Raw genomic sequence first — 72,089 nt, 5'->3', positions numbered from 1 at the left:
ATATTCTTCAGTCTTAAAAGAAGGAAGAAATCCTGTCACATGCTGCAACATGGATGAGCCTTGAGAATATTATGCCGAGTTAAGCCAAACATAAAAGAACAAATACTGTATTATTCCACTTTTGCGAAACATCTTGATAAGTCACCAGCAAAAAATTGTGATTCTAGGTTTCCTGTAAAAATCATGGGAACAGAAAGTAGAATAGTGGTTGCCAGGTGCTTGGAGGAGAGAAAAATAGAGAGTTGTTTTTGGGTGGATATACAGCTTTACTTTTTCATGAAAAAGTTCTAGAGACCTATTACACAACAATGAATGTTGTGAATATAGTTGACTCTACTGAACTGTACACTTAAAAATGGCTAAGAGGTTAAATTTTATGTATTTTACAATTTTTAAACTGCAAAAATGTGATAATAAATGATTTAACACATTGTAAAAATAAGCCTGAGCTTATGCAAATATATGTAAATTGAGTTTTTAGATTGAATTTATAATTTTATCATCTCAAACATGTAGTAGAGATAACAAACTTATTTGATGAGCCTAATTTATTTTATTAAAAAATATATTTAGTTATTTGCCTGCACCAGACCTTAGTTGTGGCATGCAGCATCTTTATTTGCAGCATGTGGGATCTAGTTTCCTAGACCAAGGACTGAACCTGGGCCTCCCTACTGGAAGCTCAGAATCTTAGCCACTGGACCACCAGGGAAATCCCATGACTAGTCTTAATTTATACAAATGTTTCTATTTTCTTTAAGCCAGTTAAATAGAGCCCTTTCACAAGTTTTTAGGAATATATCCAGAGGGAGAAAAATATCCCATATACATAACATATATACACAGATAAATATAGACTTATAGATAGATGCAGCAATCTTACAGGTCTCAATTAAACATTTTAGCCACATTCAGGTACAGTAGTACAAAACTCAATAGCTTAGGAAAGAATCGTTAGCTCTAAATGGTGTTTCTGCAGATGGAGCAAGGTAAGTTTACACACTCAGATGGCTGACCCCTTTTACCAAGATTTATGGGTACACCTTCTAAGATTTTTACTTGTCTTTAAAAGGTAATCTTATGAAGGCTGTGGACAAGATCTGGAGTAAGGGAGCTTATGAAAGTATCAAATAACAGTTTGTTCCTAAAATCTATATGTTTTTCCAGTCCCATGTTTGCTTTAGGATGCTTGCATTTCAAAGATATGGTAAGGTCAATATTTCTATAGCACTGAGAAAAAATTGTAGGGTTTATCTAAGAAGGAACTCAGGCATACTTGCCTATTATCAGAAATCTAAGTCAATTACTATAATACTTTGTTTAACAGTAAGATAGCATAGTTCAAGGATATTTAAATTAAAAAAATTTTTTTGTAGTGGAGCCCCAAAATACGGGAAGGTCTGAACATGGTTGTGTCTGCTTAGAATATAACAGACAATAAATCAAGCCTACCTGTGCATTTTCTGGACTTTTGCCCAAACTCTTTGCCAGCTGTCTTTATTTAATTTTTTATACCTGCTTGAGTGACGTCTGCAGTTATTGATGCTTATTTTCTGATCTTCCCCTACTAATCTTAAGAAAGTGTTTTTTTTTTTTCCTTCACACTAACCAAGGTATTCTATACCTATCTTTCTCCTTTCTTTCTTTTCGTTGCAATTTGATCTTCCCATAGGTAAAAATATGACCTTTGTTAAAATGTGAGCTCTCTTAAAATTCCTTTTAGGTGTAAAAGTTTAAATCTTAAATAAATGTATTCCAGTTGTGATTCTCAACCAGTGAGTCTATTATGGCTTGAAACTATTTTTAGGATTTAACCATGGACACAAGAGATGTCTCTTAAGAAATGTAGCCCTCTCAAGATTAAAAGCCACTCCAGAGAAAGCCTAAGGAAGGAAAGACCTTCCTTGTTATAAGTGAAAAAGAAACCTCTATCTCCCACAAAGTGAGACACCTTGAATCACTCATCTCCTAACATGTGTTACCTGAAAGGTGATACTGCTATGAAAGTTTTTCCTTCACAAGCCTGGTAACGAAGGTAGAGGTGATAGAGGCCTTTAGAAACTAAGACCCCTTATTAAGACAAAGTCCTTTGAGAGCCAGCACGGTTGGACAAAGAGAAGGTTGTCTGTCACTTACGTCTTAGGCTCCTAGCTGGCTGACTAGCTGCTGATGCAAGCTTGACAGACAACCTGCACCCCTCAAGTGGCAGAAACCAGAGGGAAGATTCTCACTGGTTACAAAGCCAAGTTCTCAGCATATAAAACAAGGCAAATAGAGATTCTCATCTTATGGCTTTTCATCTTTATGACAAATGACAGAGACAAAGAAACATAACTCTTTCTGGGAGGTTAACAGTTAATAACTATAGGTGTTGATTACCAAAACCAAATTCACAAGAGTTATGATTCAAGATCTATTTCACAAATGTTTTTCTCCTGCTGCTGTCAATTCAGAAAGGAAGGGACAAGGAGAAAGTTTTATCCTCCTCTTTTGACTGTGCACTACAGAGAGCTGAGAGACTGACATGGTAAGAATTCTTACTTTCTGGTGGTCTGTTGTCAGTTATCCCATATCTCAACTGCAGTCTCTAGGGAGAATGGAGTATTTCAGCCTGTCATTGTTCCATCCTCATCACTAGAAACCGTACAGGATGAAACATTTGTTTCCCTTTTACCCTTTTCAGTTTTTGACTGGGTCTCTGTAATCACTGCAGATGGTGACTGCAGCCATGAAATTAAAAGACGCTTACTCCTTGGAAGGAAAGTTATGACCAACCTGGATGGCATATTGAAGAGCAGAAACATTACTTTGCCAACAAAGGTCCGTCTAGTCAAGGCTATGGTTTTTCCTGTGGTCATGTATGGATGTGAGAGTTGGACTGTGAAGAAGGCTGAGCGCCGAAGAATTGATGCTTTTGAACTGTGGTGTTGGAGAAGACTCTTGAGAGTCCCTTGGACTGCAAGGAGATCCAACCAGTCCATTCTGAAGGAGATCAGCCCGGGATTTCTTTGGAAGGAATGATGCTAAAGCTGAAACTCCAGTACTTTGGCCACCTCATGCGAAGAGTTGACTCATTAGAAAAGACTCTGATGCTGGGAGGGACTGGGGGCAGGAGGAGAAGGGGACGACAGACGATGAGATGGCTGGATGGCATCACTGCCTCGATGGACCTGAGTCTGAGTGAACTCCGGGAGTTGATGATGGACAGGGAGGCCTGGCATGCTGCGATTCATGGGGTCGCAAAAAGTTGGACATGACTGAGCATCTGAACTGACTGAACTGACTGACTGTAACCAAAAACAGATTAACAAGAGAAAAGGAAACAAGTATAGTAACATATACATCTCATGTATACTTATGAGAAATGCGGAGATGAGTAACTCAAAGAAGTGGCTGGAATTTGGATTTATCGATCATCTTGACAAATAACAACATATATTGAGAGGAAAGACTACACAGAGAAAAAGAGTAATAGGGGCCAAGGGTGCCAAATTTCAGGACGATAAATACACTACAAACTGATGGAAGATAATATGTAGTCAAAATGGCTGTTTTGTAGTCTTCTGGTGCTGTCTTGAGGCTGGTAAGTGTTAAGGGTTGTTTCTACACAAATTTATGTTCTGCTTTCAGGATGATAAGGGGAGGAGAGAACATTTCTGGGATCTGATTCTTCTCAATTGCTTTCAGCTCAAAATAATCCTTGGGCAAAAGGCAAGATTTTGGGGTGGCATAGTCTGTTATTCCTCTATAGGTTTTACTATAAAGTTCCCTTGGTTTACAATGACACTTTATGTCCTAACATGGAAATTGAAGTAAGGCATTGTCAGAAAGGAGTTAGAAATGTTATTCACATGATGCTTACTAATTATAATAAGACATGGATTTATAAATTAAGAATTTACAAGAGACAGCAAAAGTATTTAGTATAGGAATCTGGCTGAGCCACAGGGTGCTGTGCTGTACTGATCAGAACAACAGGCAGTGTGTCGTGTTCTTTTGTGAAAAGTATATATAAAATAATTTTAAGTGAAAAAGATAAAGACAATATACTGCAGACATATAAAATGACTTAATGTAAATGCATGTTAATCAAAGATGGGAGCTCATTTTCAGTTGAGTAAAATGTTCATTCAGGTTTTTTTTCTCTAAACTTGCTCAACTTCATAATAAAACAGGAGGAAATTTCTTTTTTGGCAATAGTGCTAATCCCAGTTTTTCCTGAGCAATGTCTTTAAGCAATCTCATTTCATTATTTTCTTGCAGGTTAATTCTTAGAGTATCAGAATATCTCTCTTCAAATGTAATAAGGAAAACTCTTAAGTCAGTGGACCAATAAGCTCTTTCTGTTTTCCACATATCTCAGAGGGTGGAGTGACCAAACCAGTGATATAAGAGGGAAGTGAAAAGATGGTAAATAGCAAGTCCAGCTCACCCTGGTCAGTCTGGAGGTCTGGCTTCTCAGTCAGTGTGAAGGCTGTCCTTATTCTGGGGCTTCTCCTCCTTTCTGTCACTGTCCAGGGCAAGGTCTTTGAGAGATGTGAGCTTGCCAGAACTTTGAAGAAACTTGGATTGGATGGCTATAAGGGAGTCAGTTAACTGACTCTGTAAGTTAACTCTTCTTCATCCCTCCAAATAGGTAGCCAGGTGTGGAACAGATACTAATAGAGAATGAATAATAAGAAAGGGACTTTGGGTGAATGGCTTTTTTCTTTCTTGGAGGGTTTGTACACTTATATCAGCTTGTTCCTTTAGAATCAGATGTACAAGCTGAAGGACTGAGGCATGGGAAGTTCAAATTCTATACCGTTCTAAGCATGCCAGGTTCCCATGTACTCCTCTAGCACCACTAAGTTTGCCAGCTGGCACATGAAAGCTGACTATAAGACATATTTCAGCACCTGGGATATCTCTTTCAAGCACTTGATGTCTGACTCTATCCATTTCCAGTTTAGAAGTTGGGTTCTTCAAGCCTGAGTAAGACTAAGATTTTCAATCCCCCTGCCATGATGTTGCAGAGAAGGCAATGGCACCCACTCCAGTACTCTTGCCTGGAAAATCCCATGGATGGAGGAGCCTGGTGGGCTGCAGTCCATGGAATCGCTAAGAGTCAGACACGACTGAGAGACTTCATTTTCACATTTCACTTTCATGCATTGGAGGAGAAAATGACAACCCACTCCAGTGTTCTTGCCTGGAGAATCCCAGGGACAGGGGAGCCTGGTGGGCTGCTGTTTATGGGGCAAATTCACCTCAAATACCAAATTCACCTCTAGGTATCATAAGAAATTTTCTTTCATCCAGAAAATACTCATTTTTCCTAATAAAAGTATTTTCCACTAGTGTATATATCTGCATCAAACAACCAAACCCACTCAACAATTCTGTTGATTTTCTATTCTAGGCTCAATCTTACTTGAGAGATGGGAGCAGAAGAGCATCTTTTAATATTTAAAAAAATATATCATTTCATTGGTATTACCAAATGATTTGCCAATGAAAGAATTTTCTTAAAAGCCCTTTAACACAAAAGTGTTAAAATATTTCACAAGTAAATACATCTTTATACTTATAAAAAAGTCATTACGAAAGTAGAATTAGTTAAATTGAACTAATTGGGCTATGAACTCTAAGTCTAGTTGTGTTGCTGTTTATAATCTAAAAATATTTTTATTCAGGGTTGTGTTTGACCAAATGGGAAAGCGGTTATAACACAAAAGCTACAAACTACAATCCTAGCAATGAAAGCACTGATTATGGGATATTTCAGATCAACAGCAAATGGTGGTGTAAAACCCCCAAAGCAGCTGACGGCTGTCCTGTGTCCCACAGCAGTAAGACAAAATGAAGTTGAGTGATGGCTCAGGCCACATCTGGTTACACCTATAAGAACAGAGATTCAGTAGAAATGAAAATGTCTTGAAGAGTTCATTAGGGACCTAGAAAAATTCCACCATAACTTCTATAAACACTCTATTATCCTTCTCCTAATTTCTTAACTAAGAAATTAAAAAGCTGGTATCTTAAAAGGTTGCTGTTTGCTAACATACAGGTTAATTTACACATCTGTTTAATTGGAGTGAAATAAACATTCTATTGAGTTTCTTTTGAAATAGAGATAACGTATAATCTTAGGTGCACAAAATATTGGAGAACAATCTAAAATTTATATTGTTAAATTTTTATACATTAAAATTCCTAATAAAGAAGATTAGTCTAAGAATATCTTTTGTAACCAGGTAATTTACTTTAAAAAATATTTTGTATTATAATCTGTGAAGTGAAATTCGCTCAGTTGTGTCCAACTCTTTGGGAACCCATGGACTATACCGTCCATGGAATTCTCCAGGCCAGAATACTGGAGTGGATATATGTTCCTTCTCCAGGGGATTTTCCCAACCCAAGGATCAATCCCAGGTCTCCTGCACTGCAGGTGGATTTTTTTTTTTTTTTTGTAGGTGGATTCTTTACCAGCTGAGCCACCAATATATACACATCTGTCCCACATATGAACATGTAAGCAATGTATTTCACATAAAAAGAAACTGTAGTAAATTTACTGCTTTACAATATGCTCTTTATTATACAAAATTGTTTTTATCAACAAATACCAATCTTTATTATATTTCAAGATGAATAAATTCCACTAAATAAATATTCTATAATTTATCTACCCAACTCACACTGTTAAGGACTTAGGCTATAATTTCTCCTTTTATTAATTGCTTTGAAACATCTTATACACACATCTTTGGATGCATCTCTTATTGTTTCTTTAGGTTAAACTTCCAGTAATAGAATTGCTAAGCGAAAAACTGCTAGACCAGTTTCTGCTTGTTTGTTTTGTTCTGTTTTTGTGGTGCATAGTAAGAAAAAGAAGCTTCTATCACATATTCAATAGTTCCAAAGATTCCGATGACTTTGGAAAATGAGAAACAGAATGCTTTATTTCATGCCAAATTGGACGGAATAAGGAAAGAGTTTTATTCCAACATTCACAGATACACTCACTCTTAAAAAATAATTTTAGTTGTTTTTTCCTCAACCTAAGAGAATTTAGTTGTTCTTTCATTACCCTAAGAGAATAAACTTACATGAAATTTCTGTGTTGTTTTCATTTCTCACCACCTTATTTTCATAATTAATGGAAAATGACATAGCTAAAGCTGTAGCATGTGCAAAGAAGATTGTCAGCGAGCAAGGCATTACAGCATGGTATGTTGTTTTTGTTTGTTTGTTTGTTTTCTCCTTCCAGTTCTATTGAGATGTAATCGACATACAGCATTGTAGAAGTTTAGGGAGTATAGCCTAACGATTTGACTTACATACATCATGCAATTATTGTCACAATGTTTAGTGAACATCCATCATGTCATATGGATACAGAATTAAAGAAATATAAGAAAATGTGTGATCAAAATTCTCAGGCTTTACTCTCAACAGTTTTCATTATAACATATAGCAGTGTTAATTGTATTGATCACATTCCAAATTACATCCTTAGTATTTATTTTTCTTATTCCTAGAAGTTTGTAGTACCTTTGACTGCCTTTGTCTAATTCCTCACCCCTCACCCCTCAGCCTCTTACTTCTGGTAACCACATATCTGACCTCTTTTTCTATGAGTTTGTTTGTATGTTTGTGTTTGAAGTATAATGGACCTACAACAGTATGTAAGTTCATGTCACAGAGCATGGTATGTGTTAAGCATTAAAGAGGAGAGCTGGGGACTTCCCTGGTGTCCAGTGTTGAGCCTTTTTGCTCCCAACACAGGGGATACTGGACAGGGAACCACTTGGCATGTGATGGAGCCAAAAAAAAAAAAAAGGGTGATGGGGGCCTGGGGGCTTTTGGCAATGCCTCGGGCCAGGTGGGATTTTAGACCCCAACCCCACTACCAAGAATCAACCCCCAACCCCAGCACTGGAATGGCGGAGTCTTAACAACTGGACCACCAGGAAGTCCCAGATGAGAGCTCTTTTATCCAACTTATGAGAGAAGCGAGGGAATATTCCCAAGTATGTTACTGAGAACTGAAAATTACAGCTTTAGGTTTATGCTAGACAATTTATTACGTAGAAACAATCTATTTTCAGTGATTCAGAACCTTATTCTTTTATTCCTCAATTTATTTTAGGGGATTCTAAAGTTTTTAAGGTTTTACAGGCTCTACTAATTCCTTGTCATATCTTGAAATTATTTTTGGAATTAAGTAAATGTGGAATGCACTCTGCAGTTGTGTTGTGGACTACGTGGGACTCACCATTTGTGTTCGGCATTCTGTGCCCCAGTGAAGGGGTAGATGCGAAGTCCTTGGTATACATGTCTCCAGTTAATAAATAGCAATATTCGGATCTGTCTGTAGACTCTGTTTCATGTACTGATAAACTATTTTGTTCTCCCAAAGGATTTGAAGTATGTACATTACAATGAAGCTATGTTTTAGCCTAAGTACCATTTGTTTCATCTTTCTCCACAGGGTGGCATGGAAAAGTCATTGTCGAGACCATGACATCAGCAGTTATGTTGAGGGTTGCACCCTGTAACTGTGGAGTTAACATTCTTCAGCTCATTTTGTCTCTTTTTCATATTAAGAAAGTAATAGTTGAGTGAAAGCTTATACCATCATTCTGTCAAGCAAATAATGGTTTTACAGAAGCAGGAGCTGTGGTCTTTCTTTTAAGAGAATTAAAATGTATTAATATGCAACTTGTTTGATACTAGGCCTACAACATTTCTGAGTTTGCTATTAAAACTAATGCTGGTGAATATTTGCCTAAAACCTTAATTATCAAATATATCTCCAGCATATTCAGTTCTTAATCAAAAAAGATCATTTATGCATCTTACTGATCATGAAGGAATAAGAAGGGGAATTTGGTGAGCTGTTGCATTTCCTTAATATTATTATCTTAGATTCATGCATTATGACAGATTCAGAGGCTGATGAGTTTGCAAGTATTGAAATAATTGCTATTAAACAAATGTAAATTTATGCTTGCTGTAAAAAAAAATGCATTTTCATTAAAAGCTTTGCAATTCATACCTTGTCTGTCTTTGTTTAGAGCCATTTAGTATTTCTGAAGAAATACATAAGTATATATTTGGGGAAAAACGGGCTGACACAGTAATTCAAACATCTTCACCTGTACACCAGCAGATAGATATTGCTGAATAAAACTCCATAGGCATGCTGACAGATCTCACTTAATTTTTTTTGAGCTGAGCTGCACAGCTTGTGGGATATTAGTTCCCCAACCGGGGACTGAACCCCGACCCTCAAAAGTGAAAATGTGGAGTCCTAACCACCAGACTGCTAGGGAATTCCCTTCAGTTTAAATCTGTAAACATAAACCTCAAATGGGCCCTGAAATCTGCTTGCTCATCTTAATGTCTTCTTGGCAATCCTGTGTTGCTTCCTACTCTCCAAACTGATTGTCACTATTTACTTCTCTCTTTTCAAAGTCCAGCACACATGCCAGCTACTAGCCTCCATACTCTGCTCTCAGTAGATGACCTGGCCTCACCTTACACTGCCAGAACAGAAGCAACTCATTCAAAATGCTCCCCTCCTGGCCACCATAACAGAGTTCACACCTTTCCCTGAACCTCCCTTCCCTTCCTTCCCCTTTATCACTGGGATGAAGGGCCTCTGCTCCTGCCAATGGCAGTGTCTCCGCATGCAGTCTTCATCACAGCCCTCTTACTACTCCAGTTTAGGCTGTTTCCTGCATCCTGAGTTTCTCCCTCTTTGCTGGATCTGCATCACTGTATGAACAGCCCTGGTAACCTTCCATCTTAGAAAGAACTCTCCATGGACTCTATATAACCCTCCAACTACAACATTTTCGACTCCCTTTTACAGCAGCACTTTTGGGGTGAGATATCTATATTCACCCACTCCACGTCCTCACCTCCATTTCTCTTTTCATCTCTTCTTAATCTGACTGCTGTCCTCACGCAGCTCAAAAGGGCTCCAGCCTGACTCCTCTCAGGATGCCTTGGGGCTGATTCTAGTGATCACCTGATTTCTGTTTATCCTCCTTGATCTCTCAGCAGCATTTGACAGAGTGAACCACTTTCTACTTCTAGAAAAATATTTTTTCCTCAGCCTTTCCTTCTTTATATCCTTTTAGCCCTCTTGGCTGGCTGTTTCTCTGCTGTTGATTTTCAACTGTGAGAATGCCCCAGGACTCAAGTCTGTAACCATTTGATAAACCTGTTTTACTTATTCATTTATTTGTCTCTTCTTGCTGAAGGATAGATTCAAAAGAATAGAATCTTTCCAGCTCTTTAAGGCAATTAAAATATTTCAATCTTTCCCGAATTTGCAAGTACAGGATAGACTTTTATGTTTTCTGAACAATATGAGAATATACTGCCAACATGGTGCCCAAAGGTTCTGAATCCTTCAGTACGTAAATCCTACAGAACCTCAAAACTTCATCCAAATCAGGAGGTGAACATTAACAAATTAGGACCACCTCATCATCAGATCTATGCAATTTTATCAATTGTGACATAACTTTTCTTAACTAAAAGTCTAATTCAGAATCACGTGTTAAAATTGGTTGTTATGTTTTTTCAGTTTCCTTCCATCTAGATCATTTCTTCACTTTTTCCTTAACTTTTATGACTTTAACCCTTTTAAAAACCTCAACTAGTTGTGCTATAAATGGCCTAGGGTTTTTCTGATATTCTCTGGAGTAGATTAGGTTATGCATCTCTGGCAGGATGCCACAGACGTGATATTGTGCTCTTCCTCTTGCTTCCTTTCAGGTGACATGTAGTTTTGAAACGTTCTATTATTGATGATGTTCTCACTGATCATTTGATTAAGATGATGTCTGCAAGTCACCTACATTGTGAGGTATATGGGAAAGGATGAGGTGCTTTGAGAAATCTTCTTCCTCATCAAAATGTCAATTTATGCATTCATTTCTTGTATCAGTATAAAACCCTGGCTTTCTACTTTATTCCAATTATAATGAGTCTGAAAGTGAAGTCGTTTCATCGTGTCCGACTCTGCGACTCTGTGGACTATTGCCTACCAGGATCCTCAGGCGACAGTCCATGGGGTTTTTCAGGCAAGAGTACTAGAGTGGGTTGCCATTTTCTTCTCCAGGGGATCTTCCCAACCCAGGGATCGAACCTGGGTCTCCCGCATTGCAGGCAGATGCTTTACCATCTGGGCCACAGGGAAGCTTCATTATCATTTACTTTGATGTTCACACTGTCCCTGATTTGGCCACAAGAGCCTCTGCAAGCTAGCTTCTGTGTCATTTTGACACATCCCTGTCATTCTCTGGGCACTTTTTTGTTTTCTGGCATAAAATGTTGTAACGCTCACTTTGTTCTTTTCTTGCTTCAGCCTGGAATTAGCCATTTCTCCAAATAGCCCTTATTTTAAAAAACCAGCTCTGGGAAGTAAAGTCACTGTTCCCAGGCCCCATCAATGGTCAGAGCTAACGGATGTAGTATTTAAGTAATTTTTCTCTATTTAAATTGAATTTATATATCTCCAGCTCCAATCTTACATCACAAGGTTACTTCTAGCTTTTTTCTTTTTCATGTTGGCAACTCCCTTGTATGACAGTGGGAAACTGGGCACATACTGTCTTTAATATCCTTAAGATGTATCCTAAGCACATGCATATATTTGATCAATTTGCCTGTTTGTAACCAACTTTGTGATCTCCCAACACTGCCACATCATGGAATAGATGGTCTCCACTCAGGCTTTGATACCTCTCATCCGATCACCCCTTCTTCCACTTCTGGACACCTTCTTTACTGTGTTACATCTCTGATACTGTATGCAGGGCCTGTGTCCTTGCAGGAAAGAGGGCAGAAATCCTTTAATCTTCTTTACACACATGTTGCAAATATATAGAATAGTGTCAGTAGCATTGTACATGCAGTAGCAGTAGTATTGTATACGATCAATAAATATTGGTTAATTTAATGAATATTTCGATACTTTGGCAATTCCCCCACACTGGGCATTCTGAGAGTTTTCTTACTCTCTGATCCCACATGACTCCAGTACAGCAGCTGTTGGGGCTCCAAGGGTCAGGTGTCAAGTTTATGTGACCAGACATGAGAGGACAGCTGGGGGTCCAAGATTCTGGTACCATTTTAATATGAATAAATGGCAAAGAATATGGGTTTATTCATATCAGGATATCCAGAGGTGTATGGAAAATGAGTCAAGGTAGGGGAGAGAGACTTGATGAGTGACAGCTCAGATGCAGAGACAGGATATAGCTAAGAAGCCCCAGAACTGACCCATGAGAATGGCTGACTGAAGAAACAACCAGAGATTAGCAAAAGTTGGCCTAAGAGGGATAGTGATTCTTGTTGAAGATTTTGCTTAGTGTTTTTGATAAATGTCATATCTTACTTACACCTGTTATTTTAATACCTTCAAGTTCCCAAACCAAATTTTGATCCTTGTTCTGAGATAGAAATAAAAATCAATATGAAAGTTTCATCATTTTTAAAAGACATTCAATTCCAATGTTGCTCAGTTTCACCTCAGGATATGATTTTGAAATGCAGAGTGATATTCCAGATGATTACTGGGCTCTTTCTTCCTGTAGCACTAGTTGTAACTGAGCCTTGAGCACATCTCTTGCACTTATATTTAGCAGACTTATTTAAAGAATATTTTCTTAAAAGTTGCTAAAAGGGAATTACTAAAAATGACTAATCATGTGTGACTAATTAGATATGATGCATTTATATAGATGTCTATTATGCAAAGTATACTTTAAACCATTTACAATTTTTTGTTGTTGCTGTTCAGTCACTAAGTCGTGTCAGACTGTCTCCTGCACAATATTAGGAATCTCCACCCATAGTTCTTTAGACATCCTGTCTACAAGATCTAACCCCTTGAATTTATTTGTCACCTCCACTGTATAGCCATAAGGGATTTTATTTAGGGCATATCTGAATGGCCTAATGGTTTTCCCTAATTCTACAATTTGAACCTGAATTTTGCAATAAGGAGCTCATGATCTAAGCAACATTCATCTCCAGGTCTTGTTTTTTTCTGACTGTATTGAGCTTCACCATCTTTTGCTGCAAAGAATGTGATCAGTCTGATTTCAGTATTGACCATTTGGTGATGTCCATGTGTAGAGTCACCTCTTGGTTGTTGGGAGAGGGTGTGTGCTATGATCAGTGTGTTCTCCTGAATACACTGTTAGCCTTTGCCCTGCTTCATTTTGTACTCCAAGGCCAAATTTGCTTGTTACTCCAGGTATCTCTTGACTTCCTATTTTTGCATTCCAACCCTCTATGATGAAAAGGATGACATCTTTTGTTGGTGTTAGTTCTAGAAGATCTTCTAGGTCTTCATAGAATCAGTAAACTTCAGCTTCTTCAGCATTAGTTTTGGGGGGCATACCTGAATTACTATGATGTTGAATGATTTGCCTTGGAAACAAACCAAGATCATTCTGTTGTTTTTGAGACTGCACTGAAGTACTGCATTTTGGACATTTTTGTTGACTATGAGGGGTACTCCATTTCTTCTAAGGCATTCTTGCCCACAGTAGTAGATACAATGGTCATCTGAATTAAATTTGCCTTTCTGGTCCCTTTTAGTTCACTTATTTCTAAAATGTCAATGTTCACTCTTTCCATCTCCTGCTGATCATATCCAATTTACCATGATTCATGGATCTAACATTCCGGGTTCCTATGTAATATTATTTTTACAGCACAGGACTTTACTTTCTCCACCAGACAAATCTACAACAGAGCGTCATTTCCACTTTGGCCCAGCTCCTTCATTCTTTCTTGAGCCATTAGTAATTGCCCTCCACTCTTCCCCAGTATCATATTTGGACCCCTGTGACCTGGGGGGACTCATCTTCTGGTATCATATCTTTTTGCCTTTTCATACTGTTCATGAGATCTTCACAACAAGGATACTGGTGTGGTTTGCAATTTCCTCCTCCAGCGGACCACATTTTGTCAGAACTCTTCAAAGGGACCTGTCTTGATAAACCAACTAAGTAAAAGAGAAGGCACAAATTACTAAATTCTGATACATGTGCTGATTAGTACAAGAACTGATATAGGATGAACTTTGAAAAATTATGCTGAGTGAAAGAAGTCAGTCACAAAGGACCACCTATAATATGATTGCATTCATATAAAATACCCAGCCCAGGGAAGTACAGAGAGATAGAAAGCAGATTAGTGATTGCCTAGTGCTGGAATTAGGGGTCAGTGGGTGAAAGCTGAAGGATACCTGGTTTCTTTTTTTAACCCGGTTTCATTCTAGTGTGATGAAAATGATCTGATATCAACTTAGTTAATGGATATACCTCTCTGTGAACGATTTTAATATATTCTTATATACAGAAAACTTGATGAACTTAGTTATTAGTTCTAACAGGTTTTTTTAATGGGTTCCTTAGGATATTCTAAGTTCCCCGTGGCTCAGAGGTTAAAGCATCTGCCTGGAATGCAGGAGACCCGAGTTCAATCCCTGGGTTGGGAAGATCCCCTGGAAAAGGAAATGGCAACCCACTCCGGTACTCTTGCCTGGAGAATCCCATGGAGGGAGGAGCCTGGTAGGCTACAGTCCATGGGGTCACAAACAGTCAGACAGGACTGAGCAACTTCACTTTCACTTTCTTTCACTTTAGGATATTCTATCAAGTTGGCCAAAAAGTTCCACAACATTTTATGGAAAAACCTGAACAACATTTTTGGCCAACCCAATACATGAAAGATCATGTCGTCTGTGAATAGAGATAGTGTTCCTTCTCCTTTCCAATCTGAGTGCCTTTTATTCCTTTTCAGTGTTGAACTGAGGTGGTGAGAGTGGGCTTCTTTGTTTTGTTCCTGATCATAGAAGAAAAGTATCCTGTCTTTCTTCATTAAGTATAATCTTATCTGTAGCTTTTTAATAGACGTCTTTTATCAGACTGAAAATGTTCCCTTCTAGTCCTAGTTTGCTGAATAGTCTCATGAAACTGTGTTGGATTTTTTCAATGCTGTTTTCAATGTCTGCTGAGATGATCATTTTGTTTCTTTTTTTTTTTATCCTATTGACGTGATGTGTTACACTGATTTTCAGGTGTTGAACCAACTAGTATTCCTGGTAAAAATCCATTCGGTTATAGGATATAATTCTTTTTATGTGTTGCTACATTCAGTTTCATAGTATTTTGTCAAGGATTTTTACTTCCGTATTCATAAGAAATATTGATCTGTTAGCTTTCTGTTCTTGTGATGTCTTTCTTTAATTTTGGTATCAGGGTGATATTTGCCTCATAAAATGGGTTGGGTACCTTTTCTGATTTTTGGTAGAGTTTATGAAGAATTGGTATTCATTCTTCTCTTATCCATTTACATTTAATGTTATTATTGATATAGTTGGATTTACATCTGTGATTTTATATTTTATTTGTACATATCTCATGTCTTTTTTGTTCCACTTTTCCTCCCTTACTGTGTTTTTTCATTAAATAAAATTTTCTAATGTAGTATTTCAATTTCTTAAATGATTTTTCACTAGTTTTAGGGATTTTTTCACTTGTTCAAGAAAATGTGGATAGTTTACAGGTGTTGGCTATTTAAGAATAAAGTTGCTATGAATACTCATATAGAAGTTCTTAGGAGGAAAGAAGACATTTCTCTGGGGTAAATACCCAAGAGTGGATTGCTGGGTTGTAACTGCCAAGCTATTTTCATACTTAATAGAGAAATGAAATCAGAATACTCTTCTGGAAAGAGAAAACTAAAATGGGAACATTTCCATCACTTTGTAAAAAAGATTATGCTTTATGACCTGTTTGAAAAATAATTTCTCAGTGATGATAGCCCAATTGTTATGTAAATTGAGAAAGAATTTTTGTAACTTGATCTATGTGATAAAGTGAAAAGAAGTGAGATCCAACCTAAGTTCTAATTGTATTGACTGTGGACGTTTAAAGATAACAGAAATAATAGTACAAAGAAAGTATGCACAAAGAAATCCAAAGCTTTCCACAATTATCAGTTGTGCACATTAAGAATATTGATATTTAAATAGTCTCTAATTGTTCCGTGGCATTCCTGGTGTTAGATCAACCTCTTAGAGAAAACTCACACCTTAAAAATAAATACATAAAATGGGTTTGCATGACTATACTGGGATCTAAAATCAGACACGTGATAGACAAAGAAGTTATAGCCTGTTGAGGGATGAGGATTACATTGCAATAGAATTCCTTCCCTTTCACTTCAACTTCAAGATAATGTGGTAAACTGAAAAGGCCATGGAATCAACCTGAATCTTAAATCCTAGCTCTCCCGCTCACTAGCTATATGTCTCTGGACAGAGGATTTATCTTCTCTAGGACACATTTTTTTCATCTGTAAGATGGACATAATTCCTACCAGTAAGACGCCTGTACAATTATGTTGTTGCTGTTGTTCAGTTGCTAAGCCGTGTTTCACTCCTTGCGACACTATACGTTACAGCAAGCCAGACTCTGTCCTCCACAGTCTCTGAGAGTTTTCTCAGATTAATGCCATTAGGTGATAATGCTTTCTAATCATCTCATCATCGGCCACTTCCTTCTCCTTTTGCCTTCAGTCTTTCCTAGTAGTATGGTCTTCTCCAATGAGTTGACTCTTTACATCACATGGCCAAAGTATTGGAAATTCAGCTTCAGCATCAGTTCTTCCAATGATTATTCAGGGTTAATTTCCTTTAGGATTGATTGGTTTGATCTCATTCCAGTCCACGGGACTCTCATGAGTTTTCTCCAGCATCACAATTTGAAAGAATCAATTCTTCAATGCTTGCTGCTGCTGCTGCTAAGTCGCTTCAGTTGTGTCCGACTCTGTGCGACCCCACAGACCACAGCCCAACAGGCTCCCCTGTCCCTGGGATTCTCCAGGCAAGAACACTGGAGTGGGTTGCCATTTCCTTCTCCAGTGCATGAAAGTGAAAAGTGAAAGTGAAGTCACTCAGTCCTGTCCGACTCCAGCGACCCCATGGACTGCAGCCTACCAGGCTCCTCCGTCCATGAGATTTTCTAGGCAAAAGTACTGGAGTGGGGTGCCATTGCCTTCTCCGCTTCAATGCTTAGCCTTCTTTATGGTCCAACACTCACAACAAACATGACAACAGGAAAACCTGTAGCTCTGAGTATACAGACCTTTGTTGGCAAAGTGACGTCTTTGCTTTTGAATACACTGGTTTGTAGTTGCTTTTCTTCCAAAGGGCAAGCATCTTTTGATTTCATGGCTGCACACACCATCTGCAGTGATTTTGGAGTCCAAGAAAGTAAAACCGGTCACTCCTTCCACTTTTTCCCCCTTCTATTTGTCATGGAGTGATGGAACTGGGGCCATGATCTTAGGTTCTTGAATGTTGAGTTTTAACCAGCTTTTTCACTCTCCTCTTTCATCCTCATCATGAGGCTCTTTAGTTCCTCTTCACTTTCTGCCATTAGAGTGGTATCACCTGCATATCTGAGGTTGTTGATATTTCTTCTGGCAAGCTTGATTCTAGCTTGTGATTCATCCAGACTGGCATTTCCCATGATGTATTCTGCATATAAGGTAAATAAACAAGCTAATAATACACAGCCTATCGTACTCCTTTCCCAATTTTGAATCAATCAATAATTGGTGTATTAATTCATTACCCAAAGTTTCGGCCAGATTAGTGGAACTCCTTTCAATAAGTTCACACATTCCAGGCCATCTTCAAGTTTTTCCCCAGGAAGTCCACAGGGACACTTTTCCCTTCATCTCAAAAATTTACCTTCTCCTTTCTCCTGTATTAGAACCCCATTTCCTAGACCCCTCATATTCTATCTTATTTGCTCTTTTAAATTTTTATTTATTTATTTATTTTGGCTGAGCTGGGTGGCTTGCAGGATGTTAGTTCACCAACCAATGATTGAACCTGGCAGTGTAAGCACCAATTCTTAACCACTAGCCTGCCAGGGAATCCCCAGGAATATATCATTTTGTAATTTCTAGAGACATATGTCTTTTTATAGGACATTTGTTTAGAGTGGCAAAAAGAGCATGTTATTAACAGACCCAAATATTCTTCATTTCTCTAACAGAAAGTCAAAAGCAGATAAACATATGTTTGGCAATTAATGTTTCAGTATTTTCTCTGTTTTTGGAAATGATGTACATATTCAGTGCTTGAGTTGCCATGAAAATTTCATGAGACACTAAAAATTAACCATTGTTTAAAATCACTGCAGATGGTGATTGCAGCCATGAAATTAAAAGATGCTTACTCCTTGGAAGGAAAGTTATGACCAACCTGCTGCTGCTGCTGCTAAGTCGCTTCAGTCGTGTCTGACTCTGTGTGACCCCATAGATGGCAGCCCACCAGGCTCCCCCGTCCCTGGGATTCTCCAGGCAAGAACACTGGAGTGGCTTGCCATTTCCTTCTCCAATGCATGAAAGTGAAAAGTGAAAGTGAAGTCGCTCAGTCATATCCGGCTCTTAGCGACCCCATGGACTGCAGCCTACCAGGCTCCTCCATCCATGGGATTTTCCAGGCAAGTGTACTAGAGTGGGGTGCCATTGCCTTCTCCTAAATTGTATATTAAAAAGCAGAGACATTACTTTGCCAACAAAGGTCCATCTAGTCAAGGCTATGGTTTTTCCAGTAGTCATGTATGGATGTGAGAGTTGGACTGTGAAGAAAGCTGAGTGGTGAAGAATTGATGCTTTTGAACTGTGGTGTTGGAGAAGACTCTTGAGAGTCCCTTGGACTGCAAGGAGATCCAACCAGTCCATTCTGAAGGAGATCGGTCCTGGGTATCTTTGGAAGGAATGATGCTAAAGCTGAAACTCCAGTACTTTGGCCACCTCATGCGAAGAGTTGACTCATTGGAAAAGATTTTGATGCTGGGAGGGATTGGGGGCAGGAGGAGAAGGGAACGACAGAGGATGAGATGGCTGGATGGCATCACCGACTTGATGGACGTGAGTTTGAGTGAACTCCGGGAGTTGGTGATGGACAGGGAGGCCTGGCATGCTGCGATTCATGGGGTCGCAAAGAGTTGGACATGACTGAGCGACTGACCTGAAAGTTATTTTGCTTGTTGACAAATCCAGCAAGAAGCAAAAATCACAGAGGCAAAGAACATTAAAATTTACATGTCTTTTTTTCTTACCATATTGATGACATACATTAAAGAAATCATTTTTAAAAAATTCAGTTCTGAACTTGAATTTATAATTTTATCACATCAAGCATCTAGTAGAGACAACATATTTGTTATCAAGCTTATTTGAAGAAGGTTAATTTATTTTTTAAAAAATATTTATTCAGTTATTTGGCTATACCAGGTCTTAGTTATGGCATGGGGGATCTAGTTCCCAGGCCAGGGACTGAACCTGGACACCTTGCATTGGGAGGTCAGAATCTTAGCAACTGGACCACTAGGGAAATCCCATGACTAGTCTTAATTTATACAAGTGCTTCTATTTTCTTTAAGCCAGTTAAATAGAGCTCTTTCACAAGTTTTTAGGAATATATCAAGAGGGAGAAAAATATCCCATATACATAACATACATATATAGATATAGACAGACATATAGATAGATGCAAACAGGGATCTTACAGCTTTCATTTAAACATTTTAGCCACATTTCAGGTACAGTAGTACAAAACTCAATAACTTATAAAAGAATGTGCTCAGTTGCTTTAGTTCATGGGGTCTTTGAGACCCCATGAACCATATCTCACCAGGCTCTTCTGTCCATGGGATTTTCCCAGCAGAAATACTGGAGTGTGTTGCCATTTCCTACTCTTGGGGATCTTCCTGACCCAGGGATGAAACCTGCATTGCAGGGGTATTTATTACCCCTAAAGCCCTGTAAGGAAGCTTCTGGGAAGCCCTATAAAAGAATAATAGGATCGAAATGGTGTTTCTGCAAGATAGAACAAGTTAAATTTACCCACTGAGATGGCTGACCCCTTTCACCAAGATTTGTGGATAAGACTTTTAAGATTTTTATTTGCCTTTAAAAGATAATCTTACAGAGGCTGTGGACAAAGTCTGGAGTAAGGGAGCTTATGGAAATATCAAATAATAGTTTGTTTTTAAAATCTCTCTCACTATTTTTTTTTCCAGTCACATGTTTGCTTTAGGCTACAGTTATCTCTTTAGATCTTAATGTTCAAAGATATGGTAAGGTCAATATTTCCAAAATACTGAGAAAGAATTGTAGGGTTTATCTAAGAAGGAACTCAGGGGCATGTTTGCCTATTATCAGAAATCTAGGATAATTCCTATGACATTTTTGTTTTCTTTAACCGTAGGATAGTTTAGTTCAATATCTTAGTTTTTAAAAAAATTTTTTGTAGCACAGCCCCCAAATACAGGAAAGTCTGGAAATGGTCAGGTCTGCTATAGAGTAACAGGCAATACATCAAGCCCTCTTATGCATTTCCTGGACCTTTGTCAAAGCTCTTTTCTGGCTATTTATATTAATGTAAATTTTACACCTGCTTGACTGACTTCTGCAGTCCAGATGTTTATTCTCTGATCTTTTCCTAATCTTGTTAAGAATGTGTTTTGTTTTTTTCCTCACACCAAAGTATTCTTCTATAGCTATATTTGTCCTTTCTTTCTTTTTTCTTTTCAATCTGATCTTCCCATTGGTAAAAATAGGACATTTGTTTAAAATATGAGCTCTCTTAAAAATTCTTTTAGGTATAACAGTTCAAATCTTCAATATACCTATTTCAATTGTGACTCCAAACCACTGAGTCTTTTTATGATTTAAAACCAATATTAGGGCTTACCCCTGGACATAAGAGGAGTACCTTAAGAAAGATAGCTCTCTTGAGATGAAGAGCCTCTCCAGAGAAAGCTGAAGAAACAAAGATCTTCCATGTCTCAGGTGGCAAAGAAACCTCTGTCTCACACAAAGTAAGACCTCTAAAACAACTGATCTCCTCACCCATATCACTAGAAAGGTGATACTGGGCTGAGAGTTTTCCCCTCAAACCAAGCAGGGAAGGTAGAGGCCATAAAGGCCCCTTATGCATGTGGACACTCTATTAAAACAGACTGCCCTGAGAGTCGGCATGGCTGGACAGAGAATACTGCCTGCCACTTCATGTCTTAGGCTCCTAGCTGGCTAACTGTTGATGCAAGCCTGAAAACCTGCACTCCACAAGTGGCAGAAGCCAGAGGGAATATTCTCACTGGTTACAAAGCCAAATTCTCAGGATATAAAACAAGACAAACGGAGATTCTCATCTGATGATTTTTCATCCTTATAACAAATGACAGAGACAAAGTAAAACATGACTCCTACTGGGAGGCTAAGAATCAATAACTACAGGTGTTGATTACCAAAACCAAATTCACGAGTCATAATTTAAGATCTATTTTCACAAATGTCTTTCTCCTGCCGCTGTGAATTTGGAAAGGAAGGGACAAGGAAAAGCTTTATCCTCCTGTCTTGACTGTGCACTCTAGACAGAGAACTGGAAGCCTGACATGGTAAAAATTGTTACTTTCTGCTGGTCTGTTGTCAGTTATCCCATATCTCAACAGCAGTCTCCGGGGAGAATGGAGCGTTCCAGCCTTTTGCTGTCCCATCCTCATCACTAGAAACTACAGGAGGAAACGTGTTTCCCTTTACTCTTTACCATTTTTAGCTGGGGCTCTGTAACAGAACACAGATTAATAAGAGAAAAGGAAACAAGTTTATTAACATGTACATCTTATGTATACTTGGGCTTCCCTGGTAGCTCAGATGGTAAAGAATCTGCCTGCAACGCTGGAGACTCGGGTTCCATCCATGGGTCAGAAAGGTCCCCCGGAGAAGGAAATGGCAACCCACTGCAGTATTCTTGCCTGAAAAATTCCATGGACAGTCCATGTGAGCACAAAGAATTGGAAATGACTCAGTGAGTAACACTTTCACTTTCTCATGCATACTTGTGAGAAATGAAGGAATAAGTAACTCAAAGAGGAGGCTAGAATTTAGATTTACAGATCATTTTAACCAAAGAACAGCATATATTTAGAGGGGCAACTAGAAAGAGGAAAAGAATACTAAGCTTCTGAGGGTTCCAAATTTTGGAATGATAAATACATTAGAAAGGGAAAAACGATAATATCTAGTCAAATTGTTGTTTTGTAGAATCCTTTGGTGCTGTCTTGGGGCTGAGAAGTGTCCAGCGTCGTTGGTGATTAATTTATGCACAAATTTATGTTCAGCTTTCAGGAAGATGGGGGAAGGCAGAGAACTTGTCTAGGATCTGTTTTTTCAGCTCAAAATAATCCTTATGCCAAAGGGGAAGATTTTGGAATGGCATATTCTGTTATTCTTCTGTAGGTTTACTATACAGTTTCCTTGCTTTACAAGGATGCTTTAAGTTCTAGCATGGAAATGTGAAGACTTAATGTAAATACATGTTCATCAGAGATGGGAGCTCATTTTCAGTTGAGTAAAATGTTCATTCAGGTTGTTTTTTTTTTTTTTCCTTTAAACTTGCTCAACTTCATAAAAATAGGAGGAAGTTCCTCTTCGGGCAATAGATCTAACCCTGAATCTACCTGAGCAATGTCTTTATGCAATGTCATTTCATTATTTTCTGCAAGTTAATTCTTAGGATATCAAAATATCACTCTTCAAACATAAGAAAGAAAACTGTTTAAGTATATGGACCAATAAACTGCTCCTGTTTTTCACATGTCTCAGAGGGTGGAGCCACCAAATCAGTGAGATAAGAGGGAAGTGAAAAGATGTTAAATAGCAAGTCCAGCTCACCCTGGTCAGTCTGGACATTTGACTTCTCAGTCAACATGAAGACTCTCGTTATTCTGGGGTTTCTCTTCCTTTCTGTCGCTGTCCAAGGCAAGGTCTTTGAGAGATGTGAGCTTGCCAGAACTCTGAAGAAACTTGGACTGGATGGCTATAAGGGAGTCAGCCTGGCAAACTGTAAGTTAATTCTTCTTCCTCCTTCCAAACAGTTAGCCATGTGTGGAACAGATACTAATAGAGCATGAATAATAGGAAAGGGACTTTGAGTGAATGGCTCTTTTCTTTCTTGGAGGGTTTGTACATTTACAGAGGTTAAAAACAGCAACTTGTTTCTTTAGAATCCGACGCACCAGGGGAAGGAGTGAGGCATAGGAGGTTCAAATCCATATCATTTTAAGCATGTTAGGTGTGACTGTACTTGTCTAGAGCCATAAATTTGCCAGGTGGTACAAGTAAGCTGACAAGAAAACTATTTCAGCACCTGTGATATATCTATCAAGTGACTCTAAACATTTTCAGTTTGGAACTTGGGTTCTGCAAGTGTGAGTAAGGTAGTATTTTTCCACTTTTAACCCCCTTATCATGATGTTGAGTTTTTAACAGCAAAGTTTTAAAAAATTACTCTCAACTCTCAAAACAAGGACAGTGGGAACCTATTTCCTCTCAATTAATATCTACATAAGGATCTCTGAAATGCACCATGAAATGATATTTTATTAATCTGACATTAGTCCATTAATTAATTTTCATTTTCTTCCACAGAATTCAAGGTGCACACTAAAGAAAAGTAACTGTGTATTTTAGTCCATATTTGTCAATGTCATCACTGTATTTTTCAGATTGAATTCAGACATTTCCCCTCCATAACTATTTTTGAATGAATGAGCCAATGGCTAGATAGATGGATGGATGACATAGTCTTTTCTATTCTATGATTCCTTTGGTCTGGATTCTAATTTGATACCCAAGTTTACCTTTAGGTATCATAAGAAATTTTATTTCTCCCAGAAATTCCTTATTTTTCTTAATAAATATTTTTTTAAATAAAAGTATTTTTCCATTAGCTTATACATCTGCTGATAATGAACAAACCCATTCAACAACTCTGTTGACTTTTCTATCTTGGCTGCATCTTACCTGAGGGATGGGAGCAGGGGAAGAGTAACAGGAATGGCAGAAATAGCTATTTTAATGTTTTTAAAAATATGTTGTTTTGTTTCATTAGTATTACCAAATGATTTGCTAATAAAAGAATTCTCTTAAGGGAATTCTTAACATGAAGGTGTTAGAATATCTCACAAGTAAAATACATCTTTAAACTTATAAAGTTGTTACTAAAATAGAATTAGTTAAGTAGAACTGATGGGGCTATGAAGTGTAAGTCATGTCATGTTGCTGTTTATAATCAAAAAATACATTTTTTTTTCAGGGTTGTGTTTGACCAAATGGGAAAGCAGTTATAACACAAAAGCTACAAACTACAATCCTAGCAGTGAAAGCACTGATTATGGGATATTTCAGATCAACAGCAAATGGTGGTGTAATGATGGCAAAACCCCTAATGCAGTTGACGGCTGTCATGTATCCTGCAGCGGTAAGACAAGATGATGTTGAGTGATGGTTCAGCCCCCATCTGGTTATACCTATAAGAACAGAGATTCAGTACAAATGAAAATGTCTTGAGGAGTTCATCAGGGACCTAGAAAAATTCCATCTGAACTTTTAGAACTTATTATCCTCCTCAAAATTTCTTAAGTAAAAAATTAACGAGCTGGTATCATAAAATGTTGCTGTTTGCTAACCTACAAGATTTTCTGGAATGACCTGTCGTGTTATTATAACTAGACTTGTTGATGCTTGTAAAGAACAATGCTATTCCTCTTACTTACCTGGTTTGGGGAGGAGAGGGTAATTCGATTATGTGGTATTTTTCTAATCTGCCCTGATTTATTGGAAAACAAAGGATTACTAACTAACCAAAGAGGAGGACTATGTGTGGTCCTTTTAAAAATTTTGTTTTTACTTTTTATGATTAAATGTTTCAAATATATGGAAAATTAGAAACATTAATACAATAACCTTCAATATGTTCATCGTGTACTGTGACAGTTATTAATATTTGGTCATATTTATTTATCTTATGTATATAAACTATATATATATATATGGGTTTTTTTGCTGAGTGATTTAAAGTGAATTATTCATGGTGAATAGAAAATTATAACCTTTCATTTCGAAATTCTTTAGCTTGCATCTCCAAAAAGTACAGTTCCTGTATGAACGTTGTCATTCTGACAAGTCAATTTATAGATCCGTTGAACTGGGGTGAAATAAATATGCTACTGAGTTCCTTTTAAAATAGAGATATGGAATCTTTAGTGCATAAAGTATTGGAGAACTAATGCAAAAATTGTTAAATTTTTACATACTAAAATTCCTAATAGAGAAGATTAGTCTAAGAATATTCTTTTGTATGCAGTTAATTTACATAGATAATATTTTTTATATAGTAATCTTTAGTCATTGAGTAAAAATTGTCTCTACCCCAAGATTTATGAACACTGGGTAATTTTTGGAATTACAGCTTCTTTCACAATATACATCACTCATGGACATGAATATAAAACTATATTATGCACATTTGTACCCACATACAAACATGTAAGCAATGTGTTTCAACAAAAATGAAATTGTACTAAATTTTCTGCCTTATAATATGCTCTTTATTGCCCAAAATTATATTATCAGCAAACACCAATCTTTATTATATATCAAGATGAATAAATTTCACTAAATATATATTCTATAATTTATCAATCCAATGCACACTGTTAATGCACTTAGACAATATTCCCTTTTTATTTTCCCCTATGAATCATTTTGTACACACATCTTTGGGGACATCTCATTAAACAGAAAGTGAAAGTGAAGTCACTCAGTCGTGTCCGACTCTTTGCAACCCCATGACCTGTAGCTTACCAGGCTCCTCCATCCATGGGATTCTCCAGGCAAGAGTATTAGAGTGGGTTGCCATTTCCTTCTCCAATTACAGAATTGCTGAGCAAAAAATTGCTAGACCGGTTTCTGCTTGTTTGTTTTAGTTTTGTTTTGATTTTCTGGTCCCTAGTAGAAGAGAACCTTCCATCACATTAGTTAATAGTTCCAGAGCTGCCAGTGACTTTGGTAAATGAGAAACAGAATGCTTTATTTCATGCCAAATAGGATGGAAAAAGAAAGAGTTTTCCCTCAACATTCACAGATACATGGACTCATAAAAAACAAAATTTTGGTTGTTCTTTGCTCAGCCTAAGAAAACAAAGCTGATCGAACTTAAACTTATAATGAAATTTCTATGAATGTTGTCTTCATTTCTTACCATCTCCTTTTCAGAATTAATGGAAAATGACATCGCCAAAGCGGTAGCATGTGCGAAGCATATTGTCAGTGAGCAAGGCATTACAGCATGGTATGTTTTGGGTTTTTTCCTCCCCTATTCCAGTTCTACTGAGATGTAATTGACATACATCACTGTAGAAGTTTAAACTATACAGCAAAATGATTTGACTTACATACATTGTGAAATTATTGTCACAATAAGTTTAGTGAACATCCATCATGTCATATGCTGCTGCTGCGGCTAAGTCGCTTCAGTCGTGTCTGACTCTGTGCGACCCCACAGACGGCAGCCCACCAGGCTCCCCCATCCCTGGGATTCTCCAGGCAAGAGCACTGGAGTGGGTTGCCATTTCTTTCTCCAATGCATGAAACTGAAAAGTGAAAGTGAAGTCACTCAGTCATGTCTGACTCTTTGCGACCCCCTGGACTGCAGCCAACCAGGCTCCTCTGTCCATGGGATTTTCAAGGCAAGAGTACTGGAGAGGGTTGCCATTGCCTTCTCCATTATGTCATATAGATACAAACAAAGAAATAGAAGAAAAACTTTGTGTGTGTGATGAAAAGTCTTAAGCTTTACTCTTTTAACGATCTTCATATACAACATATATCAGTGTTAATTGTACATATTACCACATACATTACATCCCCAGTATTCATTATCTTATACCTAGAAGTTTGTAACAACTTTGACTGACTTCATCTAATTCCCCACCCTCATCCCCTCCCACTACCCCTACCTATGATAACCACATATTGACCTCTTTTCCTATGATTTTGTTTGGATGTATGTGTTTGAAGTATAATGGACTTACACTATGTAAGTTCCTGTTACAGAGCATGGTATGTGTTAAGCATGAAAGAGGAGATCTGGGGACTTGCCTGGCCATCCAGTTGATAAGACTTTGTGCTTCAATGCGGGGGTTGCTGGACAGGGAACTGCATGCCATTAGATGCGGCCAAAAAAATAAGGGGAGGATGGAGAACTGGGGGTTTTGGTAATGCCTTTGGGCACCTAGGATTTTAGCCTCCTACCTAACTACCAGGAATATACCCCAATATTGGAGGGGTGGAGTCTTAACCACTGGACCTCCAGAGAGCTGTTTTACCCTACTATTATGAAAGAAGCAAAGGAATATATTCCCAAAGACCAAAATATGCTACTGAGGACTGAAAATTGCAGCTTTGTTTGTGTGTTCCGTCAGTAAGTCATATCTGACTCTTTGTGACCCCATGGACTGTAGAACACAGGCTTCCCTGTCCTTCATTATCTCCTGGAGTATGCTCTAATTCATGTCCATTGAGTTGGTGAAGCTATCTAAGCGTCTCACCCTCTGCCGTACCCTCTTTTTTTTGCCTTCAATCTTTCCCAACATCAGGGTCTTTTCCAATGAGTCGGCTCTTCAGGACACCTGGCCAAAGTATTAGAACTTCAGCTTCAGCATCAGTCCTTCCAATGAATATTCAGGATTGATTCCCTTTAGGATTGACTGGTTTGATTTCCTTGCTGTCAAAGGGACTGTCAAGAGTCTTCTCCAGCACCACTATTCAAAAGCATCAATTCTCAGGCACTCAGCTTCTTTATGGTCCAGCTGTCACATCTGTACATGACTACTGGAAAAACTATAGCTTTGACTATAGGAAACTTTGTCGTCAAAGTGATGTCTTTGGTTTTGAATACACTATCTAGGCTTGCCACAGCTTTTCTTGCAAAGAGCAAGTGTCTTAATTTCATGGCTGCAGTCACAAACCACAGTGATTTTGGAGCACAAGAAAATAAGATCTGTCACTGCTTCCACTTTTTCCCCTTCTATTTGCCATGAAGTGATGGGACCAGATGCCATGATCTTAGTTTTTTGAATGCTGAGTTTTAACCAGCTTTTCCACTCTTCTTTCACACTCATCAAGAGGCTCTTTAGTTCCTCTTCACTTTCTGCCATTAGAGTGGTATCATCTGCATATCTGCGGTTGTTGATATTTCTCTTGGCAATGTTGATTCCAGCCTGTGATTCATCCAGCCCAGCATTTTGCATAATATACTCTGCATATAAGTTAAATAAACAGGATGACAATACATAGCCTTGTCATACTGATTTCCCAATTTTGAACCAATGAGTTGTTCCATGTAAGTTTCTGACTGTTGTTTCTTGACCTATATGCATGTTTCTCAGCAGACAGACAAGGTAATCTGGTATTCCCATCTCTTTAAGAATTTTCCACAGTTTGCTGTGATCCATAGCACAGTTTGCTTGTATATCCATACAAGGCTTAAGCATAGTCTATGAAGCAGAAGTAGATGTTTTCTAATAAATTCCCTTGCTTTTCCTATGATCCAACGGATGTTGGCAATTTGATCTCTTGTTCCTTTGCCTTTTCTAAATCCAACTTGTACATTTGGAAGTTTTCGGTTCATGTACTGCTGAAACCTAGCTTGAAGGACTCTGAGCACAACCTTACTAGCATGGGAAATGTGCTATGTGAAATGTGGAAGGAGCACAATTGTACGATATTTTGAACAGTCTTTGGCACTGTCCTACTTTGGAATTGGAATGAAAACTGATCTTTTTGAGTCCTGTGGCCACTGCTGAGTTTTCCAAATTTGCTGACATATTAAGTCAGCACTTTAAGAGCATTATTCTTTAGATTTATGCTGAACAATGTATTATATAGAAACAGTTTATTTTAATTGAATCAAAATCTTATTCTGTTATTCCTCAGTTTATTTTAGGGGATTTCTAGAGGGTTTAAAATTCTCTCTCTTCTATCAATTACTTGTCATATCTTGAAATTATTTTGGAATTAAGTAAATGTGGAATGCACTCTGCAGTTGTGTTGTGGACTACACAGGACTCAACATTTGTGTTCAGCATTCTGTGCTCTAGTGAAGGCTTGATGGAGATGTGAAGTCCTTGGTATACATACCTCCGGTTAATAAATAGTGATACTTGGAACTGTCTATAGTCTCTATTTCATGTATTGATAAGCTATTTTGTTCTGCCAAAGAATTTGAATATGTTTATTACAGTATCACTATGTTTAAGTCCTATTACCATATGTTTCATCTTTCTCCACAGGGTGGCATGGAAAAGTCACTGTCGAGACCATGACGTCAGCAGTTATGTTGAGGGTTGCACCCTGTAACTGTGGAGTTATCATTCTTCAGCTCATTTTGTCTCTTTTTCACATTAAGGAAGTAGTAGTTGAGTGAAAGTTTATACCACCATTCCTTCAAACAAATAATATTTTTACAGAAACAGGAGCATATGGTCCTTCTTCTAAGAGGCTTAATGTTTACCTGATGCGTTAACTGTTTTTTAATAGGCCTACAATATTATTCAGTGTGCTAACAGAACTAATGTTGGTAAATATTTATCTAAACTCTCAATTATCAAATATATCTCCAGTACATTCAGTTCTTAATCAAAGAAAAGATCACTTATACATCTTGTTGATCATGAAGGAATATAAAGAGGGATTAGATGACCTGTTTCTTTTCCTTAATTTTATTATCATAGATTCATGCATTATGACTAAATTCAGATGAGATTGCCAGTATTGAAATAATTGCTAATTAACTATAGATATGAAATGATGCATCTGTAAAAAATACAGACATTTTCATTAAAAACCTTGCAGTTCATACCTTGTCTGTCTTTGTTTAGAGCTATTTAGTGTCTCTGAAGAATACATATGTATATACACAGGAAAAAATGATACTTAATATTTACAACATCTTTATCTATACCCAAACAGATGGATATTGCTGGAGAAAAATCCATAAGCATGCTGACAGTTCTTATAATTATTATTATTATTTTTTTTGGCTGAGCTGATCAGCTTGTGGGATCTTAGTTCCCCAATCAGGGATTGAACCCACACCCTCAACAGTGAAAGATCAAAGTCTTAACCACAAGATTCCCAGGGAATTCCCTTCAGTTTTAATTTATAAACATAAACCTCAAATGGGCACTCAAGACTGTCTGGTATTCTTAGTCACTTCTCTGCAATCCTGTGTTGGTGTTGCCACTCTCCAAAATGACTGCCACTATTTACTCGTCTCTTTTCAAATTCCTAGCACACATGCCAATTACTAGCCTTCCACACTCTGCTTTCAGCAGATGACCTGGCTTCTCACATTACACTGACAGAACAGAAGCAACTCATACAAAACCCTCCCCTCCTGGCCACCATAAGAGAGCTCATGTCTCTCCCTGGGCCTACCCTCCCTTCCTTCCCCTTTATCACTGGGATGAAGGGCCTCTGCTCCTGCCAATGGCAGTGTCTCCACATGCAGCCTTCTTCACAGCCCTCTCCCTACTCCAGTTTAGGCTGAGTGTTTCCTGATCCTGAGTTTTCCCTCTTTGCTGGATCACCCCCATCGTGGTACGAACTGCTTTGGTAATCTTCCATCTTAGAAAGAACTCTCCATGGATTCTACATAACCCTCCAACCACAACATCATTTTTGACTCCCTTGTTTACAGCAACACTTCTGGGATGACATGTCTATATTCACCCACTCCACCTCCTCACCTCCCTTTCTCTTTTCATCTATTCTTAATCTCAGAGCTGTCCTTACTCAGCTGAAAATGGCTTCAGCCGACTCCTCCCAGGATGCCTTGGGGCCAGTTCTAGTGATCACCCGATTTCTGTTCATCCTACTTGATCTCTCAGCAGCATTTGACAGAGTGAACCACTTCTACATCTAGAAAAGTTTTTCTTCCTCAGCTTATCCTCCTTTACATCCTGCCTCATTGATGGTTTCTTCTTAGCTCTTCTTGGCTGCCTGTTTCTCTGCTGTTTACTTTTAACTGTGGGAGCGCCCCAAGACTCAAGCCTGTAACCATTTGATAGACATGTTTTATTTATTCATTGATCTGTCTCTTTTTGCTGAAATATAACTTTCAAGAGAATAGAGTCCTTCCGCCTATTCTAGACATTGAAATAATCTCAATTTTCCCCCCAATTTTTCAAGTACAGTATAGCCTTTTATGTTTTCTGAACAGTTTGAGAATACACTGCCAACATGGTGTCCAGTGGCTCTGAATCCCTCAGTGTGTAATTCCTACATAACCTCAAAACATCATCCAAATCAACAAGTGAATACTGACAAATTAGGACCACCTAATCAATGGCAACCCACTCCAGTACTCTTGCCTGGCAAATCCCATGGACAGGGCAGCCTGGTGGGCTGCAGTCCATGGGGTCGCTGAGGGTTGGACACGACTGAGCAAATTCACTTTCACTTTTCACTTTCATGCATTGAAGAAGGAAATGGCAACCCACTCCAGTGTTCTTGCCTGGAGAATCCCAGGGACGGGGGAGCCTGGTGGGCTGCGGTCTGTGGGGTCGCACAGAGTTGGACACGACTGAAGTGACTTAGCAGCAGTAGCAGCAGCAATCATCAGATGCTATGCAATTTCATCAATCGTCCCATTAGTGCTTCTTAATTAAAATGTCTAATTCTGATTCACGTTATATTTGTTTGTCATGTTTTTCAGTTTCCTGAAATATAGGTCACTTTTCACCTTTTCCTTGACGTTTATGGCTTTAACCCTTTTGAAGACCTCAACCAGCTATGGTGTGAAATGGTCTAAGATTTTTCTGATATTCTCTGGGTTAGATTAGTTATGCATCTTTGGCAGGGATACCATAGCAGTAATGCTGTGCTCATCTCCCTGCACCCTTTCAGGTGACACAGTTTTGAAACATTCTATTACTGATGATGTTCTCATTAATCATTTGATTAAGGTGATGTCTGCAAGTCACTTCCATTGTGAGGTATTTGGGAGAGGGTGAAGTATTTTGAGAAAATTTCTTCCTTATCAAAATGTCAATTTACATTTTTACTTATTATATCAGTATGGACTCTCGGCTTCCTACATTACTCCAATTATTATGTATCATAATCCATGGCTATTATTTATTTTGATGTTCACATTTGTCCCTGAGAGCCTCTGCAAGCTAGCTTCTATGTCACTTTGACTTGTCCCCATCATTCTTTGGGGACTTTTTTGTTTTCTGGTGTAAGATGTTCTAATGCTCACCTTCTTCTTTTCCTACTTCAGCCTGGAATCAGTGATTTCTTTCATGAACGCTTATTTTAAAAAACAGCTATAGGCAGTAGAGTCACTGTTCCCAGGCTCCATCAATGGTCAGAGCTAGAGGATGTAGGTATTTACATTATTTTAATCTATTTAAATTGAATTCATATAGTATCTCCAATATCAATCTCACACCACAAGGTCAATTCTAATTTTTTCCTTTTTCACTGTGTTACATCTCTGACACACCATCTGGGCTGCTGTCCTTACAGGAAATAAGGCAGAACTCCTTTACACTTGTTTACACCCATATCCCAAATATCTGGAACTGTGCCTACAACATGATGAACAATAAATATTGGTTGATTCAAAGGATCTCTGAAATTATTTGGCATATTCCCCCACCCAGGGAATTCTGAGAGTTTTCTCACTTTATAGTCCCACATGATTCCGGCACAGCAGCTTCTGGAGCTCCAAGGGTCAGGTTTCAAGTCTATGTGACCAGCCATGGGAGGACAGCTGGGGGGTCCAAGATTCTGGGACCATTTTGATATGAATCAACAGGAAAGAATATGGGTTTATTCATATAAGGATATTGAAAGGTGTATGGAGAATGAGTCAAGGTAGGGAGAGAGACTTGAAGAGTCACAGCTCAGATGCAGAGACAGGATATAGCTAAGAAGCACCAGGACTGATCCATAACAATGACTGACTGAGAAAACAACCACAGTAGCAACAGTTGGCCTAAGAGGGAAAACAATGCTTATTGCAGATCTTCCGTGTTTTTTTTTTCACGTCATATCTTACATATACCTGTTATTTTAATACAATCAAGCTCCCAAACCAAAAATTGACCCTTATTCGAAAATGAAGTAAAAATCAATATCAAGGTTTCCTCATTTTTAGTTCAGTTCCGTTCAGTTGCTCAGTCATGTCCTACTCTTTGCGACCCCATGAATTGCAGCATGCCAGGCATTCCTGTCCATCACCAACTCCCGGAGTCCACCCAAACACATGTCCATTGAGTCAGTGATGCCATCCCAACATCTCATCCTCTGTTGTCCCCTTCTCCTCTGGCCTTCAATCTTTCCCAGCATCAGGGTCTTTTCTAATGAGTCAGCTATTCACATCAGGTGGCCAAAGTATTGGAGTTTCAGCTTCAACATCAGTCCTACTGATGAATACTCAGGACTGATTTCCTCTAGGATGGACTACTGGTTGGACCTCCTTGCAGTCCAAGGGACTCTCAAGAGTCTTCTCCAACACCACAGTTCAAAAGCATCAATTCTTCAGCACTCAGCTTTCTTTATAGTCCAACTCTCATATCCATACATGACCACTGGAAAAACCATAGCCTTGACTAGACAGACCTTTGTTGGCAAAGTAATGTCCCTGCTTTTCAATATGCTGTCTAGGTTGGTCATAACTTTCCTCCCAAGGAGTAAGCATCTTTTAATTTCATGGCTGCAGTCACCATCTGCAGTGATTTTGGAGCCCCCCAAAATAAAGTCAGACACTGTTTCCACTATTTCCCCATCTGTTTCCCATGAAGTGATGGGACCGGATGCCATGATCTTAGTTTTCTGAATGTTGAACTTTAAGCCAACTTTTTCACTCTCCACTTTCACTTTCATCAAGAGGCTTTTGAGTTCCTCTTCACTTTCTGCCATAAGGGTGGTGTCATCTGCATATCTGAGGTTATTGATATTTCTCCCGCCAATCTGATTCCAGCCTGTGCTTCCTCCAGCCCAGAGTTTCTCATGATGTACTCTGCATATAAGTTAAATAAGCAGGGTGACAATATACAGCCTTGACGTACTCCTTTTCCTATTTGGAACCAGTCTGTTGTTCCATGTCCAGTTCTAACTGTTGCTTCCTGGCCTGTATACAGGCTTCTCAAGAGGCAGGTCAGGTGGTCTGGTATTGCCATCTCTTTCAGAATTTTCCACAGTTTATTGTGATCCACACAGTCAAAGGCTTTGGCATAGTCAATAAAGCAGAAATAGATGTTTTTCTGGTACTCTCTTGCTTTTTCGAGGATCCAGCATTTAAAAGAAACTCAATTCCAATGTTGCTTAGTTTAACCTCAGGATAGGATTTGAAATGCAGAGTGATATTCCAGATGGTAACTGGGCTCTTCTGGTAGCACTAATTATAACTGAGCCCTGAGCACATCTCTTGCACTTATAGTTAGCAGATTTATTTTAATAGTATTTTCCGAGAAGTTACTAAAGGGAATTATGAAAAGTTATAATCATGAGTGACTAATGTCATTCACAGATACATTTTTTTAGTTATATGCATGTCTATTATGCAAATTATGTCTTAAATCATTTTTTAAAAATTGTTGTTTTTCAGTCACTAAGTCATATCTGACTCTGTGTGACCCCATGGACTGAAACTAACCCAATTTTATAAATCTAAATATAATATAAATATTATATTATATAAAATAAAAAATAATTTTTGGAACAAAACAGAGCAGCAACAGTAACAAATAAATAGACACCTGAATTCCATTATTTAAAGAGAGGAGAGGTTGGTTAGGAGAAAAATAGCTGACAAGTATGGCAGACACCATCAGAATATTGTAAAGTAATTATTCTCCATTTAAATATACAATTAAATTAAAAAAGAAAAAGAAATGAGGCCCTGGAAACTTCATTCACCAAGAATTTTTTCTTTTTTTTGGCAATGCTTCGTTCTTTTCAGATCTTAGTTACCTGACCAGGGACCCAGGGCAGTGGAGGCACAAAGTCCTAATCACTGGGCCGCCAGACGATTCCCACACTAAGAATTTCTAATCATATAACATAGGTACTCTTGTTGTTTCTCAGGAATTCTTAATTGCTGACTTTCCCCCTCCCTATATTTATTTCTAGAAATAGAATGGAATCTTTAAAAATTGAAATTCCTCTATATTGTTGTAAATTTTAGAGAAGTCACACTGTGATGTGAACGCCTCACTTTTCTAAGTTAGGACCTTATAGCTCCAGCCCAGATGCTTTTTTTTTTTTTAAGATGAAAGGACCCAGCTGGACCACCAGACATATGGACTTGGGATTTCAAACACAACATATTAAAAGTTGGACTTATCATATCCTACACTATCCTCCTCTAAGTTTATTCACTGTCCAATATTCCCCATAACTGCCCACCAGCAACTCCAAAATTAAGCTTGCTTTCCCCCTCTGCCTTGTACCTCTCCATCAAAGCGATCAAAAAATTCTCCTGGTTCTGATCCTTTGATATCTGTCTTATCTATCCCCTTTTCTCTGTACATCCTGCCTGCTTCTATCTTGATCTTTCATTATTTCTCTTGTAGATTGTAACAGCAGTTTCTCAAAGAATTATTTGCAGTCCACAGTCCTCCTAAGAGACCATGAATTGAACAAAATATTAAAGATTTTTTGCCCATTTTATGGACTGATGATGCACAATTCTATATATTTTCATTTGTAAATAAAACAAAGGATTACTTATTAATAACCAATTAAATGAGTTATTAAGGTTGGCCAATATTTTGTATTAATAAAATAAAATTAGCACATTAATAGGACTTACTGATTAAAATAGATCCCACAAAGAAGTCTGGATCAATGTAATGTTATTGTACATCAATAGTTGAAATTACCCTTATTTTCAGAATAGAAGCCTTCCATATCGGTGTCATAGTTTTAAGTTCCTGCTTTTTTGCTTTTTAACTACAATTTCCCATAAATGTAGCTTTCTTTTTTTTATTTTTTAACTTTACAATATTGTGTTGGTTTTGCCATATATCAAAATGAATCCAGCACAGGTATACCTGTGTTCCCCATCCTGAACCCTCCTCCCTCCTCCCTCCCCATACCATCCCTCTGGGTTGTCCCAGTGCAGCAGCCCCAAGCATCCAGTACCGTGCATCGAACCTGGACTGGCGACTCGTTTCATGTATGATATTATACATGTTTCAGTGCCATTCTCCCAAATCATCCCACCCTCTCCCTCTCCCACCGAGTCCAAAAGACTGTTCAATTTCCCATAAATATAGCTTTCATCATAGTGCTTTAGGTTTATGCTGCTGCTGCTGCTAAGTCGCTTCAGTCATGTCCGACTCTGTGCGACCCCATAGATGGCAGTTCACCAGCCTCCCCCATCCCTGGGATTCTCCATGCAAGAACACTGGAGTGGCTTGCCAGTTCCTTCTCCAATGCATGAAAGTGAAAAGTGAAAGTGAAGTCGCTCAGTCGTGTCCGACTCTTAGCGACCCCATGGACTGCAGCCAACCAGGCTTCTCCGTCCATGGGAGTTTCCAGGCAAGAGTACTGGAGTGGGTCGCCAGTGCCTTCTCCTGCTTTAGGTTTATAGATACCTTTAAAAACATATATGCATTTTTATTCAAACACTAGCCATTCACAACCCTAATGATAAAGTAGGTGTGTGTATATATATATATATATAAAATCCCGTTAATAAGCCTTGGTTTACAAAAAATGACATTTCATCCTATGACTCAGAATTTTTTTCTCAGGAAAGTGGCAACAGTAGGGTGAAATATCTTATGGGGTCATTTCTTCCCCCTGCAAAGTAGACTACAATCAAAAGAATCTGAAGATCATGGTCTTTATTACCATCTTGGCTTTAACTTCTGCCTCCTTTCTCCAAACACATACACATTATCACTGTAGTCTGGACTCTCAAGAAGAGATCTTTTTTTGCACACAAAATAGATTTGTTTCGTATCTCTTGCTCAGAATATTTCAGTTTCAACATTGCCTTCAACAATGATTATTAGCATATTTTAGATGCTTTTCCCTTTAAGAATAAGTGAAAAATAATTAAAGCTTCTAACTTTCTTCTGAGGAAAATGTACATATACACACAATATAATCTTATACAACTCAAGAGGTTTTGCAACACCCCTGAAGCCCATCCACAGATCTTCTAGGAATCCCTCACCCAGCCTATACAATTTGCAAATTGAGTCTCCTTTGAATAGTATAAAAGATCTTTTGCCTACCTAACCAAACTTTTAACTTCCTCTCCCCACTTCAAAAGGAATTTTCAGAGCATATTATATTTTCTCTAATACCTCTTTTTTAAAATAAACTTTTAATTTTAGAATAGTTTGAGATTTACATTAAAGTTGCTATGATGGTGCATATTGTTTCTGTATGCACCAAACCCACTTTCTCCTATTATTAACATTTTACATCAGTGTAGTACATTTGTTACAATTAATGAAAAAAGGTGGTGGTTTAGTCATTAAATCATGTCTGACCCTTGTGACCCCATGGTCTGTAGCCCACCAGGCTCCTTTATCCACGAGATTTCTCAAGAAAGAATACTGGAGTGGATTGCCATTTCCTTCTCCAGGGGATCTTCCTGAGCCAGGGATTGAACCCTGGTCTCCTGCAGGCAATTTCTTGCATTGCAGGCGGATTATTTACTGGCTGAGCCACCAGGGAAGCCCCAGTGAACCAATATCAGAATGTTATTACTAAATAAAGTTCATACTTTTTTTTCAGATTTCCTTAGGTTTTATGAAATTACCTTTTTCTAAGATCCTCTCCAGAGCACCATATTACATTTAGTTGGTATGTTCTTTTGGCTCCTCTTAGCTCTAATAGTCTCTCAGACTTTCCTTGTTTTTTGATGACCATGACAGTTTTGAGGGACACAGACCAGATATTTTGTAAAACGATGCTTACCTGGGATTTGTCTGATGTTTTTTCTCATGATTAGTCAAGGATTATGTGTTTGGAGAAGGAAGACCACAGATATCATTTTCATCACGTGGTATCTAGGATACCTCCCATCAAAATAACCTATTACTGTTGATACTAACTTGGATCCACTGCTGAAGTAATATTTGTCAGGTTTCTCTGCTGTAAAATTACTCCTTTATCCTCCTTTCCATACTGTATTCTTGGGAAGGAATTCACTATGCACAGCCCACACTGAAGAGTGGGGAGTTATACTCTATTTCCTTGAGGGCAGAGTATCCTTGTAAGTTTCTTGGAATACTTTTGCATGGGAAATTTGTCCATTCTTCTTTCACTTTGTTTTTAAAATTGTTTTACCTCCATAAAAATGATGAAATAACAAAACATTCTCCAAATTTCTATGACTATACACACAATTTATTTCTTATTCTTGTCACAATGTCCATCATGGTTCCATATGTGGCTCTGCTCCACAGTCACTCAGGCACTCAAGCTAACAAAAGGTTTTACCAGCAGGTAACTATACCTTCGGACACATACAACTTCGTCAGTTGGCAAGGTAGGTAGAAAGCACTGGAGTGTTTTCACTAGCAATTAAATGTTTTCACTTTAAAAGTGACCTGTATCATTTCTGCCCATAGCTCATTGGCCAGAATTACATAGTTTTCCCTAAATTCAAGGGAATAGGGAAGTATAATCCTCCCCTGTGCCTGGAAGGAGAGAGAACCAGACCTGGAAGGTTCCTATCACAAATCTGCTACCCCAAATATCCACCTAACAAAATCCTATTCTTCCTCCAGTTCTCATTCATCTTAAGTGCTGTGAAGCCTTCATTGTCTCTTCCGCACAGATTTCAGATCCTCCTCCTTGCTCCATCAGTCCTGTGAGCAGACCAAGGGTAAACAACTATTGTGAGTGAGTGTTAGTCGCCCAATCATGTCTGAGCCTTTGCAACCTCATGGTCTGTAGCTGGCCAGACTCCCGCTGTCCATGGGATTATCCCAGTGAGAATACTGGAGTGGGTTGCCATTGTAACTGCTGGTTTGCAGAGAAAAACAATTATGCCTTTTCACCTTGGTATCCTCAGCTTTAATACAGTACCTCTTACCTAGAAAATATTCAATCAACTTCTATTATTTATCAAAATCCTAAATTCATAACCAAATGTTACATAGGCGCTTTTTCCCTAATAAAATTATTCATGCATAAATTCTTGACAATTGAAGTATAAAATTGTTTTCCTTTACTAACTTTAATGTTGAATCATACCTTCAAAGATTTTACATATATTGGTCTGAATAATCCTGTATCTCAAACATACGGCCTTGTTTCTAATTTATTTCAGAGACCTGAGTTAACTCTTTATTTAAAAAATGATTCTGTCTTTAAAATTTTAGGTTTGTTGGTGTGCTTTATTGCTCAGTCTTGTCTGACTCTTTGCAATCCCATGGCCTATAGCCCACCAGGCTCCCTTTGTCCATGGAATCTTTCAGCAAGAATATCAGAGTGGGGTGCCATTTTCCTCCTCCAGGGGATCTGCCAGACCCAGGGATTGAACCCAAGGTCTCTTGCATTAGCTGGCAGATCCTTTACCAATAGCACCATCTGAGAAGCCCCCAAAGTAAGTGGTCTCATTCCTAATTTCTTTCAGAAATCTGAGTTAACTTTATCTAAAAAGTGATTCTGTCTTTAAAATTCTAGGTTATCTTTTGTAATTGCTTTCTCATGTTGGAGAAGCACATCCTTCTGTAGTTTATGTGCTATGCGTGTGCTTAGTTGCTCAATCATGTCTGACTCTTTGTGACCCTGTGGACTATAGCCTACCAGGCTCCTCTGTCCAAGGGATTCTCCGGGCCAGAATACTGGAGTGAGTTGCCATGCCCTCCTCCAGAAGATCTTCCCAACCCAGGGATCGAACCAAGGTCTCCCACTTTGCAGGCAGATTCTTTACCATCTGAGCCACCAGGGAAGCCATGGCTGTAGTTTGTGGTTGATATTTGTTTGTAAGCTTGCATTACTTCCCTGCATCATTTGGAATATCAAAACACTATTTTAACACAGGTGGTCAAGAGAGGAGTGTAACACCTTAATTGCAGATGGAATATATTTATATACAGGGAATTTACCAATTTCGTTGAATGTCTACACTATACATATGAGTGTCCTTCTTTCTGAGAAAGCAGAGAAGCCTTAAGGGAGCATAAGACCTCAAGTAGCTCATCATGATGAATATAAGAACATGACAGCAAACCTCAGGATAGACAATAAAGTCATAGGTGACATGTGCTTGACACATGTGTGTTATAAAGGCCGAGTCCTCTGAGTTCAAGTTTGGCATGTTCTGGATGAAGACTGGGTTGGAGGGAAGAGAAACTGGAGGGAAGAAGACTGCTTAGAAAGCCAGGTCAGTCCCATCATGAAATTCAAATCCTAACCAGATTTCACATGCTGACTATGCAGAGGATATTTGACTTGCCGTGGATTGAACTTCTACATAAGGAAGATATTTTAAGTGCATTCACTCAGTCGTGTCCAACCTTTTGGGACCCCATGGGTTGTAGCCCTTCAGGCTCATCTGTCCATAGAATCCTCCAGGCAAGAATACTGGAGTGGGTTGCCATTTCCTTCTCCAGGTTTCTATATTTAGGCTTATTTTATTCCTGTTATTTTTCAGAAAAATTAGTAGTCATGCACGTATGTATAAGTGAGTTTGTGTAAACTTTCCTATTAGAAGATAGTATACTTATGAGAAAACTTAAAAGTACCTTAACTTCCTAGATGTTTAAACATCCATTCATATTTTTTAAGCAGGTTTAAGTTTACCATTTTATATTTACATGATATTTCTGATTTACTAAATTGCTCTTTAACTGAAAATCCTTTTGCAGTGGAAGGGAAGCTCAAGAGGGAGGGGATTTATGTAAACTTATAGCTGATTTACATTGTTATACAGCAGAAACCAATACAATATTGTTAAGCAATTGTCCTCCAATTAAAAATAAATCCTAAAATAGAAAATCTTATTGAATCAGTAGTCAAGGAAACTATTTTCCAAAATAAATCTGTAAGGCACTGATACTAGCCCTCATCATCTTTGGGGTCAAATCATGTTAGACTCTGTGAAAATGGTGCCATGTTTGTGAGTTCAGCTTCTATTTGACTGAGTTGGAAATAGACCACTCCCATGCCAGCAACCAGCTACCTCACAGAGGTATGATGTTGGCTTGAGGTGAGGGGTTGGGGTGAGAAAATGAATTAAAAAAAAAATCTTAAACAACTTGGAGTGTTTCATCTTCAATTCAATGTGTACAGATAAATTGTTGTTAATAATAAGTTGAGCATGTTATCTTATTCGGTTCCTAAGGGTAGCAATAAAAGGTTTGTTGAGAGAGAGAAAAAATACAACCCAAGTACATGACCTTATTTGCAACAATTTCTTCTCTTCTACCCCAACATTTTGTGATGTTGCTGCTGCTACTGCCGCTGCTAAGTCGCTTCAGTCGTGTCCGACTCTGTGCGACCCCATAGACGTCAGCCCATCAGGCTCCCCTGTCCCTGGGATTCTCCAGGCAAGAACACTGGAGTGGGTTGCCATTTCTTTCCCCAGTTTTTTTGTGATGTTACTAGAGCTAAATTACAGATTGAAACCATAGCTTTCTAGTTCAAGAAAGAAACTGAATGACTATGCAGCTGCACAAATAAAAAGATCAAACCTAATCTTAAATCAAAAAGTAATGCTTAACAGAGAAATAAAACCAGAATTCTCTTCTGGAAAGAGGAAACTAAAACGGGAACATTTTGTTCTCTTTGTGAACAAGATTATGCTTTATCATCTGTTTGAAAAATTATTTTTCAGTGATGAATGCCCAATTGTTATGTGAATTGAGAAAGGATTTTTGAACCTGACCTGTATGGGAAGGGAAATATTTGCTCATAATGTGAAAAGGAGAAGTGAGATCCAGCCTAAGTCCTAATTGTATTGACCATGAACCTTTAAAGATGATAGAAATAATAGGACAAAGAAAGTATGCACAAAGAAATCAAATTTGCTCAGTTATCAGTTGTGCACACTTTAAGAATTTTGTTATTGAAATAGTCTCTAATTGTTTTGTGGCATTCCTGGTGTGGGATCAATCTCTTAAAGAAAAGTCACACTTTAAAAATAAATACATAAAATGGGTTTGTACAACTGTATCAGGAACTAAACGTGGTAGATAAAGGAGTTACAGCATATTAGGGGGTGCGAATTGCAAAGCGATAGAATTCCTTCCCTTTCACTTCAACTTCAAAGTAATGTGGTAAACTGAAAAGACCATTGAGATGATCTGAATCTAAATTCCAGCTCTACCACTATATATGTCTTTGGGCAGGTGACTTTTCTTCTCTGGGAACACATATATTTTAATTTGTAAAATGGACATAATACTTACATTTAAGACGCTTGTATGAATTATGTTGTTGTTCATTCAATAAGTCATGTATCCTCTGTGGCCCCTAGGACTATAGGACACTAGGCTCCTCTGTCCTCCACTATATCCCAGAGTTTTTTCAGATTAATTCCATTCAGTGGTAATACTATCTAACCATCTCATCCTCTGTCACCCCTTTCTCTTTTGCCTTCAATCTTTCCCAGCATCAGGGTCTTTTCCAATGAGTTGGCTCTTTGCATCACATGGCCAAAGTATTGGAACTTCGACTTCAGCATCAGTCCTTCCAATGAATATTCAGGTTTGATTTCCTTTAGGATTGACTGGTTTGGTCTACTTGCAGTCCAAGGGACTCTCAACGTCTTCTCCAGCACCATAATTAAAAAGCTTCTGTTCTTCAGCGCTCAGTCTTCATTATGATCCAACTTTCACATCCGTACATGACTTCTGGAAAAACCATAGCTTTGACTAGACAGACCTTTGTCAGCAAAGTGATGTCTCTGCTTTTGAATACACTGTCTAGGTTTGTCATAGCTTTCCTTCCAAGGAGCAAGCGTCTTTTAATTTCATGGCTGCACTCACCGTCCACAGTGATTTTGGAGCCCAAGAAAATAAAATATCTCACTGTTTCCACTTTTCCTTCTTCTATTTGCCCATGAAGCAATGGGATCAGATGCCATGATCTTAGTTCTTTGAATGTTGAGTTTTAAGTCAGCTTTTTCACTCTCTTCTTTCACCTTCAAGAGGCTTTCTGCTATTAGGGTGGTGTCATCTGCATATCTGAGGTTATTGATATTTCTCTGAGCAATCTTGATTCCAGCTTGTGCTTCATCCAGCCCGGAATTTCACATGATGCACTCTGCATATAAGTTAAATAAGCAGGGTGACAATATACAGCCTTGTACTCCTTTCCCAATTTTGAACTAGTCAGTCATTTGTGTAGTAATTCATTACCCAAAGTCTCAGCCTAAGTTGTCAAACTCCTTTTAACAGTTTCACACATTCCAGAACATCTTCAAGTTTTTCCCCAGGGAATTCACAGGGACTCTTCTCCCTTCATCTCAATAATTTACGTTCTTATCTCTCCTGTATTAGAACCCTGTGTTTAGAACCCCCATATTCTAACTTATTTGCTCTTTTTATTTTTTATGTATTCATATTTATGGCTGAGCAGGGTGACTTGCAGGATCTTAGTTCCCCAACCAAGGATTGAACTTGGGCCCTAGCAGTGAAAGCACCAATTCCTAACCACTAGACAACCTGAGAATTTCCAGAAATACATCATTTTGGAATTTCTAGAGCCACATGCCTTTTTAATGTACATCTTTTTAAAGTGGCAAAAAAAAGCATGTTATTAACAGACCCAGATATCTTCATCTCTCTAATATGAAGTTAAAAGCAAATAATCTTAAATGAATGTTTGGCAATTAATGTTTCAGTATTTTCTCTTTTCTGGAAAGGATCTACATATCCAATGAATATTCATCTTAAATTTAAGGTTACAGAATGATTTTGAAAGATATTTTTAAGTAGATGTAGTTTATAAAATATAATGATGGTTGCAAAATTCATTTATAAACCTTTTCCCCACTTAGTAGCAGAAGTAGTAGTAGTTAGTCACTCAGTTGTGTCCAACTCTTTGTGACCCCATGGACTGTAGTCCACCAGGCTCCTGCGTCCATGGGAGTCTCCAGGCAAGAATAATGGAGTGGGTTTCCATGTCCTTCTTCAGGGGATCTGCCCAACCCAGGGATCAAACCTGCATTGCAGGCAGATTCTTTACCATCTGAGCCACCAGGGAAGACCCTTTTGCTCACTTATATCCATTTAATTCATGTGTTCTTAACAATTATGCTTGAGTTGCCATGAAACTTTCATGAGATATTAAAAATTAACCATCATTTTGAGTTACTTTTCTTGTTGAAGAACCAGGCAAGTAGCAAAAATCACAAGAGGAAAGAAACTTAAAATTTACACATGGCTTTTTTCTCTACCATATTGACATATATCAAGAAAATCATTTTTATTGTAAACTGAGTTCTTAGATTGAATTTATAATTTTATCATCTCAAGCATCTAGTAGAGATAACATAAATTTATTTGACAAGGCTGATTCATTTATTTTTAAAAAAATATTGACTTAGTTATTTGGCCGCAACAGGTCTTAGTTGTGGCAAGCAGGATCTCTATTTGCAGTATGTGGGATCTAGTTCCCAGACCAGGGACTAAACCTGGGCCCCCGGCATGGAGAGCTAAGAATTTTAGTCATTGGACTGTCAGGAAAATCTCATGACTAGTCTTAATTTATACAAATAATTCTATTTTCTTTAAGCCAATTAAATAGAGCACAAGTTTTTAGGAATATTATCCAGAGGGAGAAAAATATCACATGTATACAACATACAAACATAGATATACATAGACATATAGCATTTGGTCCCATCACTTCATGGGAAATAGATGGGGAAACAGTGGAAACAGTGTCAGACTTTATTTTTCTGGGCTCCAAAATCACTGCAGATGGTGACTGCAGCCATGAAATTAACAGACACTCCTTGGAAGAAAAGTTATGACCAACCTAGATAGCATATTCAAAAGCAGAGATGTTACTTTGCCAACAAAGGTCCGTCTAGTCAAGGCTATGGTTTTTCCAGTGGTCATGTATGGATGTGAGAGTTGGACTGTGAAGAAGGCTGAGCACCAAAGAATTGATGCTTTTGAACTGTGGTGTTGGAGAAGACTCTTGAGAGTCCCTTGGACTGCAAGGAGATCCAACCAGTCCATTCTAAAGGAGATCAGCCCTGGGATTTCTTTGGAAGGAATGATGCTAAAGCTGAAACTCCAGTACTTTGGCCACCTCATGCAACAGTTGACTCATTGGAAAAGACTATGATGCTGGGAGGGATTGGGGGCAAGAGAAGAAGGGGACGACAGAGGATGAGATGGCTGGATGGCATCACTGACTCGATGGACATGAGTCTGAGTGAACTCTGGGAGTTGGTGATGGGCAGGGAGGCCTGGCCTGCTGCAATTCATGGGGTCACAAAGAGTCCGACACGACTGAATGACTGAACTGAACTGAACTGATAGACAGATGCAAAACAGATCTCATAGCTTTCATTTCAATTTAGTCACATTTCAGGTACAGTTGTACAAAACTCAAGAGCTTATGAAAAAACCAGATCAGATCAGATCAGTCGCTCAGTCATGTCCGACTCTTTGCAACCCCATGAATCGCAGCACAACAGGCCTCCCTGTCCATCACCAACTCCCAGAGTTCACTCAGACTCATGTCCATCAAGTCAGTGATGCCATCCTCTGTTGTCCCCTTCTCCTCTTGCCTCCAATCCCTCCCACCATCAAAGTCTTTTCCAATGAGTCAACTCCTCACATGAGGTGGCCAAAGTACTGGAGTTTCAGCTTTCGCATCATTCCTTCCAAAGAAATCCCAGGGCTGATCTCCTTCAGAATGGACTGGTTGGATCTCCTTGCAGTCCAAGGGACTCTCAAGAGTCTTCTCCAACACCACAGTTCAAAAGTATCAATTCTTTGGCGCTCAGCCTTCCTCACAGTCCAACTCTCACATCCATACATGACCACAGGAAAAACCATAGCCTTGACTAGACAGACCTTTGTTGGCAAAGTAACATCTCTGCTTTTGAATATGCTATCTAGGTTGGTCATAACTTTCCTTCCAAGGAGTAAGCGTCTTTTAATTTCATGGCTGCAGTCACCATCTGCAGTGATTTTGGAGCTCCCCAAAATAAAGTCAGCCACTGTTTCCACTGTTTCCCCATCTACTTCCCATGAAGTGATGGGACCGGATGCCATGATCTTCGTTTTCTGAATGTTGAGCTTTAAGCCAACTTTTTCACTCTCCACTTTCACTTTCATCAAGAGGCTTTTGAGTTCCTCTTCATTTTCTGCCATAAGGGTGGTGTCATCTGCATATCTGAGGTTATTGATATTTCTCCTGGCAATCTTGATTCCAGCTTGTGTTTCTTCCAGTCCAGCATTTCTCATGATGTACTCTGCATATAAGTTAAATAAGCAGGGTGACAATATACAGCCTTGACATACTCCTTTTCCTATTTGGAACCAGTCTGTTGTTTCGTGTCCAGTCCTAACTGTTGCTTCCTGATCTGCATACAAATTTTTCAAGAGGCAGGTCAGGTGGTCTGGTATTCCCATCTCTTTCAGAATTTTCCACAGTTTATTGTGATTCACACAGTCAAAGGCTTTGGCATAGTCAATAAAGCAGAAATAGATGTTTTTCTGGAACTCTCTTGCTTTTTCCATGATCCAGCGGATGTTGGCAATTTGATCTCTGGTCCTCTGCCTTTTCTAAAACCAGCTTGAACATCAGGAAGTTCACGGTTCACATACTGCTGAAGCCTGGCTTGGAGAATTTTGAGCATTACTTTACTAGCGTGTGAGATGAGTGCAATTGTGTGGTAGTTTGGGCAATCTTTGGCATTGCCTTTCTTTGGGATTGGAATGAAAACTGACCTTTTCCAGTCCTGTGGCCACTGCTGAGTTTTCCAAATTTGCTGGCATATTCAGTGCAGCACTTTCACAGCATCATCTTTCAGGATTTGGAATAGCTCAACTGGAATTCTATCACCTCCACTGGCTTTGTTTGTAGTGATGCTTTCTAAGGCTCACTTGACTTCACATTCCAGGATGTCTGGCTCTAGGTCAGTGATCACACCATCATGATTATCTGGGTCATGAAGCTCTTTTTTGTACAGTTCTTCTGTGTATTCTTGCCACCTCTTCTTAATATCTTCTGCTTCTGTTAGGTCCATACCATTTCTGTCCTTTATCGAGCCCATCTTTGCATGAAATGTTCCTTTGGTATCTCTGATTTTCTTGAAGAGATCTCTAGTCTTTCCCATTCTGTTGTTTTCCTCTATTTCTTTGCATTGATCGCTGAAGAAGGCTTTCTTATCTCTTCTTGCTATTCTTTGGAACTCTGCATTCAGATGTTGATATCTTTCCTTTTCTCCTTTGCTTTTCGCTTCTCTTCTTTTCACAGCTATTTGTAAGGCCTCCCGAGACAGCCATTTTGTTTTTTTGCATTTCTTTTCTATGGGAATGGTCTTGATCCCTGTCTCCTGTACATTGTCATGAACCTCATTCCATAGTTCATCAGGCACTCTATCTGTCAGATCTAGGCCCTTAAATCTATTTCTCACTTCCACTGTATAATCATAAGGGATTTGATTTAGCTCATACCTGAATAGTCTAGTGGTTTCCCCTACTTTCTTCAATTTCAGTCTGAATTTGGCAATAAGGAGTTCATGGTCTGAGCCACAGTCAGCTCCTGGTCTTGTTTTTGCTGACTGTATAGAGCTTCTCCATCTTTGGCTGCAGAGAATATAATCAATCTGATTTCGGTGTTGACCATCTGGTGCTGTCCATGTATAGAGTCTTCTCTTGTGTTGTTGGAAGAGGGTGTTTGTTATGACCAGTGCATTTTCTTGGCAAAACTCTATTGGTCTTTGCCCTGCTTCATTCTGTATTCCAAGGCCAAATTTGCCTGTTACTCCAGGTGTTTCTTGACTTCCTACTTTTGCATTCCGGTGCCTTAGAATGAAAAGGACATCTTTTTTGGGTGTTAGTTCTAAAAGGTCTTGTAGGTCTTCATAGAACCATTCAACTTCAGCTTCTTCAGCGTTACTGGTTGGGGCATAGACTTGGATTACTGTGATATTGAATGGTTTGCCTTGGAAACAAACAGAGATCATTCTGTCGTTTTTGAGATTGCATCCAAGTACTGCATTTCAGACTCTTTTGTTGACCATGATGGCTACTCCATTCCTTCTGAGGGATTCCTTCCCACAGTAGTAGATATAATGGTCATCTGAGTTAAATTCATCCATTCCAGTCCATTTCAGTTTGCTGATTCCTAGAATGTCGACATTCACTCTTGCCATCTCTTGTTTGACCACTTCCAGTTTGCCTTGATTCATGGACCTGACATTCCAGGTTCCTATGCAATATTGCTCTTTATAGCATTGGACCTTGCTTCTATCACCAGTCACATCCACAGCTTGGTATTCTTTTTCTTTTTGTCCATCCCTTCATTCTTTCTGGAGTTATTTCTCCACTGATCTCCAGTAGCATATTGGGCACCTACTGACCTGGGGAGTTTCTCTTTCAGTCTCCTATCATTTTGCCTTTTCATACTGTTCATGGGGTTCTCAAGGCAAGAATACTGAAGTGGTTTGCCATTCCCTTCTCCAGTGGACCACATTCTGTCAGATCTCTCCACCATGACCTGCCCATCTTGGGTTGCCCCACGGGCATGGCTTAGTTTCATTGAGTTAGACAAGGCTGAAGAATAGTTGGATCTATATGGTGTTTCTGGCAGATGGAACACGATTTCCCCTCAGATGACTGGCGCCTTTTACCAAGATTTTTATTAAGATTTTTGCTTGTCTTTAAAAGATAATCTTATGGAGGCTGTCAACAAAATGTGGATCAAGGGAGCTTATGAAAATATGAAGTAACAGTTTGTTTTTCAAATCTCTCTTTTTTTTCCAGTCTCATGCTTGCTTTAGGTAACAATTTTCTCTTTGCATGTTTACATTTCAAAGATATGGTAAAGTCAATATTTCCAAAGTACTGAGAAAGAATTGTAGGGTTTAATCTAAGAAGGAACTCAGGGGCATATTTGCCTATTATCAGAAATCTAAGCCTATTTCTATAACATTTTTCTTTTCTTTTATAATAGGATAGTTCAATGATATTTTAAGTTTCTTTTATTTATTTATTTATTTTTTGTAGCCCAATCCAGACTATAGGACATTCTGGACATGGTGGGATCCTTCTACAGAATAACAGACAATACATCAAGACTTCCTGCACATTTTCTGGACCTTTGTCAAAACTTTTTCCTGGTTATCAATATTTATGTAAATTATAAACCTCTTGAGTGATGTCTGCAGGTTTTGACATTTATTCTCTGATCTTCTTCTTTTAATCTTGTTAACAAAGTATTTTGTTTTGCTTTGTTTTCTCAAGTAAACAAGATATTTTTCTGTAGCTATCTTTGTCTTTCTTTTTCTTTTCTTTTCAATAGGATCTTACCATAGGTAAAAATAGGACCTTTGTTTAAAATGCAAGCTCTCTTAAAAATACTTTTTAGATATAAAAGTTCAGATGTTCAATATACCTCTTTCAACTGTGACTCCAAACCAATGAGTCTTTTTATGGCTTAAAACCAATATTAGGGTGGCTCAGATGGTAAAGCGTTTGATCCCTGGGTTGGGAAGATCCCCTGGAGAAGGAAATGGCAGCTCACTCCAGTACTCTTGCCTGAAAAATTCCATGGATGAAGGAGCCTCACTGGCTACAGCCCATGAGGTTGTAAAGAGTCGGATATGACTGAGCAACTTCACTATGGACATGAAAGGTGTCCTCTAAGAAATGTAGCCCTCTCAAGATGCAGAACGTCTCCAGAGAAAGCCTAAGAAACAAAGACTTTCCTTGTCTCAGGTGACAAAGAAAGCTCAATTCCCACAAAGTGGGACACCTTAAATGACTGACCTCCTAAACTATGCTACCAGAAAGGTGATACTGGGATGAGAGTTTTTTCCTTCCCAAATCAGACAATGAAAGTAGAGGCAATAAAGTCCCCTTATGAACTGAGACCCTTTATTAAGACAAACTCCCCTGAAAGCCAGCATGTTTGGACAAAGAGAAGGTTGCCTGTCACTTCATGTCTTCAGCTCCTAGCTGGCTGACTAGCTGCTGATGCAAGCCTGACAGACAACCTGTGTTTCCAAGCAGCAGAAACCAGAGGGAATATTCTCAGTGGTTACAAAGCCAAATTCTCAGGATATAAAACAAAACAATTGGAGATTCTCATCTGATGATTTTTCATCGTTATGACAAATGAAAGGGACAAAGGAAAATGTGACTCCTTCTGGGAGGCTAAGGATCAATAACCATAGGTGTTTATTACCAAAAACATGTTTACAAGAGTCACAATTCAAGATCTATTTTCACAAATGTTTTTCTCCTGCCACTGTGAATTTGGAAAGGGAGGGACAAGGAGAAATATTTATCCTCGTCTGTTGACTGTGCACTACAGACAGAGAGCTGGGAGACCGACATGGTAAGAATTCTTACCTTCTGTTAGTTGTCAGCTATCCCATGGCTCAACTTCAGTCTCCAGGGAGAGAGGGGTGTTCTGGGTTTTCACTGTCCCATCTACAATACTAGAAACTGTACAGGAGGAAGCATGTGTTTCATTTTACTCTTTTCGGTTTTTGGCTGGAGCTCTGTAATAAAATACAGATTAACAAGAGAAAAGGAAACAAATATACTAACATGTACATCTCATGTATACTTATGAGAAATGTGGGGATAAATAACTCAAAGAGGTGGCTGGAATTTGGACTTACAGAGCATCTGAACCAAAGAACAGTATATAATTAGAGGAGCGACTACAGAGAGGAAAAGAGTAGTAGGCTTTCAAATGTATCAAATTTTGGGATGATAAATACATTTGAAACTAATGGCAGATAGTAACTAGTACTAATGTTTGTTCTGTATAGTCCTCTGGGGCTGTATTGGGGCTGGTAAGTGTTCAGGGTTGTTGGTGATTAATTTATGCACAAATTTACGTTATGCTTTCTGGAAAATAAGGGGAAGACAGAGAACTTGTCTTTGATCTGCTTTTCCTCCATTGCCTTCAGCTCAAAATAATATTTGTCTCAAAGTGGAAGAGTGACATATTCTGTTAATCTTCTGTCAGTCAGTCAGTTCAGTCGCTCAGTCGTGTCTGACTCTCTGCAACCCCATGAACCACAGCATGCCAGGCCTCCCTGTCCATCACCGACTCCCAGAGTTTACCCAAACCCATGTCCATTGAATTGGTGATGCCATCCAACCATCTCATCCTCTGTCGTCCCCTTCTCCTCCTGCCCTCAACCTTTCCCAACATCAGGGTCTTTTCAAATGAGTCAGCTCTTCGCATGAGGTGGCCAAAGTACTGGAGTTTCAGCTTTAGCATCATTCCTTCCAAAGAAATCCCAGGGCTGATCTCCTTTAGAATGGACTGGTTGGATCTCCTTGCAGTCCAAGGGACTCTCAAGAGTCTTCTCCAATACCACAGTTCAAAAGCATCAATTCTTCAGTGCTCAGCCTTCTTCACAGTCCAACTCTCACATCCATACATGACCACAGGAAAAACCATAGCCTTGACTAGATGAACCTTTGTTGGCAAAGTAATGTCTCTGCTTTTGAATATGCTATCTAGGTTGGTCATAACTTTCCTTCCAAGGAGTAAGTGTCTTTCTGCCATAAGGGTGGTGTCATCTGCATATCTGAGGTTATTGATATTTCTCCCGGCAATCTTGATTGCAGCTTGTTATAGGTTTTACTATAAAGTTCCCTTGCTTTACAATGACCTTTTATGTTCTAATGTGGAAATGTGAAGTAAGGCTTTGTTAGAAAGAAGTTAGGAATGTTGTTCACATGAGGCTTACTGATCATAGTAAAACATTGATTTATAAATTAAGAATTTACAATAGACACCAAAAGAGTGAGTATAGGAATCTGTGATCAACATGGTGCTGGGCTATTTACCAATCAGAACAACAGGAGTGTGTCATGTTCTTTGTGAAAAGTGTATATAAAATAATTTTAAGTGAAAAAGATAAAGACAATATGCAAAACACCTTAATGTAAATGAATGTTAATCCAAATGGGAGCTCATCACCAGTTGAGTAAAATGTTCATTCAGGTTTTTTTCTTTATACTTGTTCAACTTCATAATAAAATAAGAGGAAGTTCCTCTTTTGGCAATAATGCTAACTCCAGTTCTTCCTGAGAAATGTCTTTAAGCAATGTCATTTCATTATTTTCTGCAGGTTAATTCTTACGATATCAGAATATATCTCTTCAAAGATAAGAAGAAAAACTTTACAAGTGTGTGGACCAAAAAGCTCTTTCTGTTTTCCACATGACTCAGAGGGTGGAGCCACCAAACCAGTGAGATAAGAGGGGAGTGAAAAGATGTTAAATAGCAAGTCCAGCTCACCCTGGTCAGTCTGGACATTTGACTTCTCAGTCAACATGAAGGCTCTCATTATTCTGGGGTTTCTCTTCCTTTCTGTTGCTGTCCAGGGCAAGGTCTTTGAGAGATGTGAGCTTGCCAGAACTCTGAAGAAACTTGGATTGGACGGCTATAAGGGAGTCAGTCTGGCAAACTGTAAGTAACTCTTCTTTCTCCTTCCAAACAGTTAACCAGGTGTGGATCTAACAGAGGATGAATAATAAGCAAGGGACTTTGAGTGAATGGGCTTTTTCTTTGTTGGAGGATTTGTACACTTACCATGGTTAAAAACATCAACTTGCTTCTTTAGAATCAGATGTACCAGGTGAAGGATTGAAGAATGGGAGAGTCAAATTCTATATCATTCTAAATGTAAGACTAGAAACTATAAAACTCCTAGAGGAGAACATAGGCAAAACACTCTCTGACATACATCACAGCAGGATCCTCTATGACCCATTGGAAATAAAAGCAAAAATAAACAAATGGGACATAATTAAACTTAAAAGCTTCTGCACAACAAAAGAAACTATAAGCAAGGTGAAAAGACGGCCTTCAGAATGGGAGAAAATAATAGCAAATGAAGCAACTGAAAAACAACTAATCTCAAAAATATACAAGTAACTCCTACAGCTCAACTCCAGAAAAATAAATGACCCAATCAAAAAATGGGCCAAAGAACTAAATAGACATTTCTCCAAAGAAGACATACAGATGGCTAACAAACACATGAAAAGATGCTCAACATCACTCATTATCAGAGAAATGCAAATCAAAACCACTATGAGGTACCATTTCATGCCAGTCAGAATGGCTGCCATCCAAAAGTCTACAAGCAATAAGTGCTGGAGAGGGTGTGGAGAAAAGGGAACCCTCTTACACTATTGGTGGGAATGCAAACTAGTACAGCTACTATGGAGAACAGTGTGGAGATTCCTTAAAAAACTGGAAATAGAACTGCCTTATGATCCAGCAATCCCACTGCTGGGCATACACACTGAGGAAACCAGAAGGGAAAGAGACACGTGTACCCCAATGTTCATCACAGCACTGTTTATAATAGCCAGGACATGGAAGCAACCTAGATGTCCATCAGCAGATGAATGGATAAGAAAGCTGTGCTACATATACACAATGGAGTATTACTCAGTCATTAAAAAGAATACATTTGAATCAGTTCTAATGAGGTGGATGAAACTGGAGCCTATTATACAGAGTGAAGTAAGCCAGAAAGAAAAACACCAATACAGTATACTAACACATATATATGGGATTTAGAAAGATGGTAACAATAACCCTGTATACAAGACAGCAAAAGAGACACTGATGTATAGAACAGTGTTATGGACTCTGTGGGAGAGGGAGAGGGTGGGGAGATTTGGGAGAATGGCATTGAAACATGTATAATATCATGTATGAAACAAGTCGCCAGTCCAGGTTCGATGCACGATACTGGATGCTTGGGGCTGGTGCACTGGGACGACCCAGAGGGATGGTATGGGGAGGGAGGAGGGAGGAGGGTTCAGGATGGGGAGCACAGGTATACCTGTGGCGGATTCATTTCGATATTTGGCAAAACCAATGCAATATTGTAAAGTTTAAAAATAAAATAAAATTAAAAAAAAATAAAAATAAAACAAAAACAAAAACAAAATAAACATGCCAGGTCCCCCTATACTCCTCTAGGGCCACTAAATTTGCCAGCTGGCACTTGTAGGCTGATTATAAAATGTTTCAACACCTGGGATATCTCTTTCAAGCCCTTGGTGTCTGACTCTAGCCATTTCCAGTTTGGAACTTTGGTTCTGCAAGCCTGAGTAAGGCGTTATTTTTCTCATTTTTATACTCCTACCAAGATGTTGGGCGTTTAACAACAATGCTTTTTCAAAAAATTACATTGAATTCATAAAACAAGAACAAGGACAGTAGGAACCTATTGCCTTTCAGTCAATATCCATATATGGATTCCTGAAATGCAACAAGAAATGACATTTTATTATTTTCACTCAAGTTGATTAATTTGCATTTTCTTCCTCAGAATTCAAGATGTGCATTAAGTAAAAATTACTCTGTATTTTAGTCCATATTTGTCAAGGTCACCACTGTATTTTTGAAATTGAACTCAGACATTTCCCCTGTATAACTATTTTTGAAAGAATGAGCAAATGACTAGATGGATAGATGCATGATATAGTCTTTCCTAGTTTATGATTCTTGTTGTTCAGATTCTAATTTGATACCCAAATCCACCTTTCAGTTCAGTTCAGTTCAGTTGCTCAGTCGTGTCCGACTCTTTGCGACCCCATGAATCACAGCACGCCAGGCCTCCCTGTCCAACTCCTGGAGTTCACCTAGACTCACGTCCATCGAGTCGGTGATGCCATCCAGCCATCTCATCCTCTGTCGTCCCCTTCTCCTCCTGCCCCCGATCCCTCCCAGCATCAGAGTCTTTTCCAATGAGTCAACTCTTTGCATGAGGTGGCCAAAGTACTGGAGTTTCAGCTTTAGCATCATTCCTTCCAAAGAACACCCAGGACTGATCTCCTTTCTCTTAAGGACGCTTTAACATGAAAGTGTTAAAATATTTTGCAAGGAAAATATTTCTTTATATTAATACTTATAAAAGTCATTAGTAAAATATTATTATTTAAAAGAACTGATTTGTCTATAAAGTGTAAATCATGTCCTGTTGTTGTTTTTCAACTAAAAATACATTTTTTTCAGGGCTGTGTTTGACCAAATGGGAAAGCAGTTATAACACAAAAGCTACAAACTACAATCCTGGCAGTGAAAGCACTGATTATGGGATATTTCAGATCAACAGCAAATGGTGGTGTAATGATGGCAAAACCCCCAACGCAGTTGACGGCTGTCATGTATCCTGCAGCGGTAAGACAAGATGATGTTGAGTGATGGCTCAGCCCCCATCTGGTTATACCTATAAGAACAGAGATTCAGTACAAATGAAAATGTCTTGAGGAGTTCATCAGGGACCTAGGAAAGCTCCATATTAATTTCTAGAAGCTCTATATTATCCTTCTCCTAATTTCTTAAGTAAGAAATTAAAGAGCTGGTATGATAAAAGGTTACTTGTTTGCTAACATCAAGAGTTTCTGTAATGACCTATGACTTTATTATAACTAGACTTGTTGATGCTCTGTAGAAAACAATACCATTTCTCTTTCTTATCTTGTTTGGGGAGATTTAGGGATAATTTGGTTGTGAGGTCTTTTTTTTTTTTTTAATCTATTCTCCTTTATTGGAAAACAAAGAATTATTAGTTAAACAAAGAGGAGGAATACATGTGATCATTTTAAAAAATTATTTTTACTTTTAATGATGAAATGTTTTAAAAAATAGTAAATTAGAAACATTAATAGACATCAATATGTTCATTATGTACTTTAACAGTTTTTAATATTTTTTAATATTTACTTCTTTTATGTATATAAATTATATGCGAAAGTGAAAGTTGCTCAGTCATGTCCAACTCTTAATGATCCCATGGACTCTACAGTCCATGGAATTCTCCAGGCCAGAATACTGGAGAGGGTGACCTTTCCCTTCTCCAGGGGATCTTCCCAATAAATTATATATATGGGTTTTTTTTTCTTGCTTAGCGATTTAAAGAAAATTAGAAACATTATGATACTTCATTTCTAATTTCTTTAGCTTGCATCTCCATAAGATACAGTTCCTATATAGATATTGTCATTCGGACAAGTTAATTTACAGATCTGTTTAATTGCAGTGAAAAAATATTCTATTGAGTTCCTTTTAAAATAGAGATATGGAATCTTTAGTGCATAAAATATTGGAGAACAATTACAAAATTTATATTGTTAAAATTTTAAATATTAAAATTCTTAATGAGAAGATTAGTCTAAGAATATTCTTTTGTATCCAGTTAATTTTCTTTAAAAATATTTTGTATTATGCAATAATACGTGGTCATTGTGTAAATATTCTTACTACTCTGAGATGTATGACCACCAGCAACTTTTGGTACCCACAGTTTCTTTCAGAATATACATCACTCATGGACATGAATGTAAAGCTAAATTACATATATCTGTACTCAGATATGAACATGTAAGCAATGTGTTTCAACAAAATAGAAATTGTACTAAACTTACTACTTTACAATATGCTCTTTATTGTACAAAATTATTTTTATCAACAAATACCAATCTTTATTATATTTCAAGATGAATAAATTCCACTAATAAAATGTTCTATAATTTATCAATCCAAATCACACTGTTAAGCACTCAAGCTGTATTTTTCCCTTTTATTAATTGCTATGGAACATCTGGTACACACATCTTGGGTACATCTCTTATTACTTCTTTAGGATAAACTTTCAGTAACAAAGTTGGTAAGCAAAAAACTGCTAGACTGGTTTCTGCATGTCTGCTTGTTTTATTTTGATTTTATAATCCCTGGTAAAAGAGAACATTCTATCACATTAGTTAATAATTCCTGGAGCTTCCATTGACTTTGGCAAATGAAAAACAGAATGCTTCTTTTCATGTCAAATAGGATGGAAAAGAATTTTCCCATGGTGTTCACAGACACATGGACTTTTTTTTTTTCACATTAATATAGTCTATTTATTATTGACAAACGTACAAAAGTAATTCAGGGAAAAATGGCTTTTTAACAATAGTGTTGGAAAAATTAGACATCTATTTGAGTAAAATAGAACTTCAGCCTATTCCTCATCTTATATAAAATTAACTCAAAATGGATCATGCACATGTGGATAAACTGTTAAACTATGAAACTTCTCGAAAAAGAAAAGATAAAAAATATGTGATTTGAACTAAGCAGAGAGTTCTTCTATATAACTTCAAAGTATGGTCCTTTGAACTTTTTTAAAAATAATAAACTGGATGCTACCAAATTCTTAATCTAATGCTATGCAAGTAATTCTAGCCAGAGAATAAAAAAGGCAAGCTGCAGACTGGAAAAAATACTTTCAAATCATAATTGACAAAGTACTTGTATTCAGAATATATAGAGAACTTCTAAAGGTTCAACAGTAAGAATAAATTCAATTAGAAAATAAAAAAAAGTTTCAGTAGACCTCTTGCCAAAGAAGATCAGTTCAGTTCAGTCACTCAGTCGTGTCCAACTCTTTGTGACCCCATGAACCACAGCACGCCAGGCCTCCCTGTCCATCACCAACTCCCAGAGTTTACCCAGACTCATGTCCATTGAGTTGGTAATGCCATCCAACCATCTCATCCTCTGTTGTACCCTTCTCCTACCCTCAATCTTTCCCAGCATCTGGGTCTTTTCAAATGAGTCAGCTCTTCCCAATAGGTGGCCAAAGTATTGGAGTTTCAGCTTCAACATCAGTCCTTTCAATGAATATTCAGAACTGATCTCCTTTAGAATGGACTGGTTGGATCTCCTTGCAGTCCAAGGGACTCTCAAGAGTCTTTTACAACACCACAGTTCAAAAGCATCAATTCTTCGGCACTCAGCTTTCTTTATAGTGCAACTCTCACATCCATACATGACTGCTGGAAAAACTGTAGCATTGACTAGAGAGACCTTGACACATGGACTCTTAAAACATACTTTTAATTGTTCTTTCCTCAGCCTAAGAGAATAAAGCTGGCCGAACCTAAACTTAAAAAGAAATTTCTGTGAATGTTGTTTTCATTTTCCACCATCTCCTTTTCAGAATTAATGGAAAATGACATCGCGAAAGCTGTAGCATGTGCCAAGCAGATTGTCAGTGAGCAAGGCATTACAGCATGGTATGTTGTTCTTGTTTGTGTGTGTGTGGGGGTGTGTGTGTGTTTTCTCCTTCCAGTTCTATTGAGATGTAATTGACACACAGCACTGTAGAAGTTTAAGACAAATAGCAGAATGATTTGACTTACATATATCATGAAATTATTATCACAATAACTGGTGAACAACCATTATATCATACGGATACAAATTAAAGAATTAGGGGAAAAAAATTTATGTGTGATGAAAAGTCTTAGGCTTTACTCTGTTAGCAATTTTCACATATAACAATAGCCATGATAATTGCATTTATCACGCTGTACATTCAGTTCGTAGTATTTATCTTATACCTAGAACGTTGCAGTACCTTTAACTGCCTTCATTCACTTTCCCACCCCTCACTTCACCCACTACAACCTCCACTGGTAACCATAAGTTCAGTTCAGTTGCTCGGTCATTTCAGACTCTTTGCAACCCCGTGGATTGCAGCACGCCAGGCTTCCCTATCCCTCACCAACTCCGGGAGTTTGCTCAAACTCATGTCCATCTAGTCCGTGATGCCATCCAACCATTTCATCCTCTGTCGTCCCCTTCTCCTAATCTGACCTCTTTTACTGTGAGTTCTTCCTATATTTGTTTGTTTGTTTTAAATATAATTGACCTACAACACTATGTAAGTTCCTGTTACAGAGCATGGTTTGTGTTAAGCATTAAAAAGGAGAACTGGGGACTTCCCTGGTGGTCCTCTGATAAGAATTCGTGCTTCTAATGCAGAGGATGTTGGACAGGGAACCACATGCCATAAGGTGCTGCTAAAAAAAGGTGGGACTCAGGAAGAATTGGGGTTTTTTTGGCAGCACTCCAGGGCATGTGGGATTCTAGCCTCCCACCCCACCATCAGGAATCAAAACCACTCCCTCAGCATTGGAAGGTCCAGTGGTCCTTAATGCTGCACCACCAGGGAAGTCTCAGGTAGAGCTGTTTTACCCTACTCTTCTGAGAGAAGGGAGAGAATATTCTCAAAGACATAAGTATGCTACTGACAACTGAAAATCACAGCTTCAGATTTATGCTAAACAATGTGGTACATAGAAACAATCTACTTTAACTGATTCAGAATCTAATTCTTTTACTCCTCAATTTATTTTAGGGGATTCTAGAGTTTTTAAGATTCTACAAATAATACCAATTTCTTGTCATATCTTGAAATAATTTTTGGAATTAAGTAAACGTGGAATGCACTCTGCAGTTGTGTTGTGAACAACACAGGACTCACCATTTGTGTTCAGCATTCTGTGCTCTAGTGAAGGCTGGTAGAGATGTGAAGTCCTTGGTATACATATCTCCAGTTAACAAATTACAATACTTGGATTTTTCTATAGCTTGTATTTCATGTACTGATGAACTATTTTGTTCTTCCAAAGGATTTGAAGTATGTACATTACAAGGAAGCTATGTTTTAGCCTAATTACAATTTGTTTCATCTTTCTCTACAGGGTGGCATGGAAAAGTCACTGTCGAGACCATGATGTCAGCAGTTATGTTGAGGGTTGCACGCTGTAACTGTGGAGTTATCGTTCTTCAGCTCATTTTGTCTCTTTTTCACATTAAGGAAGTAATAGTTGAATGAAAGCTTATACCACCATTCCTTCAAGCAAACAATGGTTTTACAGAAGCAGAAGCATATGGTCTTCTAAGAAGCTCAATGTTTATCTAATGTGTTAATTATTTGACACTAGGCCTATAATATTTTTCAGTTTGCTAGTAAAACTAATGCTGGTGAATATTTGTCTAAACTCTTAATTATCTAATATATCTCCAGTATATTCATTTATGCACCTTGCTGATCATGAAGGAATATAAAGAGGGATTAGATGAACTGTTGCTTTTTCTTAATTTCATTAGCATTATGACAAATTCAGAGACAGATGAGTCTGCAGCTATTGAAATAATTGCTGGTTAACCACAGATATGAAATGACGCATGCTGTAAAAATACATTTTCATTAAAAACTTTGCAATTCAAACCTTGTCTTTGTTTGTTTAGAGACATTTAGTGTCTCTGAAGAAATATCTATGTATATATTTTGAACAACAACAAAAAAAGGGCTTCCCTGGTGGCTTAGAGGGTAAAGTGTCTGCCTGCAATGCGTGAGACCCGGGTTCGATCCCTGGGTTGAGAAGATCCCCTGAAGAAGGAAATGGCAACCCACTCCAGTACACTTGCCTGGAAAATCCCATGGACAGAGGAGCCTAGTAGATTACAGTCCATGGGGTCACAAAGAGTTGGACACAACTGAGCAACTTCACTTTCCTTTCCTTTTGAAAAAATGACATTTAGCATTTCCAACATCCTCATCTATACCCAGACAGATATGCTGGAGAAAAAACCATAAGCATGGTGAAAGATCTTACTTAACTTTTTAAATTTTTTTGGCTAAGCTGCACAGCTTGTGGGATCTTAGTTCTCCATCTAGGGACTGAACCTTTGCCCTCAACAGTGAAAGCAGGGAGTCCTAACCACCAGACTACCAGGAAATTCCCCTCAGTTTAAATTCATAACCACAAATCTCAAATGGGCCCTCAAGACTACCTGGTCATATTAGTCACTTCTCTGCATTGGCGTCCCCACTCTTCAAAATGTCTGTCATTATTTACTTCTCCTCTCATTTCAAAGTCCAGGCACACATGCCAACTACTGGTCTTCCACACTCTCAAATCTCAGTAGATGATGTCAGAACAGAAGCAACCTCATAAAAATTCTCCCCTCCTCGCCACCATAACCGAGCTCATGTCTTTGGGTCCATCCTCCCTTCTTTCCCCTTTATCACTAGGATAAAGAGCCTATGCTTTTGCCAATTGCAGTGTCTCAACAGGTAGTCTTCATCACAGCCCTCTCACTACCCCAATTTAGGCTAAGTTTTTCCTGCATTCTGAGTTTTTCCTCTTCACTGGATCATCCCCATCACTGTATTCACTGCCCTGGTAACATTCCAGAGCTCTTGGTGTACTCTACATAATCCTCGAAGTAAAATATTATTCTCTGCTCCCTTTAACAGCAACCCTTCTGGGATGAGATATCTATTTTCATCTACTTCATGTCCTCACCTCCTTTTGCCTTTCAACTCTTCTTAACATGACTGCTACCTCACTTAGGAGAAATCTGCTTCAACCTGACTACATTCATGATGTCTTGGGGCCAATTCTAGTGATCAGCTGTTTTCTGTTCATCTTACTTGATCTCTCAGCAGCATTTGACAGAGTGAACCACTTCCTGCTTCTAGAAAAGTTTTTTCTTCCTCAGCTTCTCCTCCTTAACATCATGACTCAATGATGGCTCCTTCTCAACTCTTCATGGCTGGCTGATTTCTGCTGTTTGATTTTTAAATGTGGCAGTGCCCCAGGACTCAAGCCTATAAAAGCATTGGATAGACCTGTTTTACTTATTCATTTATTTGTTTCTTCTTGTGGAAGTGTAACTTTCAAAAGAATAGAGTGTTTCCCGCTTTTTCAGGAGATTGAAATATCTCAACCTTTCCCAAAATTTGCAAGCACAGGATAGCCTTTTAAGTTTTTGAACAGTTTGAGAACACAAGGCTGATACAGTGCCCAGTTGCTCTGGAATCCATCAGTGTGTAATTCCTGCTGCTGCTGTTGCTAAGTCGCTTCAGTCGTGTCTGACTCTATGCCACCCCATAGATGGCAGCCCACCAGGCTCTGCCGTCCCTGGGATTCTCCAGGCAAGAACACTGGAGTGGGTTGCCATTTCCTTCTCCAATGCATGAAAGTGAAACGTGAAAGTGAAGTCGCTCAGTCATGTCCGACTCTTCGTGACCCCATGGACTGCAGCCTACCAGGCTCCTCCATCCATGGGATTTTCCAGGCAAGAGTACTGGAGTGGGTCGCCATTGCCTTCTCCGGTGTAATTCCTACAGAACCTCAAAACATCATCCAAATCAGGAGGTAAACACTGACAAATTAGAATCACCTAATCATCAGATTCTATGCATTGCATCAATTGTCCCATAAGTCCTTCTTAATTACAAAGTCTAATTCAGAATTGTGTTATATTTAGTTGTTATATTTCCCAGTTACTAAATTCAGATCACCTCACATTTTCGCTGACATTTATGACTTTAACCCTTTTGAAGATCTCAAGCAGCTGTGGTATAAAATAGCCTAAGTTTTTTTTTTTTTTTTTTATGTATATTCTCTGGAATAGGTTAGGTTATACATCTTTGCAGTGGAATCTTAACCAATGGACCTCCAGGAAAGGCCCCAAAAGTGAGGTTTTTTTAATGAAATATAGTTGGATTTTGCTTTTTTATTCAGTCTGACTTTTCATTTTAGTGTCAAGCTATCCTAAGTGCTTTTTCTTTTGATTTTCAATACTTGCACTCTTCTCCTGTTATTTGCTCTTAGCCCACTTTTTCCATAAAATTTGATTATAGCTACTTTAAATAGCTTGTTGTTGTTCAGTCGCTCAGTTGTGTCTGACTCTTTGCAACCCCATGGACTGCAGCACATCAGGCTTCTCTGTCCTCCACTAGCTCCTGGAGTTTGCTTAATCTCATTTCCACTGAGTCAGTGATGCCATTCAACATCTCATCTTCTGTCTCCCCCTTCTCCTCCTGCCCTCAATCTTTCCCAGCATGAAGATCTCTTCCGGTGGCTTTGCATATGGCTTTTCCCAGCATCAGGATCTTTTCCAATGGTTCTTCATATCAGGTTTCCAAACTATTGGAGCTTCAGCTTCAGCATCTTTCCTTCCAAGGAATATTCAGGGTTAATATCCTTTAGGATTGACTGGTTTGATCTCCTTGCTGTCCAAGGGATTTTCAAAAGGATTCTCTAGCACCACAGTTTGAAAACATGAATTCTTTGATGCTCAGCCTTCTTTATTGTCCAATTCTCACAGCCATGCATGACTACTGGAAAAACCACAGCTTTGACTATACGAACCTTTTTTTTAAATCATTTAAAATTTTGTTGTTGCTGTTGTTCAGTCACTAAGTCATATCCGACTCTTTGGGACCCCATGGACTGCAGCACACCAGGCTCCACTGTCCTTTACTAACTCCTGGAATTTGCTCAAATTCATGTACATTGAGTCGGTGATGCCATCTAACCATCTCATCCACTGCCTTCCCCTTCTCCTTTTGCTTTCCAGAATGATGGTCTTCTCAATGAGTCATTCTTTATATCAAGTAGCCAAAGTATTGGAACTTCATCAGTCTTTCCAATGAATATTCAGGATTGATTTCCTTTAAAAATGACTGCTTTGATCTCCTTGCAGTCCAAGGAACTCTCTGTTTTTTCCAGTATTAGATATAATGGTCATCTGAATTAAATTCACCCAATCTTGTCCATTTTAGTTCACTGATTTCTAAAATGTCAATGTTTTCTCTTGCCATCCTCTGCTTGACCACGTTGACTTTATCTTGATTCATGGACCTAACATTCCAGGTTCTTATGCAATGTTGTTCTTTACAGCATTGGAGTTTACTTTCACCACTAGGCACATCCACAACTGACTATTTTTTTTCTACTTTGGCCCAGCCACTTCATTCTTTCTGGAACTATTTCTCTGCTCTTCTCCAGTAGCATACTAGACATCTACCGACCTGGGGGACTCATCTTGTGTCATATCTTTTTGCCTTTTCATGGGTTCATGGGTTCATACTGTTCATGGGTTTCTTGAGGCAAGACTAATGCAGTGGTTTGCCATTCCCTTTTCCAACGGACCATGTTTTGTCAGAACTCTCCACTATGACCCATCCCTCTTGGGTGGTCCTGCAAAGCATGGCTCATATCTTTATTGAGTCATGCAAGACTGTGATCCATGTGATCATTCGTTTAGCTTTCTGTGATTGTGGTTTTAGTTCTGGAGGATGTGAGATTATTCTTCTTACTTCTGTCTACCCTCTGATGGATGAGGGTAAGAGGCTCGTGCAAGCTTCCTGATGGGAGTGACTGGCTGTGGGGAAAACTGGATCTTGCTTTGGTGGGCTCAGACAGCAAAGAATCTACCTGTGATGCAGGAGATCTGGGTTCAATCCCTGGAGAAGGGAATGATTACCCACTCCAGTTATTCTTGCCTGGAAAATCCCATGGACAGAGGAGCCTGGTGGCCTACAGTCCTTGGGGTCACAAAGAGTCAGACACAGCTGAGTGACTAACACTTTTGGTGGGCAGGGCCATGCTTAGTAAATCTTTAATCCAATCATCTGCTGATGGGTGGGTCTGTTCTTACTCTCCATTAGTTGTTTGGCCTGAGGTAATTCTTTGAGAAGAGCTGACTCATTGGAAAAGACCCTGATGCTGGGCAAGATTGAAGGCAGGAGGAGAAGGGGATGACAGAGGATGAAATGGTTGGATGGCAACACCAACGCTATGAACATGAGTTTGAGTAAGCTCCGGGACTTGGTGATGGACAGGGAAGCCTGGTGGGGTCACAAAGAGTCAGACACGACTGAGTGACTGAACTGAACTGAACTGAACTGAAGCAACTCAGTCCTGGAGTGTACAAGCTCTATAGTGGGGCTACTGTTGTTGTTCAGTAACTAAGTCGTCTCCGACCTTTTGTGACCCCATGGACTGCAGCATCACAGGCTCCTCTGTCTTCCACTAGCCCCTGGGGTTTGCTCAAACTCAAACATGTCCATTGAGCTAGTGATTCTATCCAACTATTTCATTCTATTACCCCTTCTCTTCCTGCCCTCAATCTTTCCCAGCATCAGGGTCTTTCCCAGTGAATCAGCCCTTTGTATCAAGTAGCCAAAGTATTGGAGCTTCAACTGCAGCGTCAGTCCTTCCAATGAATATTCAAGGTTGATTTCCTTTAGGATTGACTGATTTGATCTCCTTGCTGTTCAAGGGACTCTCAAGAGCATTCTCCAGCACCACAGTTGGAAAACATCACTTCTTTGATGTTCAGCCTTCTTTATGGTCCAACTCTCACAGCCATACATGACTACTAGAAAAACCATCATTTTGACTATATAGAACTTTGTCAGCAAAGTCATGTCTTTGTTTTTTAATATGTTGTCTAGGTTGCTCATAGCTTTCTTTCCAAGGAGCAAGCATCTTTTAATTTCAAGGCTGCACTCACCATCCACAGTGATTTTGGAGCCCAAGAAAATAAAATCTCTCACTGCTTCAACTTTTTTCCTATTCTTTTTGCCATGAAGTGATGGGACCAGATGCCATGATCTTAGTGTTTTTGGAATGTTGAGTTTTAAGCCAGCTTTTTCACTCCCCTCTTTCACCTTCATCAGGAGGCTCTTTAGTTTGTCTTTGGTTTCTACCATTAGAAATGGTAATGGCAGTGGCATCATCTGCATATCTGAGGAGGGCTACTGGCTATCTCCACAAAGGACTGGTGCCAGCACATGCCTCCCAGGACTGCTGCTGCCTGTGCTCTTGTCCCCACGGCAGGCCACTTCCAACCCCTGCCTCCGTAGGAGAAAATCTTTTCATCCGTGTCAGACTGGCTTCTGCTCAGGATTTCGAAGCTGCTATATTTCTGAGTCATTCTCTGCTCTGCTCCTCTCCATTCATTCTGAAAATTGTTCAGGAGGTCAAAAGTCCATCACTGGTCTTAGGTGATAATTAAAGCACTGACAGGCCTGTATTCCAAAGGCTCAGGGACAATCCAGTTTCTTGTCTTTTCCAGTTTCTGGAGGCCATCTGGTCTTCCTAAAGCTGAGATGCCTGCAGCAGCAACTTCTTCCAGCCTCTGCTTAGTTAGGTTTATCAAACCTCTACCAAACTTTTCAAAGAGCCAGATTTTTATTTGTTGATTTTCTCTATTGTTTTTCTGTTTTCAATTTCACTGATTGCTGCTTTAATTTGTATTATTTCTTTTCCTCTGCTGTAGGCTTGAGTTGTTCTTCTTTTAGGTTCTAAGTTAGAAGTTCAGGGTTTTTTTTTTTTTTTTAATATATTTCACAGTTTATTCTCTATTAATATATGTCTTTAATGCTATACATTTCTCTGTAAGCACTGTTTTTACTGCATCCCATACATTTGGATGAGCTTATTTTTATTTTCATTTAGTATAAACAAATTTTTCATTTCTCTTGAGACTTTTTTTGGACCCAGTGTTATTTAGAAGTGTGATGCTTCATCTTTATTTTTAAAATATTTTTTCTGTGTATAAAATACTAGGTTGACTTTCAGTACTTTTTTTTTGCCTTTCAGTACTTTAAAAATGTTACTCCAACGACTTCATTGTTTTTGTTGTTTCTGACAAGAATTCTGATCTCACTCTTTGTTTGTCTATATGTAACTAGTCTTTGTTTTCTGGATCTTTAAAAAGCAGAAACAGCTTAACTGAGATAAAATTATTTTCATAACCCATTAGTAATCACTTCTCATTTCTCCCCAGTGCTCGTAGCACTAGCCAGCCACTAATCTCCTTTCTGTCTCTACAGGATTGCCTAACTAGACAACTCATGCATACAGTGTGTGGTCTTCTATAATTGTCATTTTTCACTTAGCATCATGTTTTCAAAATTTATCCATGTCATAACATGTATCAGTACTTCATTTCTTTTTATGGTGAAATAATATTCAGTTAGATGTATCCTTTTAAATGTATGTACCACATTTTATTTATGTGCTTATTAGTTGATAGCCATTTGAATTGTTTTCATTTTTAGCTGTTATGAATAATGCTGCTATGAACATTTGTTTACAAGATCTGCATGAATACGTGTTTTCGTTTCTTTTGAAATGAAACCTAGGAGTTGAAGTGCTGGATCATAAGGTAACTATGTGCTTAACATTTTGAAGAACTGCTAGACAATTTTCCGAATGACTGCACCATTTACATTCCTGCCAGGAGTGTATGAGATTTCTATTTCTTTGCATCCTAACCAATATATGTTATTATCTGTATTTATGAATCTAGCCAGTACCACACTGTCTTGATTACCATTGTTGTGTAGTAAGTTTTGAAACTGGGGAGTGCGAATCCTACTTTATTCTTTTCCAAGATTTTTTTTGCTACTCTGGGTCCCTTGAATTCCATATGAATTTTAGGATCAGCTTGTCAGTTTCTACAAAGAAGTTACTGGGATTCTGATAAGGATTTTGTTGAATCTATAGATCAGTTTGGAGAATATTGCTATCCTAACAATGGTAAGTCTGCTGGTCCTTGAACATGTAATTTTTCCCAATTATTTAACTTCTCTCAACAATGGCTAGTAGTTTTCAGTGTGTATGTTTTGCACTTTTTTGGTTAAATTTATTCCTGAGCATCTTATTCTTTTTTAATAAAGAATAAATAATCTTATTTTTTAATAAGAATAAATAATAATTACATTTGTAAAAGGAATTATTTTCTTAGTTTCATCTTTGGATGGTTCATTAAAAGTGCACAGACATGCAACTGACTTTTATAACTTGATCCTGTATCCTGCAACCTTGCTGAACTTGTTTATTAGTTTTTTTGTTTTTTTTAACAGATTCTTTAGGATATTCTATCAGGTTGGCCAAAAAATTCAGGTTTTTCCATAACGTTTTATGGAAAAATCCAAATGACATTTTTGGCCAACCCAATACATACAAGATCATGTCTACCGTGAATAAAGATGGCTTTACTTCTTTCCAATCTGGATGACTCTTATCCTTTTTGTAACTAATTGGTTTGGCTAGGGCCTTCAGTACAATGTTGAAAAGAAGTGGTAAACAAAGAAGGGCTTCTTTGTTTTGTTCCTGATCTTGGGGGGAAGGTATCCAGTTTAACAAAATTAACTATACAGGTTTTTTTGTAGACATCCTGTATCACACTGAAAATGTTCCCTTCTGTTCTTAGTTTGTTGAGTAGTTCCATCAGGAAATGGTGCAGGATTTTTTCAATGTTTTTTCTATATCTACTGAGATGATGATGTAATTTTTGTGTTTTCTCTTGCTGATGGGATGTGTTGCATTGTATTCAGGTGTTAAGCCAGTTAGTATTTCCGGGATAAAATCCACTAGATCATGGTGCATAATTTGCTTTATGTGTTGCTATTCAATTAGGTATTATTTTTTGAGGAGCTTTACCTCCATCTTCATAAGAAATACTGATCTGTAGTTTTCTGTTTTTGTGATGTCTTTCTTTAATTTTGGTATGAGGGTAATATTTGCCTCCTAAAATGGATTGAGTACTGTTTCTTATTCTGATTTTGGTAGTTTGTGAAGAATCGGTATTCATTCTTCTTTTATCCATTCACATTTAATGTTATTATTGATAGTTAGATTTACATCTGCAATTTTATTTTTTTTACACGTTTCATGTTTTTTTGTTCCACTATTCTTCCTTTACTGCATTTTTTCATTAAACAAGTTTTTCTAATGTAGCACTTTAATTGAATGATTTTTCACTATTTTTAGGGTTTTTTAGTAGTTGCTCTAGTTTTTACCATCTTTATCCTAACTTATCAAAATCAGCTTCAGATTTTTACCACCAAAAAATAAAACTATTCCTCTTGGCATTCAGTAGGAGGGGCTTTCCTGATGGCTCAAATGGTGAAGAATCTGCCTGCAATTTAGAAGACCCAGATTCAGTCCCTGAATTGGGAAGATCCCCTGTTAATGGGAATGACAACCCACTCCAGTATTCTTGCCTGGAGAATTCCATGGATAGACGAGTCTGGCAGGGAACAGTCATGTGGTCACAGACAGTCAAATACGACTGAGTGATTAACAACACAACAGCTTTATTGGTGTTAGGTATTTTGATTTGTAGGAAGGGGAATTCACTATCTTTTAAAAACAATTTTATATTATTTACAATTTTGCAACAGCTGTGTTCTTTTTATAGTCACACAAAAAATAAAAATAAAATACACAAATAAATAAATAAAAAGAAAAACAACGTTGAGGTTCAAGTAACCTGCAACACATATAGGAAAAAATTTAAGGATAAAATATACTTTCACGCCCAGCTTATTTTCTTTTTCCTAAAATGACAGAGTGTCCAGATCATTTATGAACCCCTGTAATTACGTATTTCTCACTGGTCTTTTTTGTTATATCAGATTTAAGTGTCAAAATAATTCTATTCAAAGGTTTTCAATGAAAGGTAAGAGAAGATAGTAGTTTTAAATTCAATAAAATTTTTTTCTGTTTAACTGACAAAATTATTAATTATAAGTAAATCATATTCTTAAAATGTTCATCAGATCAGATCAGTCACTCAGTCGTGTCCGACTCTTTGAGACCCCATGAATAGCAGCACGCCAGGCCTCCCTGTCCATCACCAACTCCTGGAGTTCACTGAGACTCACGTCCATCGAGTCAGTGATGCCATCCAGCCATCTCATCCTCTGTCATCCCCATCTCCTCCTCCCCCAATCCCTCCCAGCATCAGAGTCTTTTCCAATGAGTCAACTCTTTGCATGAGGTGGCCCAAGGACTGGAGTTTCAGCTTTAGCATCATTCCTTCCAAAGAAATCCCAGGGCTGATCTCCTTCAGAATGGACTGGTTGGATCTCCTTGCAGTCCAAGGGACTCTCAAGAGTCTTCTCCAACACCACAGTTCAAAAGCATCAATTCTTCAGTGCTCAGCCTTCTTCACAGTCCAACTCTCACATCCATACATGACCACAGGAAAAACCATAGCCTTGACTAGACGAACCTTTGTTGGCAAAGTAATGTCTCTGTTTTTGAATATGCTATCTAGGTTGGTCATAACTTTCCTTCCAAGGAGTAAGTGTCTTTTAATTTCATGCCTGCAATCACCATCTGCAGTGATTTTGGAGCCCAGAAAAATAAAGTCTGACACTGTTTCCACTGTTTCCCCATCTATTTGCCATGAAGTGGTGGGACTGGATGCCATGATCTTCGTTTTCTGAATGTTGAGCTTTAAGCCAATTTTTTCACTCTCCACTTTCACTTTCATCAAGAGGCTTTTGAGTTCCTCTTCACTTTCTGCCATAAGGGTGGTATCATCTGCATATCTGAGGTTATTGATATTTCTCCTGGCAATCTTGATTCCAGCTTGTGTTTCTTCCCGTCCAGCGTTTCTCATGATGTACTCTGCATATAAGTTAAATAAACAGGGTGACAATATACAGCTTTGACGTACTCCTTTTCCTATTTGGAACCAGTCTGTTGTTCCATGTCCATTTCTAACTGTTGCTTCCTGACCTGCATACAAATTTCTCAACAGCCAGATCAGGTGGTCTGGTATTCCCATCTCTTTCAGAATTTTCCACAGTTTATTGTGATTCACACAGTCAAAGGCTTTGGCATAGTCAATAAAGCAGAAATAGATGCTTTTCTGGAACTCTTGCTTTTCCATGATCCAGCGGATGTTGGCAATTTGATCTCTGGTTCCTCTGCCTTTTCTAAAACCGGCTTGAACATCAGGAAGTTCACGGTTCACATATTGCTGAAGCCTGGCTTGGAGAATTTTGAGCATTACTTTACTAGCGTGTGAGATGAGTGCAATTGTGCAGTAGTTTGAGCATTCTTTGGCATTGCCTTTCTTTGGGATTGGAGTGAAAACTGACCTTTTCCAGTCCTGTGGCCTCTGCTGAGTTTTCCAAATGTGCTGGCATATTGAGTGCAGCACTTTCACAGCATCATCTTTCAGGATTTGGAATAGCTCAACTGGAATTCTATCACCTCCACTAGCTTTGTTCGTAGTGATGCTTTCTAAGGCCCACTTGATTTCACATTACAGGATGTCTGGCTCTAGGTCAGTGATCACACCGTCGTGATTATCTGGGTCGTGAAGCTCTTTTTTGTACAGTTCTTCTGTGTATTCTTGCCACCTCTTCTTAATATCTTCTGCTTCTGTTAGGTCCATACCATTTCTGTCCTTTATCAAGCCCATCTTTGCATGAAATGTTCCTTTGGTATCTCTGATTTTCTTGAAGAGCTCTCTAGTCTTTCCCATTCTGTTGTTTTCCTCTATTTCTTTGCATTGATCGCTGAAGAAGGCTTTCTTATCTCTTCTTGCTATTCTTTGGAACTCTGCGTTCAGATGTTTATATCTTTCCTTTTCTCCTTTGCTTTTCACTTCTCTTCTTTTCACAGCTATTTGTAAGGCCTCCCCAGACAGCCATTTTGCTTTTTTGCATTTCTTTTCTATGGGAATGGTCTTGATCCCTGTCTCCTGTACAATGTCATGAACCTCATTTCATAGCTTATCAGGCACTCTATCTGTCAGATCTAGGCCCTTAAATCTATTTCTCACTTCCACTGTATAATCATAAGGGATTTGACTTAGGTCATACCTGAATGGTCTAGTGGTTTTCCCTACTTTCTTCAATTTCAGTCTGAATTTGGCAATAAGGAGTTCATGGTCTGAGCCACAGTCAGCTCCTGGTCTTGTTTTTGCTGACTGCATAGAGTTTCTCCATCTTTGGCTGCAAAGAATATAATCAATCTGATTTTGATGTTGACCATCTGGTGCTGTCCATGTATAGAGTCTTCTCTTGTGTTGTTGGAAGAGGGTGTTTGCTATGACCAGTGCATTTTCTTGGCAAAACTCTATTGGTCTTTGCCCTGCTTCATTCTGTATTCCAAGGCCAAATTTGCCTGCTACTCCAGGTGTTTCTTGACTTCCTACTTTTGCATTCCAGTCCCCTAGAATGAAAAGAACATCTTTTTTGGGTGTTAGTTCTAAAAGGTCTTGTAGGTCTTCATAGAACCGTTCAACTTCAGCTTCTTCAGCGTTACTGGTTTGGGCATAGACTTGGATTACTGTGATATTGAATGGTTTGCCTTGGAAACGAAGAGAGATCATTCTGTCGTTTTTGAGATTGCATCCAAGTACTGCATTTTGGATTCTTTTGTTGACCATGATGGCTACTCCATTCCTTCTGAAGGATTCCTGCCCGCAGTAGTAGATATAATGGTCATCTCAGTTAAATTCATCCATTCCAGTCCATTTCAGTTCACTGATTCCTAGAATGTCGACATTCACTCTTGCCA

General features: G+C 38.5%; 2 protein-coding genes across 2 annotated transcripts; both read left to right on the top strand.

The window, feature by feature from the left end:
• Window positions 1-22,763: 22,763 nt before the first annotated feature.
• Window positions 22,764-29,806, top strand: LOC133247562 (lysozyme C-2-like). The gene is made up of 4 exons (XM_061416521.1): window positions 22,764-22,950; window positions 24,203-24,367; window positions 26,164-26,239; window positions 29,241-29,806. The coding sequence occupies exons 1-4, from the start codon at window positions 22,815-22,817 to the stop codon at window positions 29,305-29,307; spliced, it is 444 nt and encodes a 147-aa protein (XP_061272505.1). The 5' UTR covers window positions 22,764-22,814; the 3' UTR covers window positions 29,308-29,806.
• A 22,572-nt stretch (window positions 29,807-52,378) lies between these two features.
• LOC133247561 (lysozyme C-1) lies at window positions 52,379-60,184 on the top strand. The gene is made up of 4 exons (XM_061416519.1): window positions 52,379-52,566; window positions 55,135-55,299; window positions 58,106-58,181; window positions 59,655-60,184. The coding sequence occupies exons 1-4, from the start codon at window positions 52,431-52,433 to the stop codon at window positions 59,719-59,721; spliced, it is 444 nt and encodes a 147-aa protein (XP_061272503.1). The 5' UTR covers window positions 52,379-52,430; the 3' UTR covers window positions 59,722-60,184.
• Window positions 60,185-72,089: the final 11,905 nt, after the last annotated feature.

This window comes from Bos javanicus, chromosome 5, assembly GCF_032452875.1.
Source record: "Bos javanicus breed banteng chromosome 5, ARS-OSU_banteng_1.0, whole genome shotgun sequence".
Lineage (NCBI taxonomy): Eukaryota > Metazoa > Chordata > Mammalia > Artiodactyla > Bovidae > Bos > Bos javanicus.
Note: the sequence above shows the minus strand (reverse complement) of the source record. Positions and strands in the feature narration are given on the sequence as shown.

What these genes read in the sequence shown, in the direction of transcription:
- LOC133247562 (XM_061416521.1), top strand. Translation starts at nt 22,815, where the DNA reads ATGAAGACTCTCGTTATTCTGGGGTTTCTCTTCCTTTCTGTCGCTGTC. An exon ending in CTGTCATGTATCCTGCAGCG is followed by an intron (nt 24,368 to 26,163) that starts GTAAGACAAGAT and finishes TCTCCTTTTCAG; the next exon opens with AATTAATGGAAAATGACATC. An exon ending in GAGCAAGGCATTACAGCATG is followed by an intron (nt 26,240 to 29,240) that starts GTATGTTTTGGG and finishes CTTTCTCCACAG; the next exon opens with GGTGGCATGGAAAAGTCACT.
- LOC133247561 (XM_061416519.1), top strand. Translation starts at nt 52,431, where the DNA reads ATGAAGGCTCTCATTATTCTGGGGTTTCTCTTCCTTTCTGTTGCTGTC. An exon ending in GGGAGTCAGTCTGGCAAACT is followed by an intron (nt 52,567 to 55,134) that starts GTAAGTAACTCT and finishes CATTTTTTTCAG; the next exon opens with GGCTGTGTTTGACCAAATGG. An exon ending in CTGTCATGTATCCTGCAGCG is followed by an intron (nt 55,300 to 58,105) that starts GTAAGACAAGAT and finishes TCTCCTTTTCAG; the next exon opens with AATTAATGGAAAATGACATC.